General features: G+C 41.2%; 1 protein-coding gene across 1 annotated transcript; it reads left to right on the top strand.

The window, feature by feature from the left end:
• The first annotated feature begins 17238 nt into the window (after positions 1-17238).
• Prps2 (phosphoribosyl pyrophosphate synthetase 2) lies at positions 17239-49834 on the top strand. The gene is made up of 7 exons (XM_004871010.4): positions 17239-17460; positions 24190-24373; positions 31748-31846; positions 32835-32959; positions 44869-45042; positions 45929-46088; positions 47768-49834. The coding sequence occupies exons 1-7, from the start codon at positions 17339-17341 to the stop codon at positions 47858-47860; spliced, it is 957 nt and encodes a 318-aa protein (XP_004871067.1). The 5' UTR covers positions 17239-17338; the 3' UTR covers positions 47861-49834.
• Positions 49835-72089: the final 22255 nt, after the last annotated feature.

Raw genomic sequence — 72089 nt, 5'->3', positions numbered from 1 at the left:
AATACAAAAAAACGAGAAGGAAATCTGATGTACAATAATCTGAATTGCTCTAATTACATGTGATTACTTTGTGAAAGGTTTTTTCTCTTTATGAAAGAAGTCATCCATTACGTCTAGATCTAAAATGTTTCTCAAAAGTTTCACATGTGTGGAAGGCAATTGGATCATGGGAGTCCTATACTCATTGGTGGATTCATCCATTAGTAAGTTCAGGAGCTGACTGTGCTGTTTGGAGGTGAGTCACTGGAGTGGGATCTGGAAGTACATATTCTTGTCCCTGGCTCCTCCCTTCTCTCTCTACCTCTTGGCTTCATGGTTTGAACAGCTTTCCTCTACCAGACTCTTCCACCATGATGTTTCTGCCTTGGAACCAGCTGATCCTGGACTGAAGCCATGAGCCAAGATAAACCTGTCCTGCTTTAAGTTGTGGGTTTTGGGTATTTTATCCCAGTGATGGCAAAGCAATTAATACATCAATACAGGATTTCAGAAGAAGTCTGATTCCTTGTCTATTTTAAATTACTTAATTTAAACGTCCAAACCTGTATCCACCTTTTTCAGCAATCATTTCTGGGTTGAAGCTAAGCGCTACTAAATGTTTGTCCAAGTCATAGCTCTACAGTTTTATACTTGTCCATCCAGCACACAATAAAACGGATGAAACACTTTTCCAAACCCAAATACACCTCCTTCTTTCAGGGCTGCCAGTGTAGGGGCACAGGTTGTGCACTGCATAGCACCAGGGGACGCACACTATGTGGATAGTGATATGAATCGTACCTCCTTGTTAGTGTGATAAGGTGGGCTTGCTTGGATGCTAGGTGTTGTAGAAGAAATAGAAATACCTGCCTTCGCTTGTGTTTGTAAGGATGGTAGTGAATCGTTTCAGTCTGGGAAGACCCCACAGCTATACCTGCTTCAGCCTCCCACCATGCTGAAATTACAAGTGTGCATAATGTTTATCGCTTTAAAGCCAGTGCTATTTCTCCTGTGGTGGCTTCATACTGGGCCCATGTCATTTCTCCAGTCATATAAAGAACATCTTTTATTTTCTTTTTGAAAAGAATTTCTCTGAGAACATTTTTTTAAAAAGATTTGTTCCAGTTCATCCATATTCAAGAGAACTTCATGCCTTCTTGTACTCTAACCCTGAAGAACTCAACTACTAGAAAGAACATAATGTTTACCCCCCAGAACACCCACCATGGCTGTCCATTGACCTTCAAGGTCTTCTTGCTTTTGTTCTTCTAAACAAACCCTGATTCCGTTTGTATTCAATGACACAGCTGACCTCTTCTCAAACATCTGATCATTCTTACATTTCTGGGTGCCTTGGAAATGACACCACCCTGCAGCTAGGGTCCCCCCAAGCTCCTGGAAGGGAAGGGGGCGGGTCTCTGTCCCTTGCTTGAATGACTTGTCCTCCTCTCAAATAGAGAACTGAAAATGAAGGTGTTAGGAGCAGAGGTGCTACTTCATCATGGCCACGGGCCTGTAATATCTTCCCGCAAAAGGTCGGAACAGCAACCACCAAAAGCCATCGTTGGAAGTCTCAAGTCCCTGTTCTTCCCTCTTATACTGCTACCTGCTGTTGTCCCGACTATTTAAGTCCTCTGGGCCTCCCTGGTAGGCCAGGAAGCTCAGAGCTGTTTGGGATTTCAAACGCTATCTTCTAACTCAGTTTTCTAGTGTAATTTTTCCAAATCTACTAGATCACTTTAATCTTGAGTTAGTATGTTTGACTTGATTACTTCTATGCTTTTTACCTTGGAGCTGGCCCAAATAGGAAGAGGAATAGAATTATAAGCAAATCCACATTAGAAATGCACAATTCCAACTCCAAGCCTTGGAGAGCTGAATAGGAGACAGACACTGGAGAAACTAGAGTCTTGGAGACTCCTAAACCTCACTTCCTGCTCACAGCAATGGCAGGGGTAGCTGGAGGCAGAAATATACACCCTCTTTGTTGCAGTACTGGGGATAACTTCTTTTTTATTTTTTATTTTGAGACAGGGTCTTGCTAAGTCACTAAATTGCCCAGATTGGGCTCAAGCTAATGATCTTCCTGCCTTAGCCTTCCAGAGTGCTGGCATTACAGGTGTGTGCCACAATGTCGTCCCCCCCCCCCCCCCCAGCGTATAGCACTCGCACGCTAGCAAGGCACAGCAACAGCTAGGGGGCAGTGCGTGAAGTAACTCTGCAGACAGACTTGGGAGCCCTGAGCCTCGTGACTTCAAATCAGGCTTCTGCTGCCTGCCAGGTGTCTGCCAAGCTACTTTTTCTCTCTGCCCTTCAGTTATTCATCTAAATAGGGCTAGCAACTCACACTGCTTCCGTTTTGGGGAGAATTAATTGAAATAATGAATGCAAACACTGAACATGATGTTTGGAGAATGCGTGCTAAGGGCTCAATAGGTATTATAATCTAATATAAGAAATATAGTTCATTCTCTTTTTCCAGAAGAAAGCAAGGTGATAATATTTAACTGGGTATTTTATTACTCATCATTTTAAATAACAGGCACAATTCAAATTGTTATCCTTTATGAGAAGGTTTGGGACCTATGGAAAGAAAAACTTCTAGAAAAGCCTTATTTCTCTTTTCAAAAGTCTCCTCAGTCATACATAAATGTACCTGCCCTCAAACACTAATTAGGACAGTTGAGTGCTTCGTTTGTGTTAGTAATCTGTCATTCGCAACTACAAAATGCTATTCCCTTGGAGTTTGTTTCCAAAAATGGAAATTCATAATACGTGACCTCAGGATACATACAGTAAAACATCCAAGAGATGATGTGTTCTTAAATCTCCTTCACTTTTATAAAAACAAATTCACTAAAAATTTCTCTATTTCAGAAAGTTGAAATAGTGAGTTTCTGTTTTTTCCTGTCTGAAGGTTTAGTTACCATGAGACCCATATACTTTAATTTTTCCAAATTGTAGAGAAAATATACAATAGAGATGAAAGTTATACTTAAAACAAGGGTGCCACAACAAAAGGGTTCTCTGGAAGAAATGAAAATAGAGACATGTTTCTGCAATAAGTATTCTTTCTGGAGTTAAACTAAACCTGAAAATCTCACACTACATATGATTAGAGTTAAGATGGAAAAGAAAAACCCAAACCAACAGCTTCTGAGGCACAAATCTAAATCTAAGCAATTTCATTGTTATGTGTTCCCTTAGGGCTGCAGTATTCTATTGGTTTCATTTTTTAAAATTTGTGTTAGTGCCTATTTGCAGCACGTACTGATTAGCTTCACCATGAGGAATCCGTACACGTACCTAATATATCTTAATTCTTTTTATTTTCCCTTCCCCTCCACTCCCTCTCCCCTCCCTCCGCCTCTTGATTCCTTTCCCATTTGCAAAAGATAAAATTGGAATTTTATTTGATTGTCTAAAAGCACAAAACAGGCAACAGATCCCTGGCCACGAGGAGGACAACAAGTCCTTTGCCGAAGTAGATCTCTGGTCTGCACCTTCACCCTCGCTGCCTTGCTCTGGGAAGTTCAGAACCCAGAGCTCAGGCATAGCTTCCCTGTTAAGCCAAGGTTTAGCCAGACCTATTTGATCTACTCTGTGGTTTTTCCTTCTGCAGTGAAAGTACACGCCCTCTCCAGGAGGGTAATTAAATCTCTCCCGCCCCCTGTGCGTCCTGAACTGCAGAGCGGGCCCAGGATAATTGGAGACAGGCAGCTATTTGCCCTCTAATTTAAACGGATCCTAAGGTTTAGAGGTCTACAGCCAAAGCCAGACGCCTTTGTGAGGCAAGGGAGCAACAAAGAGGGGTGTCTAGTGGGCGGCTCGAATGCAAACGCCAGCACAGGGCGACACAAGAGTTCAATCCACATTCGGCCCCATGAGGCTAAAACGGAGATTTCTGGGGCAGGTGGCCCAGGGGATGTTGGTACCCCAACTCTGGGACAGATCACTGTGACTACAGGAGAAAGCAGAATCCGAGTTGCCAGATTTTTGGATTTTTCAGAAGAAGTCACAGATCTGGTGTTTATATGAAATCAGCCACATTTCAAAGTCAACAATTCATTCAAATGAAAAGCAACAACACAGCATCACTAAGGCAGACCAAAGGAAACAGAAGTGCAAGACATTGCTTTCCTAATTGCAGCTTAGAGGATGAAGTTTTCTGCAGGGTTGCATTTCTCCCTGAAATATACACAGAGACAAATGTTGTTCTTTTGAAAAACTCTTTTCTAAAAAGAAATAATGCTAAAGACAACAACCTGTATACTCAGTGCAATGTGGTGCCCTGGATCTGCTCCTGGAACAGAGAAAAGCCCACAGTGATAAAAGTAGGTACATCCAAGTAAATCCCACTGGTTCCCCAAGGACAGCTTGCCTTATCCAATATTGAAGAATGAGTAATTATCCTCTGTGTTTCAATATAAAAATGAATCAAGCTCCTAAACAGATAATAGAGAATTCTAATCTTTGCCCCCACCATTTACTTGCCAGGTGACCTTGGATGTGTCAGTCTGTGAGACTCAGATTCCCTGTCCGTACTAGGGTCGTTGTGAGAATTAGATGAGACTCCATGAGGAGTATGGTCTGTAGTAGAAACTTGTGACGTCTTCTCATGGTCCCAGCAATGAGTTGACAAACAATGTTTTTCTGTACTAACCTGGTATGATTTATAGTTACTTATATTTCTCTCGATATTGGGATTTGTTAAAATCCCATTCAAAGCATTTAGAATCGAGGGTCTAAATACATAGTAGGGCAGAGTGTACATGAACTAAAATTACCTGTGACACTGTCACCTTGAAGGTGCACCAAGGGTGTTAATTATTTACTAAGCTTGGCTTTCTCCCCAAAGACACTTGAGCTGAGGGGTTTTCAAGGCTGATTAAGGTCACATTATTTTGCCTTAAAAGATCAAGAAAATCATATCATGCCTTTGAGAACTGATGTGGAGATAGTTAGCATAAGTTGACATTCATAGCAAGGAACTTTTCTGGTTAAAAAAACTGGTTGTAAGTCCAATTCTCATATATGATAAGCCTTCAGAAAGTATATGCTGAACTCTTTCATTTTCCTTAAGTTCTACTTTGGAGGAAATTTTTTTTCAAAAATTATTCATTTTCTCTTTTTGAAAATAAATGCTATTTTTAAATGAATAGTTAAAAATGAAGAAAGCATTGATTTCAATGTTTCCTCACTATGTTAGTTAAATTAATTAGGTAGGATAAATAACTTATCTTCTTAGCTGGCACTGCTGTTCCCTGAGGAACATACAATATTGAGCATGGGAAAATAAGGTCAAACAATATTAGAATCACAGCGCTAAAGAACAGATGAGGGTGGGAAGAGACAATGGTGGTCTAAACATCTAAGCCACGAATAAAACTACAACAAAGAACAAACACATACACTGCTACATTGGTTGCTGTTCTCTGGGTTGCCATCAGTTCCCCGCAGTATTCCAGGCCATGAGAAGAAAAGGATCCAAAGGTCCAAAAACTGGTGGCGGAATTGGAAAAGGTGGTATGTGAGTTTGCATGTGTGTATATTCTGTACTATGCAATGACCAGAAAGACATACTTTCTTGGAATTATTCCTCATTACTCTCAGAATTTTCTTGGGTTCACGGGGTATTAACTCCTACTTTATAAGTAGCATATTAATGAGAATGAATATGTCTATGCGGCATACAGAGAAGTCAGTCTTCAGGAAGATGCCCAAAGCTTTGTGGACTTTTGCTCACTGTCTACATTCATCACATCAACTGCAAAATAATCATATTTTCACTTACCCATGTGCTGTGCCCTCTCTCTAACAAAGTTAAGAAATTTCAGGGCCGGGGATTTAGCTCAGTGCTTCCGCCGCCTGCCTCGCAAGCGCAAGGTCCCGAGTTCGATCAACCGTACCAAAAAAAAAAAAAAAAGAAAAAAGAAATTTCAGTTGGAGAACATCTCTCTTTTTTAAGTTCTTGCCTACATGCCTTCTTTATTGAAAAACAAATAATTTTGTGCAAATCTGCTAAACCATGCATGAGATGAAGGAGTGGCAGACTCCTCCAGGCCTACTGACCACTTCCTGTCTATTTCATTTCTTCACAGCCTTTGAGCTAAGAATGTTGTTTTTTTACATTTTTAAGCAGTTGGAAAAACTCACAGAAGAAGAAGAAAAAATATGAGTAAAGTAATAATGGTAATGATAAGAAGACTATTTTGTGGCACATTGAAATTAATTGAAATTTAAATTTCAGTGTCCATACATAAAATTTTATTGGAACCTAACCACACCCACTCCTTTAATTGTGCTACAGCTGCAGACTTGAAGAATTGCAACACAGATGCTATAGCTTGCAAAGCTGAGCGTATTTATTCTCTGGCCAACCATTGTTCCCGACTCCAAGGCTAAGACTATAACTCAGACTAACCCAAAGCTTGGCTTAGTGTCACTTGCATTCTAGTCACAATGGGAAAGATAAGCAACTAAAGATAACAAAGGGGTGAATTAAGGCAAGTGCTATGAAGGCAACCAACACACACAGCAATGAGATAGAGAAAAATTGAGGTGAGGATGGAGGGGAAAGGAAATTGTCATATATAGGAAGGTTAAAAAAATGGCATTTATAAGCTGAGACTAAAAATTCAGAAGAGCAGAGCCTGCAATGGACGAGCTAATAGAAAGAGCTTCCTAAAGGATAAAGGAGTAGGTGCAAAAGTCCTGTGGCTGGAAGGATTTTATGTGTTTTTAAAAGGGGATGAGAGAAGCTGCAGACCCATGAAGGGAGGTCACATGGAGTTGGAGGGTTAAACATGGCCAATTCCCATGAATTGGGAAGTCGTTGAAAGGCTTTAAGCAAGAGAGTGATTTCCTCTCTGATTTTTGAAAATTATTTTTCTCGTGTGGAAAGGGAGTGAAGGGGAATGTAAATGCTTGAGGAAGACAGGCCTGAGGAAGCCCACTCTGGAGCTGACTGGGCACGAAGATGAGGAGAGGTGGGCAAACATGAGATCCAGACTTGGCAAACAAAGGCCTGGGGATGGGGAAGATGAGAGGAAAGTCAGAGTCAAGGGGGAGTCACACATTTTGGACTTGATCAACTGGACGGTGGTGGCACCATATATTGGGGTCAGAAAGTGTTGCTGGGAGGCAGAGCACCGGGGCTTCCCATTGGAGAAGCTCTGCTTTTCCTCTACAGGGCCAAATGGTGAATACAAGACATGATCAAAAAGTGTAGTGTGTGCTTAGATTTTAGAAGTATTACAGTAAGGGCCGGGGATTTAGCTCAGTGGTTTCACTGCCTGCTGCGCAAGCACAAGGACCCAAGTTCAATCCCCGGTACAAAAAAAAAAAAAAGTATTACAGTAAAAGGCACATTGCCATTAATCCCTTTCAAAATACTTGCTCTCACTTTGAACACACTTATCCCATTGTTCTTACCACTACCTGAACCAGTTCTGGAAATCCTCATTCCTGAGTGTCTTTAGTTGCTCTGTTTGGATGCCTCAATGTCCTGAATTGACTCAAAGCATTGACCTTTCAGGTCATTTTCACTTTAAGAAAGGGCCAGAAGTCTCATAGTGCCTGATCCAGTGTATAAGGTGGATGAGGACACATTGTCATTTTTGGTTTTGTTTTTGTTTTTGTTTTTGTTTTCAATACCAGGGATGGAGCTCAGGACCTTCCACTTGCCAGGCAGGTGAAGCACCACTGAGCTACATCCCTGGCGCTGTCATGTTTTTATGAGGCTGCCTTTCTGTTGGATGCCACTGAGCAGCAGCAGTGACTGGATTTTTTATTATACCTCATAAAGACAATTCTTGAAAGAGTATTTCTAGGACTATTTCAGAAAGTGAAAAGAACAATGGGATAAGTGTATTTGAAGCAAGAGGGAGTATTTTGAGGATTAATGGCAATGTGTCACACTGTAATTTTTTAAATTTAAATACTCATCTTACTTTTTAATTACCCCTTGTGTTTAGGTTTTTGAAGGCCACAGTGTCTCACCCACAGCCCTTTGACTCTATTTGGGTAGCCCAAGAGCAGTCACAGATGAATTAAATAGGTGTATAAATACATATAACTTGATTTACAAAAAGCAGGCCAGGGACAGGATTTAACCATTGGGCCATAGTCTCCCTCAGAGGAGAGGTCTGAACGAAAGATATAGACATGTAAGTCTGCGGGGTTAAGGCCTGGGCTGTTATAACATCAAAGAGGGGATGTAGAAAGAGTAAGGACAAAATCAGAGGCTAGAGTGTGGCTCAGTGATAGAGCACTTGTCTAACATGCTCAAGGACCTAGGCTCCATACTCAGCATAGGGAGGAAGGGAGGAAGGGAGGAAGAGAGAAAGAGAGAAAGAGAAAGAAAGAAAGAAAGAAAGAAAGAGAAAGAGAGAGAAAGAAAGGCCACCCAGGATCATGCTTGGAGACATTTCTTGGCCTGGTAGGATGATCTTTATCAAAATTGCATTACCATTATTACTTAGAGACAAAAAAAGAATATTATAAGGAAGAAGAAGTGCTCTTTATGTACTGTGTTGACCTAAAATTGAAATGTTTCTTCAATTGCTTACACTTACTTGGTAGAATGAATTAGGAGGCAGAAGAAAGCCATAGTAAAAGGATATCTGGCTCTACTCTGTAATTGTGTGATCTCGGGCAAATCACCTGTACTCTGCTCTCAGTGTCTCTTCACCTATAAAATAGGGCTGAGAGTAATAAGACTCACTACATCAGGATATTGTGAAGGTCTGTCATTTGGAAAGATAAATATATATATATATATATATATATATGTTTGTGTGTATTATTAGTATGTGAATATTATTATTCCTTCTCTTGAAAGCTACTATATTCTAGGAAATATTTGAGACTACTTGCTTTTATTAGTCCTGACTTACTTTAGATCAGTGATGGAGAATCTTTTAGAGTTTTCAATGATATAAGCAACCCACTGTGTCATGTGTGCTATGGGTTTGCCACCACACTTTAAACCCTTCATTTCTCTATCAGTTTGGCTGACACTAGTGTTAAGCTCAATGCAGTTTCAATGTCTTCATCTTGTTCCTCTCATCAAAACATTACCCCATCTCCTTCCTCAAAAGTCAAGCATCTATCCCTGTACTAGTGTGGCTTTCATAGCTAAAACAAAATACCCAAGACTGGATAACTTTATAAAGAAAAAAAGGTTTATCTAGCTCAGAGTTTGGGCAACTGAAAATCCAAAGAATGAGGCGCTGGCCCAAAGAGCCTCGGGACTACCCAGCCTTGTTCTGACAACCTTCTCAAGGGAACCAAACTGGGGGTCCCACAAGAACTACCTTAATCTCTTCCCAGGGCACACCCTCAGTGACCTAAGGACTTCCCACTTGGACCCACTTCTCAAATGTTCCACACCATCACTTAACACTGTTGCATCCAAACCGTAGCAACCCCTTTGAAGAGCTTCCTGTCTCCACCATTATACAATGTCCTTGCACTCCTGTCTGTTCCTGGTTGTGAATTCCTACACCTTTTGTCTTGCCTTGACTTCTCCTAGCTTTAATCATGTATGCTGCATCCAACTATCTTAAATTGATTGGAGGCACCCGATTCTTCATATTTGATCTTATCTCCAGAATTGTCTGATACAATTCTTGTGAAAAGGACAGTCTCCTTAGTGGCATCAGATTTCATGGAATTGCCAGATAATCCATTTTCATGGAAAGGATTAGGCTTAGTATACAGTATACATCTTTATTGCGGTCATGTGAGATTTACTTTTTCTCAGGTTTTCATTTTATTGAACATCATTATGGACTCCGATTTTTACATACCTAGTACATTTCAAGAAATTTTTACACTCATTTTTGATGGTCACACTATTCTATATTTGATCAATGGGAACTAATTTAAAATGGCACCATACTCCTCCTCCTCTTTGATATAGTTGAGGCAATATGTCCTGGCTCACATTGTGTCCTTTCCTATCCCAGATCTTCAATCAGCCAAATTGCCAAGGATTCCTGGTTCCTTTCCATGGGAGATAGTATTTAGAAACAAAGGGAAAAAATAATTCCTTATTTTAGGGTAATCAATTATCACCAAAAGATAAAGGGTAATTCTTTTTTAATTAGCATATTTTTGCCATACATAGTAATTACACTCACCTTGGGCAATTGGTACATATACATATGGTATCTTGATCATATTTACTTCCCCTTTCCCCTCTCCTTTCTCCCCCCTTCCTCAGACCCCCTTCCCATCCGAGCAGAGTCTACCTCCCTGTTTCCTACATCTCTCTTTTATTTTGCTCTTTAAATTATTTATATTTTTGGTTTCTCACATTAGAGAAACCACATGATATTTTAACTTGTGTCTGTTACTTCACATAGTATCATGGTCTCAAAATCCATCCATTTTCCATCAAATGACATGAATTCATTCTTTTTTGAAATTAATTTTATTGGTACATTTTAGGTATGCAATATCATGACATTCATCATTGGAAATTTGCACTTTTACATAATCTCTCTTGGTTCTTATTTTTTCTCCCTTCCCCTGCCCTCCCTTCAACCAATCCATCCCTCCCTATTTACAAAGACTTTGTTTCCATTTTTTCATTTTCTCATATTAATTCCATTCCCTTCTGTCCTTTCCCCTCATGAATTAATTCTTTATGACTGAAAAATATACCATTGTGGATATATGTGACATATTCTTTATCCACTCATCCATTGGTGAGCATCTAGGCCATTTCCAGAGCTTAGCTATTATGAATTCCACTGCTATAAACATAAGTATGCAGGTATCACTCTGGTATAATGTCTTTAAACTTTTTGGGAAGATACCCAGGAGAAGTGGATGGAATGGAATTTCTAATTTTAGATTTCTGAGGAATGGCCATACTGATTTCCATAGTAGCTGTACTAGTTTACATCCTCACCAACAATGGAAAAGTGTTGCTTTTTCCCTATGACCTTGATAGCATTTTGGGTTCTTAATCATAACTATTCTCACTGGAGTAAGATACAAAATCAATGTTGCTTTGATTTGCATTTCTCTAATGACCAAAGGTGCTGAACATTTTTTCCTGAACTTATTGACCACTTGTACTTCTTCTCTTGAGAAGTATCTATTCATTTCGATTGCCCTTTTTATTTTATTTTAATTTTATTGGTATGTATTTGCAGTACATACTGTTTACATTTATCTTAGGGGGTAGGTACATGTACTAAACATATCTTAATTCTTTTTATCCCCCTTCCATTCCCTTCACTCTCCCTCCCACCATCTCTAGATCACCTTCCCATTTGGAAAAGATCTATCTCTCTGTTTCTTGTAATTGTCCATTTTTTACTAGGTCTTTTTTTTTTGGAAGGGGGTCTAATTTTTTCTTGAGCTCTTTACATATTCCAGATTATTTTACAAAGTAGATGCACTATTTTATATTCCCATTTTACGTTCCCATTAGTAGTAGGAAAGCTCTATTCCCTACAGTCTTGTCAACACTTGGCACTCTTTTTCTTTGCAGTGCTGGGTATTGGACCCAAGACCTTATGTATGCTAGGAAAGGACTCTAGTACTGAGCTACATCCCCAGTCCTATCTTTTCTTTTGATTATTGTCATCCTAGTGGGTGTGTAGTGATGTATCATTGTGGTTTTGACTTGCATTTTCCTGATGGCTAATGATGTTGACCATCTTTTCACGTGGTTCCTAGCCATTTGTGTATCTGTTTTGAAGAAATATCTGTTTAGATCCTTTGCCCAGTTGTTTCTTTCATTGTATTTTAAATTTTTATTTATTTTAGAGATGTTTTAGATCCACACCAAAATTGAGCTGAAAGTACAGAGTTCCCATATACCCCTAGCCTCTCACGTGCACAGCCACCACCACTATCAATATTCCACACGGGAAGGGGCACATTTGTAACAATGAATGAACTTCCATGGACACATCTTTACCACTCAAAGCTCATAGCTTACATTAAGGTTCACTCTTGGTGGTGAGCATTATGTGGGTTTGGATAGATGGGTACTGACATCTAGCCACCAATATAGCATCACACAGTACAGTTTCACTGCCCTAAAAATTCTTTCCCTCTAGCCCTGGGCAAACAGTGACCTTACTGTCTATAGTTTTGCTTTTACCAGGATGTCGTAGAGTTGGAATCACACAATAAAAATGAGGCCTTCTGAGATTGGCTTCTCTCACTTAGTAATATGTATTATAGTTTCCTCCGTGTCTCAGGGCATGGTAGCTCATCTCTTTTCAATGCTGAACAGTATTCTATTGTCTACATGAGCCACAGGTTACTTATCTAGTCACGTACTGAAAGACATTTTGGCACCTTCCAAGTTTTGACAATTGTAAATAAAGCTGCTATAAACATCCATGTGGAGGCTCCTTTGCCCATTTTTAAATTGAATTATTTGTCTTTTTACCATTGAGTTGTGATCATTTTTTATATACTCTAAATACAAGTTTCTCATGAGATACTTGATTTACAAACCTCTCCTACAATTCTTTTGGATTATCTTTCACTTTCTTGATGATATCCTTTGAATCACATTTTCATATTTTGATGTTTAATGTATGTGTTTTTGTTGTTGCTGCCTCTTGTGTTTTGGATGCCATATTAAAGAAATCATTGCCTAATCCAAGGCCATGAAGATTTGTACCTATGTTTTCTTCTGAGAGTTTTCTAATTGTAGCTCTTACATTTAGACCTTTTTTTCCTCCCAGTACTAGGGATTGAACCTAGGGATTTATGCTTGCTAAGTAAACATTTATACCTTTTATTAATTTTAAATCAATTTTTCTATATGGTGTGATATTTTTATCTTTTGACAGACTAAATTTAGAGCTGAATATATGATATCTGCAATTTACTTTAAAATAAAAATTCATCAGAAAAACAGCTGAAGCAAATATGGCTAAATTTTTTCAGTGCAAAGTATAGATGATAAGTGTACAAGTATTCACTGAACTCTCCTCTCTGTGTTTTTAATTTCTCTTTAAGCAATAGAAAGTAAAAAGTAAAGATAAAATCATTAAAAAATTAAATTATAAAAAAATGTCACTTTATTTTTGAAGTAAATAGTTTAAAAGCTTTACTTTTTTATAAATCGTTCACCACGGCCCAGGCAAAAATACACAAGAGAATGGATGTGTTGAATGTCTTGGCATGGCTCTTAGAAACCAGTATTTCAAAGCTTTTTGCTGTAATAGATCAATTACTAGCCATATGTAGCTGTTGATTGCCTCAAATATGGTGAGTCCAAATTGTGATGTACTCTAGATGTAAAATCTACATCAGATTTTGGAGACTTGGTATCAAAAATGCAAAATATTTCATTCATTTTTTATGACAATTGCATGTTGGAGTGATAATATTTTGGATTAAATAATTTGTATTATTAAAATTACCTGCATTTGTTTCTTTTATACCCTTTTTAAAGTAATGTACATTACATACATGGCTTGCATTCTATGCCTTTTGGACACTACTCTTCTAGAGAGAAAAGAACTAGGCTAGCAGACTTGCATTCTAATTCCTGTGCTGTCTTTCAATAGCCATGTAACTTTGGGCCATTTCTCCCATTTCTCAGCCTTAAGATAGCTAGGGATAAATTCACGCAGCAAATATTTGGAGACTTTACTTGTTGCGAAGAATTTGGCTAAAATAAATGGGAAATACAAAATGTAAATCTATCTACAAATTCAAATTATGGTTTCCCCATTTCATACCTACCCACAAATTAATGAATGTAGAAGTCAGTGATGGACTGGTCATTCAAGAGATGCGGATGAAAACAACACTGCGATTCCACCTCACCCTAGAAAGAGTGGCTGCTATCAAGAAATCAACCAATAACAAATGCTGGCGGGGGTGTGGAGAGAAAGGAACCCTTCTCCATTGCTGGTGGGAGTGCAGACTGGTGCAACCACTGTGGAAATCAGTATGGAAACACCACAGAGAACTAGGACTAGAGGTCCCATTTGACCCCGCTATTCTCCTGCTGGGGATCTTCCCCAAAGAATTAAAAGAATCATACAATAGTGATACATGTGCACCCATGTTTATAGCGGCACAGTTTGTAATAGCTAAAGCTTGGAAACAGCCCAAGTGCCCAACAACTGGAAACTGAACAAAGAAGGTGTGGTTTTTTTATAAAATGGAGTACTACTCAGCCATAAAGGATGAGAAACTAGAGACAATTACAGCTAAATGGATGCATATTGAGGCCATACTCTTAAGTGAAATAAAGAGGACACACAGGTGTAAATACCAAATAGTTTCTCTAGTGTGAGAAACTGAAAGTGTAAATAAGGATTAAATGTTTAAAATGAATAATTGATCATTTGAAATAGGAAGAAAAGGTCCAAAGGGGTAGGGGTGGTTGGAGGGGAAGGGGAAAAGAAACAAGGGAAAGGAAAAATTATGAGAAGAGGAAAAAATGGAAACAAAGTCTTTGTAAATAGGGAGGTGAAGGGCACACAGGCAATGGGGCAAAAATAAGAACCAAGATACATCATGTACAGGTACAAGCACCCAATGATAAATGTAAATGTATTGTATACCTAAAATGTACCAAAAAAAGAATTTAAGGAAAAACAGTCAGTGATGGAAATTATATCATCATTTTTATTTTTCCCACCAACATTTTATCTTAAAATAACGAATATTTTATAGTATGTCCAAGATCTGAGAACACACATACTCAGACTATATATCTTTTCCTCTCTGAGTCTTTAAGCATGTGTTTCCCTTTCCTGAAGCCTCCTCTAATTTGTTAGTTAACTCATGAAGTAAGTGCACTGTGGCAGACCTTTGGTAAACCTAGCGCTCTTGCTTCTCTGTGATTCCATCCCACATTGACTCTGATCTTGGCCATGCAAGTTGGATTGACCAGTGGAATGTTAGCAAGCAAGATTGACTCATCTTTTTGGAAGACTCCTTTTTAGCACCCTGCAGTTTTACTGGCAGGAACCCTGAGCACCACTAGAGATGGTCCATGTGGAGAAGGAAAGAGCCAGGGTTCATTCAGGCAAGTAATTCTCAATCCAGGGTGATTTCATTCTCTGGGGCTTAACTGACAATATCTGGAGACACTTTTGATTGTTGCAACTCGTAAAGGGGCTACTGGCCTCCAGTTGCTAGAGAGGGGCTAAGGATGCTGCTAAACATCCTACAATTCACAGGACAGTCTCACAACAAAATAATCACCCTGCACAAATGTCACCTATGCTGAGGTTGAGAAATTGGCTGTCCATCGAGGTTTCCCCAAGACCTGACTCCCATGGATCAAAGGAAAGGGGGCTTGGAAGAGAAAGTATTCAAATAGAATCTTCCATAGCTGCTGTTTTAAGCCTTCACATTTCCCAGTGATGGTTTGCTGTACAGTCTGTTACTCATGATAATATTTCATGATTTCCATTAGTATTGAAATGGCACATTTCCCCTTGTTTACTCTCAGCACTTTAGCACAGTAACTCATCAAACTGTCAAACAAAGAGTCATTTTCTTACCCCAACCCAAATAGTGCTTCTTCCTAGTGCTATCAAGGTCACAGTGTGTCGACTCAATCCTAGATTCTAAATTCCCATTCATTAACTGGTCCAGAAACCAGGACCTTGAACTTACAATGTTTTATAATGCAGCCTTGTTATCAAAAAACCATGGCCTCCCTATTCTAACAGGAAGCCACGTTGTTCTCTCTATATTTAGAGGAATCGCATTATTAACCAATTTTATCTGTGAAAGAAATTTTAAGGACATAAAAATTGCAGTAATATTGCTGGCAGTAACTTTTATCAGGAGAGTGTAAATATAATTACATTACCAGATTCACTCAATAAAAATTTTAGACATATGGTTGAGTATGAGTATAAATTTCATTGCTATGGTAATTTAGTATGCAAATTTAATTTAATTTTTTATGAAATACAGTCATGTGTCACTAACATCTGGATATGTTCTGAGAAATGTATCATTAGGTGATTTCATCCTTGTGTGAACATCGTAGAGTGTACTAAGCAATATAATCTTACGGGACCCCCTTTGGATATGTCCTTTAGCAGTGACTGAAACATTATTATGTGGCACAGTAGATAACAAACTATTGCAGGTAGTTTTTTTTTTTTAATATCATAGGGCATGTATGCCTTCCTAGAAAGAATGGAAAAATGCAAAAATGCTACTGGAAATGGTGCTTTGACAACTTTTGCTTTTGGCAGTGCTGGAGTTTGGACCCCAGGGCCTTGTACATACTAGACAAGTGCTCTAACACTGAGCTACACCGCAGACCAAGTTTTTCTTTCTTGGGAGGGGGGTTACTGGGGATTGACCAGGGCCCTTACACTTGCTAGTCAAGCTCTGTACCACTGAGCTACGTCCTCATCCCTTAGAAACCTTTTATGGTAAGTAGACAGCTACAGAAATTTAAAAGAAACACTTGACGCACAGGTAATCCAATTTACAAAGTACAAAGACTCAGAAGAAAAATCCTAGTGATATAAATAAACCCACTAATCTCTCAGATCCCAATGGTAAGAAGTCGGGTAGAGTAAGCTACAGTTCAGCCTTCGCTGTGGGTGGCAAACCAATTCTTGCCAAATATTAGAGAGCTTTAGGCTTTGCAAACCAAGAGGCAAAAGGGAAGATACACTATAGGTACTTAGATAATAAGAAAAAAAAGAACAATTTTTCAGTTTTTCTTGCCAACATCCAAACTGTAATAATATTTGCGTCCCTTTTTGGTGATACAGAGCTACTAATGCGAGAAGAGGAATTTGGGGGCGAGGGGAACATTCTCCTAGCTGGGATTCCAAGGTGGTCTGTGCATCACCTAAAGTACAAACGTGCCGAGCTCTCTGCTACAAACTCGGGCGACTCTATGGATCTGGCCTGTGGGCTACAGTTTGCAGATCTTGCTGCAGTGGAAAACCCGTCCTTTACTCTGGGTTTCTGGGTTAGAGGATGGCTCTTCCCTGCGGTGCACACACCTCCTCGGTCCCTTCCCACCTTCTCTCTCTGTGCCCCAATCATCTGGCCCCTGGTCTTTCCACTCGAGGCACGTGACAGATGTCAAGTGTGGGACTCAGGCCCCCAACGGGGCAAGGACCCCGTAGATCTTTCCAACTTGCAACCCTGGTGGTGCTGGCAGCCAGCTTCCCAGCAACCTCCAGCTTCCCCTCCACTCCTGCCCCTCCTCTCTCCTCCCTGCTCCTCTGGCTGCGCCCCAAGCTCCTCCCCTTCGCCCCGCCCCGCCCCTGGGTCCCGCCACCGCGCTTTCCCGCTCCCACAGCAGTAGCCGTCTGCGTCGCTGTCGCTGTTGTCCTCGCCTTCGCAGCGGACCTCTGGAAACTCAAGAGCCACCATGCCCAACATCGTGCTCTTCAGCGGTAGCTCGCACCAGGACCTGTCCCAGCGCGTGGCCGACCGCCTGGGCCTGGAGTTGGGCAAGGTGGTCACCAAGAAGTTTAGCAACCAGGAGACCAGGTGGGGGCCGCGCCGGGGCAGACGCTGGGCTGCGGGGCTGGGCTGGGGACCGACGCGTGCCCTGGCCACCTCCGCGGGCGCCGCAATCTCCCTTCCGGGGCGGGACGGCGGCAACGCGGCCGCGGAGCCAGAGCGGCTGCGCCCGGGGAGAAGCTGAGGAAGGGCACCCATTCGCCGCCCCGCCCGGACGGCCCCGAGCGCGCCCCGAGTTGCCCCTCTGCAAAACCGCGGCGACCCATCGACCCCAAGGTTTGCCCCCCTCCGCTCTCTGTCGCGGCTCCCGGCCTGACGTCCCCTGTCCGGAAGGGCGACATCGACATCGGGGCGGTCACAGACCGTCGGAGATCGAGTGGACACCGCGGGCGGGAATACATCCGTGCCACGCGCGGTGAAGGGGCTTCCCAGGCTCTGCTTGTCCTAGTTTCCGCGTCCCTGCAAGGGTGAAACCAGACCCTTGAGCGGCCCGAAAGATTCCTCTCACGTCCAATACCCTGGCTGGGCACTAGATTTACCTGGGGACTATTCAAACGCTGCTTTTCAGAGGGCTGTCCTCGGAGGTTCTGATCCAACGAGGGGTCGGGGTCAGCCCGGTTGTTCTGCACCGCTTATCCAAAGGGTGAGGTTGTGCTGAGGTTTGAAAGAGTGTGAGAACTCCAGGGTGCACGTGCTGGGCTCTCCAAGGCTCCCTCTCATTTGCTGCCTCCAAGCTGATAGACATTCAGCTTCTTTGTGGTCCTGCGGCTCTGCTGTGTGCAGCAACAAGGCCCTAGTTTGGTGGGAATTCTGCCCAGTTCTCAGGTCCACAAAAAGTGACCGCTTGTGCTCAGTGCAGTCAGGAGGCTGGGCGGCCGGGAAGAGGGGTCCTTTCTCTATGGCTTGAGTCCATGAAGCTCTTTAACTAATTTCAAGGCAGTCTATTTTCTCTCATTGCCCTCAAATATCTAGTGCAGCTAACTGTATGCAGTTACAGATAACTTTTTTATCACTGGCAAAGTTCCAGTCCAACCAACAATTTTAAGAAATGGTGCTGAACAGTTGGACAGCCATACGCACACACAAAAAGAGCCTTTATCCATACTTCTCAGTATTTACAAAAAATAACTTGACATAGATCAGAGATGGAAATGTAAAATTTAAAACTAGTATTTTTAGAAGGAGGCAGAGGGGAAATCTTGATGGCTTTGGGTGAAACAGACATTTCTTAGTGAGTTGCATTAATAATCTGTTAAAGCCCTGGACTGCAGATTAGGTGGGTCATCTTTCTGAGTAGAAGGACAACTGTGTTTGCAACAGGTATGCCACGATGTCCTCTGTCCTACCCTGGACTGCTAGTCACTGATGGCAAAGATGCTTTTTCTTGAGCACTCAGCTTTTAGGGAAAATTCATTCAGTTCACATGACTTCTTCTGGTTGCACAGTGACTCTTATGGTCAAGTAAGAGGAAAAGTTGTGAGTGAGCAGCAGGTGGTATTATTGCCTGCAGCACTTGGCTGAATAATTCCACTTTGCAGCTTAGTCTTTCTCTCTGGAGAAAAACATAGTTAGGTTTAAGGGTTGCAGTACTTTGCTAATCCTTCTTGAGTTTCAGTAGCTCTAAGAACAATAGTTTTTGCTCAGAAGGTGTTGCCACATAAGTAAAGGAGACATTTCTGGATGAAGTGAGTTTCGGAAACAATTTTTGCCCTTCCGGTTCATCTCAGTGCTGCACAATCCTTTGCTAAAGTCATGGTTAATCTAGATCAGTTAATTGCTAAGTCAATGTTGGATGTCTACAAAAAATACTCTGTAGACTGTGGGGCAAAACTCACTCAGATAGCCCAACTATGATTGTTTATACATTTAAATGTAAAGAGATGTATTTTTATTTGGTTTTGAGTATCTTTTATCTACCACTTGATAATAGAAATCGTATGGTCTCCAAAAGCCCTCAGCATGAAGTCTGACAGTTGCTAATATAACTCCATTTTGTGCTTTAACATGTAGACTATAAAGGTTAACGTGGTGACTTTTTCCCATGAACTGTACAGGTGCAGAGGATGACTTTTATAAAGTCCTCTCTGTACCAGGTACTGTGCTAGCAATCTGGTTTTTACCCTGTGGTCCTAGGCATGGGAAACGGAAGGGCCAAAAGGAAAGGAAAATTGATTCAGTTCATGGAAAAGGCCCCTTCCTGAATCCCTCACTGAGCCAGGACCAGAAATCTGGTTTGCTCCTGGTCATCAGTGCTCCCATTGTGTTTGTGAGTATTATTTAATCAGACTTAGAGCCTCCTGATTTTTACCTTCTCATCTCTAAATCACTCCAGATGTGCAGGAAGAAGTCTGCTGCAGCTTCACAGAAATCGCTAGATGACTTCCTAAGATGCATGGTGGTATCTAGAGGTCTCTCTTATAACACTGTACCCTGGTCAGTTCACCAGCTTGTGGGGTCCCAACCTGTGCTGTGGGACCCAAGGTTCTGATGACCTACTGCCATGTACGAAATCACCCCAGAATTTACCAGTTTAAAGTGATAATTGTTTATTTGGCTCACACATCCCCAGTTTGGGGAGGGCTCAGCAAGGAAGGCTTGTCTCATGTGTGGCAGCTGGGGTGGCTGCTGAGGCCGGAGGATCCATTTTGAAGATGGCACTTTTGCACAGCTGGTAGGTGGGCACTAGTTTTTGCCTGGAAGCTCGGGTAGAAACCTGAGTTCCTTTCACTGCAGATCTCATCAGAGTGCTGCTTGGACTCCCCTCTGGCATGGAAGCTGCCTTTCAAGAGGGAGTGCTTTAAAAGGCAGGAAGGGGCAGCTGCCAGCCTACAAAGGCTTGGACTTAGAAGTTGGCACATCACCACTCCTGTCACGTACTGTTGGTTAAGCACAGAGCCCTCCCAGATTCAAGGGCAGGTAACAGAGACTCCGCTTCTTCATGAAGAAAATACTTAAGAATCGGTGACCATCTTTTAATTACCACTCCCATTCACTGTTGAGTTGGTCATATGCATTTGGGGGTCCAAAAAGACCCCGTGGCTAAATAACAAATGATACTGCCTTCTGTCCACCATCTGTTAAAGCCCTGGACTGCAGATTAGGTGGGTCATCTTTCTGAGTAGAAGCACAACTGTGTTTGCAACACATATGCCACGGTGTTCTCTGTCCTACCCTGGACTGCTAGTCATATAAACACTGGTTCTTAAGTGAAATACAGAATCAGATCTTGTGGGATAAATAATCAAGACTTGGAGTTGGGAAACTGTCCATAGAATGCCAGATCATGAATATTTCAGACAGTGCTGGCCACTGGCAGCCTCTGTTGTTCCTGTAGCTTACAGCTGTGTAAGTTAGAAGTCCTCCTGGATCAGGAGGCTCATTCTCTTGGAAGCTCTAGGGGAGAATCCATCCCCTTGACTTTCCAACTTTTAGAGGCAGCCCGAATTTCTTGGCCCTTGGCCCCTCCTCCAACTTCCAAGCCAGCAACTAAGCATCTCCCTGACCCTGCTTCAGTCTTTGCACCTCTTTCTCTTATCCCTTTTGTTTTTTTCTTCCATTTTTAAGGAGCTTTCTGATTGCATTGGCCAATTTAAGTAACCCAATATAATTTCCTTATTTTAAGGGCAGCTGATTAGCATCCTCAACTCCATCTGCAAATATATATCCCCTTCGCTATGTAATCTAACATATTCAAAGGACTTGGGTATAGATGTCTTTGGGGGGGTGTTACTCTGCTCACTGTACCATCTTAGCTTATGAACCATACAAAAAGAGATGTATGCTGTATTTTGTCAACCCTTGAGCTATATAATACTTGATTTCCAAATTAAGTTCACTCTACAGTTGTAAAGTTCACCAAGAAATTATGTTCATTCCTTAGAACTCAAAATAGGGGGAGGTACACATGGAATTCTTTCTGACACTTTCAGCCTGAAGTTGATGGTGTACCATTAATATTCATTTCTGAGACCATGCAGGAACATGATCAAAAGATGGTTGTGGTGGTACATGTTATCCCACTTATTTGGGAGGCTGAGGCAGGAAGGCCAGCCTTGGCAACTTAGCAACTTAATTAAACTCTGTCTCAGAAAGAGAGAGAGAGAAAGAGAGAGAGGGAGAGGGAGAGAGAAAGGGAGGAAGAGAAAAACCAAATATCATTTTCACAACATGTAAACTTAAAATTCATGTTTATCTTCTCATTATTATCCTTGAAGTTGGATATAAGCTTTTGTTGGTTTAGATAGTCTACTACATGGTATCTCAAATGTTGATTTGTTTTGAGTTTTCAATAGTTATAATTTGCTCCTTTAATAAAATAATTTCATTGGGTATAGTTGCCTTCTGATAGCAGAAATAGGGTAACCGTGACCCTCACTTACAGATGCATTGTAGTTCACTTATGGATGAATTTGCTTACAACCAGTTTTGCTATAATGCTATACACAGATTCCTAAAAATTACTGTGCTGTGCAGATTGTACAATTAAAAGTCACAAGGCTTATGAGAAAAATGGAATTGGAGCATGACACTTAAGAACTTCCTCAATGACATCTAAAAAAACACATGGAGATGTAGTATAAACAATAAAACACTTTTACATGTTTTATATATTCTGCAAAGTACAGAAATACTGCCATCAACATGGCTTTTTCTGATGAAAACTTTGCTGATGGAAGTGCGACTCCGAAGGGCTACAGCTTCTGAGTTATTATGAGATAGCAGAAGGGAGGTTATCTGAAATGATGAGGCGAGCTGGGACCCCAGATGTGGCTGAGTGCATCTCACTGTCCTCGTGTGATGTATGCTTGTGTTTTTCTAAGTGGCTCCATTTAGCTGGACACAGCTCAGTTTTCTGCATTCTGTCCCAAGATGCGTTTGTGCATAAGCAAAAGCAAACATTATGCTCAAATTGTTCCAAATCTATCAGCCACTGGAACAAACCTGCCTTTACAGAAGAAACATCTCAGCAGAACTCACCACAGTCCTGATTCTTTTTTTTTTTTTCCCCCGGTACAGGGGATCAAACTCGGGACCTTCTGCTTTCTAGGCAGGCAGCAGAACCACTGAGCTACATCCCCAGCTCACAGTCCTGATTCTTACCCGGTGCTCTGGGCAGGACTTTCCCCGAAGACACAATTCAGTTTTAGTTTTCTTTCCGAGAAGGGTACACACCAGGAATGAATGGGCTCTCTCTCCCTCTCTCCCTCTCTTCCTTCCTCTCTCCCTCTCTTCCTCTTTCTCTGAATACCACTGAATTTGTTACCTGGAATTCCAGAAATTTTCAGATATGCAATTTTAAAAAATTTACCTCTTACTTATTCTTTCTCAGTAAGCCGCAGGAGGATGCTAAGCACCCAACAAGGAAGTGCAGGAGAAAAAGGGGTGCAGGAGATGGGACCGAGGCAAAGGGAATCCCCGGCCAACAGCTGGGCACAGGCAGGAAGCTGGCACCAGGTCAGCCAGCCCTGGAAGGGACATCTGCAGGACAAAGAAATGGCGCTGGCACTTGAAGCCTCTGATACTCAGAGATTGAAATTGTCAGTGAGGTATTCAGGGTGAAATCGGAATTTTGTAGGCAGAAAATTTACCAGAGAAAAAGGTGATTACCTAGAGGGGAAACAAAAATCTGCAGGAAAGAAAAATATGAACCTTGATTTAAGTTTCCTATGTGGCTCAGCTCTGAGCCTCATTTACACAGTTACAGAGTAGCAGTCAAAGCTGGGCGTGATGGCGCACACCTGTAATCCCAGCACTCTCTCGGAGGCTGAGGCAGAAGGGTAGAATTTAGGTTTGAGTTTCGGGAGTGACTGAGGGAGACCTTGTCCCAAAGAAAAAAAATGAAAAAATGAAAAAAACTGGGGATGTAGCTAGTGTAAAGGTCCTGGGTTCAATCCTGAGTCACACACACACACAGTGTAGCAGTCAATTTTCAGTTTGAGTATTGATCTGTGGATAATGGCAAGATGGGGAGGGTGTACCTGTGAGATGGAACAGAGAGGAAGTAGAACCAAATCCCCTTCTTCCACAGTGAGGAGTCAAGCCATCAGATGAAAAGTCAAGATGTAGGAAGGCACATATTAGCTAGACACTTGAAGGTAAACATCTAAAAACCATATCAAGGGTTGCAATTGATTATCTATTATAAGCCTCACAGAATGATTTGAATTTTTAAAGCAACATTCATGTAAAACTTTAATATCAGTAAAGCACTAAAACAAAGTATTTTGCAGAAAAGAGTTAACATAGCGGGCTTGAAACTCAGAAAGGCTTGCTTCCAAAGTTGGCCTTTGGCTGGTGTCTGGGAGCTTCGATTCCCCAAGGTTCCCACCATCCTTTGATAAGAATGGTTCCCGGGTGCCTAAGTTGGTAACAATTGGGGAACGATGTGATTACGGGAAGGCCGGAGAGCCTGGCCTTTTGGCATGCACTAGGCATCTAGGTGATGGCCCTGATTCTTTAAGCAGTTTCCCTGGTAGCAACATTTTGCAAGTCTTATCACAGCTTGCTACTGGAGGCGTTAAGCTCGACCTCTGAATCTCACACCTGCTTTCCCCCAGCTTCACCTTATGCACCCTCCCTTCTCTGATTTTCCCTGTGTCCCTTCCCCATCATAAACCTTAGCCATGCATAAAGTGCAACTTTATGCCAAGTTTTGTGATTTGACCTGATGAATCATCAAACCTGGGGGTGATCTTGAGACCCCTCCAAGATGCAGACATACTTTGACGTCAATCGATGGCATTTTTCTTTTCCCAGTGTGGAGATCGGTGAAAGTGTCAGAGGGGAAGATGTCTACATCATCCAGAGTGGCTGTGGAGAAATCAATGACAACCTGATGGAACTGCTCATCATGATCAATGCGTGCAAGATCGCCTCGTCCTCCAGGGTGACTGCGGTGATCCCGTGCTTCCCGTATGCCCGCCAAGATAAAAAGGACAAGGTGGGAGAGGCGGGCGTGTCCTGCTCTGAGCCGCCATCATTTCTGCACATGCCACTTCCAGTAGAATATCTGGCAGTTGTTGGCTTTCTCTTAATGCTCACATGAGCACGCGTCCTCACCTTGTCTTTTTCAGATTTGTCTTTGAGCCTACCACATTAGTATTTACAGATCTCCAAACAGGTAAACCATATTTTGCAGGTGTCAAATTATCATTATTGGCTTTCTCATGATGGAATTGTGTGTGTGATGGTGGATGGAGCTAAGTATACACACCCCTCTGTGAGTACATAGTCAAACTGGGGAGCATCCTGTTCAGTTCATTCATTGTAGCAATGTCAGGGTCCTGACTGTAAAATTGCTAGAATTTTGCAGGATATTTCTATGACACCGGCTAACATTGTTACTTATGTTGTTAGGAACTGCATTGTTCCTTGCACCTGCATGTGGATCTACAACTCTCCCCAGATACAAATTTAATAAGAAATGCTATTGTCTGTTTTTAGCCTTTTAAGGAGAACAGATTTCATGTTGCTGAATTATTTTTTTTTTTTAGCAACATTAGCACTACAGGAGGCTCTGTAAGTCTATACAGATTGAAGAAAATATAATTGTTCTTAACCTTCAAGGTACATCAGAGAAGTTGAAGTTTGAGGAAACCTTGGAGGCAGATTTAATTAGTTTGCTAGGGTTGGGAAAACAAATTCCCATAAAGTAGGGAGTTTAAGAGAGCAGGAATTTAATCTCACACAGGTCCAGAGGCCAGAAGTCTGAAATCCAGGTGTGGGCAGGGCTATACCATCTGGAAGCTGTAGGAACAGCTGTTTCCTCAACTCTTCGGCTGCTGGTGGCTCCTTGGTTCCTTTACTTGTGGCAGCCTCACTGCAGTCTCTGCCTTCCCATATCATTGTGTGTCCTCTTCTGTCTCTTACAAGAATACTGTCATTGCAGTTTAGTTTTACCCTAATCTTTCATACTTTGTTTTTTTGAGACAGGATCTTACGGTATAGCCCAGGCTGGCCTTGAACTCATTATGTAGCCTTTAACTCAAGGCAGTATTCCTGCCTCAGCCTCCTGAATGCTGGGTTTATAGGCATGCACCAGCACTCCCGGTTTAGAATGGTTTCATCTTGATCTTTCCCTTGGTTGTTTCTGCAAAGAGCCTATTTCCAAAATAAAGCCACATTGTAAGCCATGGGTAGGAGAGAACTTGGGGGCTGCCACTTGACCCATTACAGTGATCAACTCTAAGCTCTGGGGCTCATTTCTAAAACAACACAAATTTCTGAAAACAGCATAAATTTGAATTCGTGAACCAAGGTCTTCCTGAATTTTAACCTCAATCTCTTCAGATATGGCTTCCAGTCCCTTCTTTCAATTTCTTTTAACCATTTAAACATGTTCGAACCACTATTAGCTCACAGGCAGTGCCAGAAGAAGCAGCTGGCTGGATTTGACTGATGAGTCATAGTTGGCCAACTCTTGCATTAGAGTGCGGGTTGGCTTTGTAGTCAGTTTTGTGTTGCTGTCACAAAATCCCCAAGACTGGTGACTTCTAAAATGAAGGAGCTGATATGGCTCACCACGCTGGTGGCTGCAGGACCCAGATAGCATAGCACTGGCACCCTGGCAAGTGTTCCCTTTGGCTGTGGAGGAGAACTGGAAACAGAGCTAGCCATGTGCAGAAATGCCAAGTGAGCTCCTGGGATCAAGTTTCCAACACATGGACCTCGGGGTGTGTGTGTGTGTGACTTTGTGACTGCAAGAGGGCTGTTGCTGTGAAACCATGCCCCCTACTTGTTATTTATCCAGCTTCTTGTATATTTAAACTAGAGTAAAGTTTTTTGCATTACTTTTAGCTGCTGAATGCCAGTGTTTAAATTGTGCCCCATCAGTGTCGTGTGCCTTAGCGCTTCCTCTCATCTGGATCTTTCCATGGGATTGCTTAGCAACTCCATCTTTGTCCTGTCATAAAGAACCTCATTTTCTGCTGCCTTCTCTTCCATATGGCAAGAGGCTTAGTAAATTCCCACACTGTAATGATTTTTTATTGAGTTCTTTAATTTTCAGTAGGTTTTGCATTTTGTGTTTGGCCCTGAGCTATTCAATACACTGTATCTCCTCCAGTAAATCATTCCTTCATCAGGCCCTGCTCCCATCGCTGAGTGATTTCTAACCCCCAGTTCCTCTGTTACAAATAGCGGATACAGATATTGAGGTGTGTGCATTTTTTGTTGGCGCATATCTGATTCACACCAACCTCTTTTTCCAAGGTTGTGTTTTCAAATTTGGTTTCTTATTTTTATTCATAATAAAGTCTTTGTAATGGAGAAACCAGCACAATCTGTCCCCTGCCTCTTACATTTCAGGACCTATGATGGTCCCTGATCTCTGTCCCCAAATTGCCGTGCTAACAAGAAGAACTCTGCAGACTTTTGAAAACCCCGATGGCTTTAACTGCTCTGTGGAGCTGCATTGTCTGACTAGCTGTTCACCAGTTTCCTATTGTTACACATTTAGATCTGTTTTGCATTTTGGGCCATTTTGAACATACATTATGTGACTTCCCTGAACTTAACTGAATGGAAGAGATAAGACCTTCTTCATCCTCAGCTGGGGCATGGTTGTGTACTCCTGTAATCCCAGCACTCTCAGTACAAAGGCCTTGAGTTTAATCCCTGGTACTGCAAAAAAGAATTATTTTAAGGACAGCTCAATCTTTGAAATAGTATTACTATCGTATTGTTTATCACCTAAGCCACTGCGGAGATTGAAAGGGGGCTCTGTTACTAAGTACCTGTGCCAGGAAACATGTGTTCATGCAGACTGTCCCAGGCAAGCCTGATGGGATAGCCCCCTCTGTCTATAGCTCCAGACAACCTTGCAGGTGACCAGGGCATGATTGAGATGATTGAGCAACTTTCTCTGAAAAGAGCCACGTGTGAAATTGGGGATCCTTGGGCCTGGTACCCGTATATTGTCCTGGCATCCTTATTCTGATATGTCTGTGTAGTCAGTGTGACTTGTATTATAGTAAGGAGAGCATTAGTCTTTCTTCAAACTTGTTGAAAGGAGAATTCTTAGTTATCCATCATCTGATGTATGCTTTTGTGTTTTTTTAAGTTTCTCACAATTTCTCTATTTATTTCTCCTCTTCCTTCAGCTTTCAGCTAGAAAACTGTACCAGTGATTGCAACAGGGATTTAGGAAGCACTTGAGAGGAATGGCCTTGCTTGGCTTGATGTGCATACCTGTAATCCCAGCACTCAGAGGCTGAGGCAGAAAGATGGCTGGAAGTTTGAGGCCAGCCTGGGCTACATAATGAGTTCAAGGCCAGCCTGAGCTACACAGCGAGACCCAGTCTCAAAAAAGCAAAAAGAAGAGGGAGAGAGAAATGGCTTGAGCCTGCTGGCACATTTCATTTCTTAACCAAGTGCCACCGTGCGCCAGTGTGGGGAAACGGTGAGGAGACCAGGCAAGATTTGGGACGGAGAGTTCACTTCCGCCTTCTGCTTCCTGTAGGCAGGCAGAGGGCCATGTGGTGGTTGAGTGTCACAGCAAGCCATGAGCTACACTTGTTTTGGCCACAGAAGGAGCTCTGGGCAGCTCTCCCAGGTTTTCTGTTGTCCTTTTTCCATCCCATGGGACTGTCCTGACTATGACATCTCATGAAATTCTGTGTAATCACTCTACTCAGAAGTACCTGCAGAGAAACACAGGAAAATCTAGAGCCTTTTTGCCCTCTTTAAAGCCTGTTCCCGTTTTTTACCTGTGGTTGATGTTTTTTCAGCAAGCCCTGTACAAATGTTATTTCGGGTTTTGTTTGTATGCACAAGAACCCAGGGATAGTTTCTAACAGTGAAGGAATGGTTTCGTACATGATAACACATCAATACAATGTAATAGCAACATGGACTAGTGATGAGGAGGTAATATTAATTGTAAAAGACATGGTACAAAGTGCTTTGAGCTTGGGGGTGGCAACATTGGAGTGAAATTGGCTCAGGTTTGAATTTCAACACTATATTTACTCAGTTTTCCCTTTGTAAAAAAGTTACTTAAACTCTGCAAATTCAGTTTCCTCATCTGCAAATGAAGGACAGCATGAGCTGCTATTTATAACTACTAGTACCTAGCCTATAATCCACAGTTGACCAACGTTCTCTGAAAAGAGCCATGTGTGAAACTGGAGGTCACTGAGTCTGTTACAGCAGCCCAACTTCTGCCATCTTAGTGTGAAGGCAGCCATGGCCAATATTATAAATGAACGGGTGTGACTGTGTGCCAATAAAACTTTATTTGTGCATCCTGAAATGTGAATTTTATATAATCTTCAACTGTCTGAAAACACTGTTCTTCTTTTGATTGCTTTTCAGGCACTTATAAATGTAAGAACCACCCTGAGACCTTAGGCTGGGCAAAAACAGGCCACAGGCAGGTTTGGCCTTGGGCTGTAGTTTGCTGGCTTCTGCCATAGCACAAGTCAATAATTGCTTGTTCTCTTATCTGGTGAAAACAGTAGGTTGTGGGCAAGACAGGGAATAGTTACTTCTGGGGGTGAGAGGGTGACAAAGGACTTTCAGCTTGTTTTTTGTTTGTTTTCTGTTTTCCAAAATCATTTTGAAGGTCGTGTTCTTGTTCAAATGATAAAATATTGTTTCCTTTTAGTTTTTAACTGATGTGAATCTCTGTAATCGTGTAGTTTTGCAAAAGCTTGTCAAAGTTACTTTTCTGGCACTGTGTTGTTTGATACATTGAATGTGATCTGGAATATCCTGAGAAAGTCTTTGTCATTATTGGGCTGACTTGCAAAACTTTGACCTTCATGTATTTTTCATTAGAGAAGTCGAAAGTTTTATTTCAGCTACTAAGACTTGACTCTACCTTTGTTTAAATGCTGTACTACTTTGTCTCTGTCTAGACTATAAGTTGTCTTGTAAGTCACTCTTCCTATAGGGTTCAGTTGGGTGCCCAGCCAAGCTGTGAGACTTAGTACCAAAACCAAATTTGTAAACAAAGTCTGAAGAAGGAAATCAAAACATCTGTATTCAGAAATTACCTCTGTCATTTAGAGCCCAGCACTAAGAAATGCTTCGTGCCACTGTGGAAAGAGGGGAGTCTTTTTGCTGGTGTGTTAGTCTGTTTGTGCTGCTATTGCAGATTATCTGAGACTGGGTAATTTGTGAAGAACAGAAATTTTTTTTCTCATGGTTCTGGAATCTGGAGGTCCAAGGCCGAGGCACCGGTGTGTGGTATCTAGAGAGGAACACTGTGTCCTTCCGTGGGAGAAGGTGGAAGGAGGACATGCACAATGGAGTTCACAGCCTCTCTGCCAAGGGCCTCCCTTCCATTAACTAGGGAAGAGCTCTCCCAGCCTCGTCACCTCTGCAAGACCACACTGCTTAATTCAATCACATTACCAACTTCTGAATTTGGGAGGAGGTACATTCAAACCTAACAACCACTTATCAAATTCTAGGAAGAGCACATAGTTGATTAACATTGTGAATCAGATTTTATTACAAAGAAGTCAGTGACCAGTTTGTTCTTTCAATTGACCTGGAACTTTCTTAGATGAAAGAATGCTTACTATCAGTGAGGCTAATGACTAAGCCTTGGAAATTTGATACTACAGAGATTCTACTATGAAATATTTACTGGAAATTATTATGTGCAGGGCATGAGCTATGTGAAGCAAAAGATGAGATGTTCAAAAACAATTGTTTGCCCTCAGGAACAATGATGTTCCTTTCTTCAGCAGGCATCACAAAGAGGGCCCAAATGGTAGGAGCCAAATGCTTAAGTGATGCTATGTCACTTCTGAAAGGAGGGATGATGTCTGGAGTCCTTGGTGTGCCTTACAATTGGGAGACTGGAGCCAGTCTGGGAGGACTAAACACATTGGGCCAGCAGAGATGGGTAGGATAGGGAGCAGGTGCCATGTGGGTATACAGGCAAGGCCATTCTGCTCTCTAGAGGAGTCAGCCAGACCCGGTCCACACTGTGGGGAGGGGCGCAGCGCAGATGCCGGGCAGGGACAGTTCTCAGTAGACTGCAGCCACATTGGCCAGAGAGCTTTAGTTTGAAAGCTGAGAAAATCAGGTTTATTCCGTGTGAATATGTGGTATGGGGGAATTAAACAGTCAAAACATAAGTTAAAGATATATACTTCATAAAGATGATTGAAGAAGTTTTTTTTAAAAAGGAAAACAAAAAGAAAGATACTGATCCATAGTCTCATTTTCTAGAAACAATTGCTGTTAACATTTTGGGGTGTTTTCTCTCATTTTTTTCTATATATATATATATATATATATATATATATGCAGATTTTTATTATAAGATATTTTTTAAGAAATGCAATGATGTGTCGGAAAATATGACAATAATCTGATAACATTTTGATATAATTCTTTGCTAAGTGTACGTGAATATATTGCATATGATACACTGTGTGTGAGTGTGTTAAATGGGATCATTTATTTGTCATTATTTTGAATGCCATCTTTCTTTAAGCTTATATTTTCTTGAGTACTTGTGTAGCAATAATGTTGTTCATAGACAGTTGCTGAATTCTTCCTAGATCCTGTCCATATAGTCTAATCATGTCAGTATAGTTTCCTGGATTTTTTGATGTTGAGTTTTATTGTCCATAATTTGTAACGTGGGAACTAAAGCTATAAAGAAGTTAGGAAACATTGAAAAGAACATAATATCAGTAAATGACAGTGCATCTCTTTCTCTAACTACTAAATTATCTGTCACCATAAAATGTTCTTTCTTCTCCCTGGTTTTGGTTTAATTTGTAACAAGGGTGGCTTCCAGCTGTCTGTACAGGAAAGCATCTCTAACAGCTGAACTGCATGCCATTGCTAGCTGCACAAGGGTCTCCTGGCTTTGGTCATGTCCCATGTACTGCTGTCCTAAAATGTTTTTCTCCAGCCTTTGCTGGCTTGCCTTGAAAGTGATCTCAACGAGGCTTCTAACAACCATCCTGCTTAAACTCTGTGTCCTTCCTGCTGTTATCTCTCTTTTCTATACCTTTTATTTTACCTCTAGGCATTTATCCCAGCCTGAATTATGCAAATTGTGACATTCTATGTGTAGCAGTATCTACATTTAACTGTGAGCTTCTCTGACATTTGTTCTCTATACCCAGTATGGAGCACATTGCTTCACAACAGTATATGGAAACAGTCAGTATTTGCTGAACAAAATAGAATGAATATATCTTTTGTTGTCACAACATGTGTCATTTTCCTTATTACACTTTGTTGATACCATCTGTGCTGTAGCTTTCTCAGCTATTGCTTAGCAGGAGGAATCTAACAGCATCTATCTTTTCCTGCTGTCAAGTCCATGTCTTTGTTTTTTTAGAGCCGTGCTCCGATTTCTGCCAAACTTGTGGCCAACATGCTCTCGGTGGCAGGGGCCGATCACATCATCACCATGGACCTGCATGCCTCTCAGATACAGGTACCAGCATTTTCTCCCTGCCAGTGGTTAGGTCCTGACTCTGTTAAATTACAGTAGTGCCTCACTTCATGAACTTGATTCATTCCATGATTCTGGGGAAGAAGGCTGCAGTCATGTTCATGCAGAGAAGACAACCGAGGCCATGTCCATCACCTGATGTGGAGTTCACCAACAGAAGCAAAATTTTGCTAAATGCTTCAGCTTACAAACTGAATTGTTCACAAACAGAAGGGTTTGTGAACCTGAGAACCAAGGTATTATTGTAAATAGTTTCAGAAGGAGGTAGCATTCCTTGTGTTTGAGTTTGTGTATGGCTCCTCACTTGGAGGTTTTTTTTGTAATAATAACTCAATGTTGATACATCTTATCTCTGTCACTGCTTGCCTCTTACCAGTTTTGGAGGGGTGAAACAGGTTTTTGGAAGTATACATGGTGTAATTCCATCTCAACTTCTGGAAAGCCACTGGAATGACAGAGTTGTAACATACATTTGTTAACCTCTTCATAACTTAGTTCCTTCACCTCTAAAACAGGCCAAATTATACAGCACCTGCTTTATGATATATAATGAACGTAAAGTATTTGGTTTGGGAGCTAAAAACAACAGCCCTGCATTGTGTAGTGGCCCATGTCTGTAATCTTAGCTGAGAGAAGCTGAGGCAGGAGGATCTCTGTGAGTTTGAAGCCAGCCTGGGCTACCTAGTGAGTTCAAGGCCAGCCTGAATTACATAGTGAGACTCTGTCTCAAAAAAACTAAAAATAAATAAATGAATGGCCCTTTGCCTCCTTGCAAAAGGCCATCCCAAGCAATTGAATACATTTGGAAGGTGCCTGGCTTGAAATATCTGCCTTTTGATTTTGTTAAAATTAACAAAGGAGAGTCTGTTGGAAGATTTCTTTTGAATACAAAATTAAAATGTTATTTAATGAAAGCAATCATCTTTTCAAAGAAACAAACTCTGCAGTGTAACACTCACTTGTTTTGTAGGGATTCTTTGATATTCCGGTGGATAACTTGTATGCAGAGCCCGCCGTTCTGCAGTGGATTCGAGAGAACATCAGCGAATGGAAGAACTGTATCATTGTTTCACCTGACGCAGGAGGAGCCAAAAGGTACCATGCAGGCTGCTTGTGGAAATTTCTCTCATTATCAATTGTTTTTTCCTGTCTGCATTTCTCCATGCATTAGATAAGAAAGTAGGTTTTATTATTATTATTATTATTATTATTATTATTATTATTAGCAGTGCTAGTGATGGAACCCAGAGCTTCACACGTGCTAGGCAAGCACTCCTCCCCTGAGCTGTACCTCCAGCCCTGGGAAGCATGTTTCAAATTACTTAACATTTTATTTTGCAAATGAGCAAGTAAGTAGACCACAGGCCTCACTGCCAAAGCAGAAACCCCCCATCTTTGTTGCCATTTCGTAATTCATGAAAGTAAACACACACACACACACACACACACACACAATCTATATATTTGTTTTCAGCAAAAAATAGATTTTTAAAAGTTATTTTCTGATTATAAAAGTAATGAAATTTTTTGTTGTTTGTTTGGGTTTTTGTTTTACTTTTTTTTTTTTTTTGAGACAGGGTTTTTCAAGCTCACCTTGAACTTACATGTGGTCCAGACTGGCCTCGAACTCACAGAGATCTTCCTGCCTCAGCTTCCTGAGTGCTGGGATTTACAGGCCTGTGCTGCTATGCCTGGCTAAATGTAATAATACTTGGAAAATAAGGCTTTTAATTCACAACACAGTTGAGCTAGTTCTTCCTATTCCAAACACTCGGAAATGATCACCAAAAAGGAATGAAATTTTACACAAGAAATTTCTATGTATAGAACTCTAAGAAACAGAAATATCTGAAGCCAAGACATAAAGAAAGGGCTGAAAGCTGTGTTCTGGTGGCCTGGGGCGTGAGGTATGGGATCTAAGAAGAGACTGGTGGTTTTGAACACCTACACAAGAGCATCCGTAAAGAAGGGAGCTGAAAGCCAGACCTCCAGCTAGCAGTCGAGGTCTTTGGACAGGGGAGAAAATAGTGACCCATGAGAAGTCAGATCCTGAGCCTGGGCCATGGGCAGATGTACAGTGGAATGTATGGGGATAGGAATCCCTAGCGTGAGAATTGGTGACCCCCTCAGCCGCAGAGCCGCTTGCAGAGAGAGACTTCCACAACCTAGTTGCTTAGTGAGCTCTCCCTGCTTATGTGACCCAGTGTGTGATGGTCCCAAGTCAGCAATCCAAGAGGATACAGTCTGCCGGGCCCCAGGGTGTGCTGACAGCAGGACCCCTTGGGGCGCTAGAACAATGACTAGACTGTCGAAAGAGCAAGTTTCAAAGAAGACTAAAGAGAGAGAAGAGATGGAAGCCAGCCAGGCGTGGTGGTCCACGCCTATAATCCCAGCACTCTGGGAGACTGAGGCAGAAGATTCCAAGTTTGAGTTCTGCCTGGGCAATTTAATGAGTTGTTTGAAAGTAAAACATTTTTAAAGGGGATTGGGAATGCAGCTCAGTGTGAAGGCCCTGGGTTCAATCTCCAGTATCACAAAAAAGAGAGAAAGAGAAAGGGCGGTGGGGGCACGTGCTACGGAGAGGCCCGCAGTGATGAGCTGTGCAGTGGCGTGCGAAAGTGGTCCCGAGAAGCAAGTCTAATCAGCTTTGCAGAGGACTCGGAGTTAGTGAGCCAGTCAGGCACAGGGTGTTCAGAATCAAGACAGAAGAATGAAAGAAAGCTGATCTGATACATAGTGTTCACTGCAAGCTCAGGCTGCTGACTCAGGAACCTTGGCAGCTGCAGTCTGGGAAGAAAAAACATGTAGAATCTGCAAAGAAAAAAGTGACCGGGAGTTGTACTGTCCAGGTAGGGGCCACAGTGGGGAAGGGAGTAGTAGGCGAGACTTCTGCCCACCAGCCCAGTGTGAAAGCAGAGGCTGGTTAGTGTGTGCTAATAATGCTGAGAAGTCACGGGGACCCTGAAGCTTCAGGCGACTGTTAAATGCAGGGCCTGGGGGTGCAGCTCAGTGGAAAAGCGCTTGCTCACCTAGCATGCAGGGAGCCCTGAGTTCCATCCCCAGCACTGCAAAACGAAACAATCAAAACCAAGCCTGCCCCTGGTTTGGAACCCTCATCCATCTGCAACCCAGTAAGGGCCATGCAGTCACACTTAAAAGCTTAGGAGTGGCCCAGAAAGCAGGCAGTCATAACGCTCTGCAGTGCAGTGTAGGCCCAGATTCTCAGAAGAGCCCGTTCCTTCTGATCTCAGCTGCCCTCCAATGGCTGCTTAGGTTTCCAGCACAGAAGAGGAGGAAAAAGTGGGCCATGCAGCTGGTGACGGGCCTCTGCCAGCTGCAGGAAGTGGCCATGGACAGGAAGGAGACACAAGTGTATGAAAGACAGTAACAGTTAGCTTGCAAAGAGCCCCCATTCGAGCAGCAATCGGATGGAAAGCAGCACCACTTGAGAGGACCCTTTCCGGTGTGGGATGGGCACAGGAATGCCCTTGGCCAGCACATCAAGGTTAATTCATGCCATGTTGTCGGCTGCTTAAGAACGTGTCAGTTTCGCAGACTGGTTTCTGCTGGAAATGCTTGTGGTTGACATGGAAACTTACTTCTGTCATGTGGTAGAATCTGCATTCAAACAGAACAAATCTCCTGGCTTGAGGTGAAGAAATAGACTAGGGGCTCTAGGAGTGTATGATGTCCTTGGTTTGTAATAACAGCTTTATTGGATTGCAGTTCAAATACCTCCACTTCACCCACTTAAAGTGTACAGTTCGGTGGTCACAGACTTGTGAACCGTCACCACTAACCCAGAGCATTGTTATTGCACCAAGAGGAGACCCTGTTCCCATTAGCAGTTGCCCCCCATGCCCCCTACCCCCAATCCCCTCTCCCCACTCATCTCCCTTCTGTCGCGATGGAACTGTGTTTTCGGAACTTTTCACATTAGTTGATCATACAATGAGAGGCCTTCGTGTCTGTTATTTCTTTTTTTTAACCAGCAGATGCAACTTCGGTAGCTAATAAGCCCAAATAGATTCCGCAGACCCATACAGCCTTTTCCTTTCCTTTCCCAACCCTGTTTTTATACATATGACAAAAAATATCTTGCATGTTCTTAGCAAAAATTGAAATAGTGCAAACAGTGACTCAGCTCTTTGCTTTTTTAAGCACTGCTATTCTTTCCAGTGTCAGAATGATGTTAGTCAAACACATATCCCCCTATTTCTTACACCTAAGTGGTAATGTGCTATGCACATTGCTTTCTTGCACTTTTTAAAAACCCTGTTTGCTATATTTTAGTGATAATTCCATGGATGTGTAGCAGGTGTGCCTGAATGCTTTTTACGCTGAGTAACACTCCCGTGTATGCAGAGATTGTAATTCCTACGATTAGTCCCCTGTTGTGCACTTGTAAGTACTACAGTTCATACAATCCCATGGTGATATACTGCCTTGCCATTTTGCACAAATGTACAAGTGGGACACGTGCCTAGAAGTGGAATTGCCAAATCAGAGGCACAAGCTGGTTTAGTTTTGATAGACAGTGCCAAAAGCTAGTCCCTCAAAAAGAATAGACAAGGTGACAGTCCATCAAGTATGGATGCTCACACTGTGGATTAGCAGACTGTTTTGCTTGTCAGGCTAGGTAAGTGACCTGATGCATCGTCCTGTGAACTTAGGTTGCCGTGGGGAAGGGAAAATGCTCCTTCTGGTATTGTGAATTTCCACGAGTGGCCTAGTCCCACTTTTTGCCTATTACTCTTATTAGCTGGAGGCCTTTCCTAAGATTGTCAAGAATTCTGCATCAAAGGGCAATCACAGCTCCTGTGTGTTGCAAATATTCTCCCCCAGTTTCTCATTTCTTCCTGCTTTTTATAGTTTTATTCTCTGTAGGACTTTTCAAACCTTTTTATATAGTCATATTTTTCTTCAGATATGGCTTCAGTGTTTATGAAGCACTCATCTTAAAATTTTTCTTAAATGAGTTGTGTATACTTGAGTTTCCCTTTTTTTCTTTTAATGCTCCAATTTTTCTTCCATCTGCAATTTATTTTTGCATGAAGAGTGAAATTAGAATTCAACTCTTCCTTCCCCCAACCCTACTAGTTATGTGCTTGTTCCAAAACTGTTTATTAAATAACCCACTTTTTCCCTATGGTTTTGAAACAGAGTCTTTTTTTTTTTTTTTTTTGGTACCGGGGATCGAACTCGGGTCCTTGTGCCTGTGCAGTGGTGGCGAAACCACTGAGCCAAATCCCTGGCCCCCTGAAACAAAGTCTTCTTATACCCTAAGTTCTCCTGCCTGTTTGCTAACCCCCACTTTCAAAACATGCGGAGTAGCCTGGCCAGGTAAAGGGCCATGTTTGAAGTGCTGTTTGGTTCAGAGCCAGTCAAAGCAAACTCACTTAGCCACCCTGCCATGCTGGGAAGGGCCACGTTTGGAGCATACATTTCAGAACCCTTGCCAAGTCCTTCCCTTTTTGGCCTGCCTCATTTTCTGGAATGGGCTCTTCTCCAAATGACTTGTCACCTCCCAACAGCCTTAAAAGTAATGTGGGACCCATCACTTGGCATTATCTGTGTCTTCTTAGCTTAATGCAAAAAAGTCCTATTTCGCCAGAGAAAAGATATGTATCTATCTGACAAATCAGAGCTTGTTTTTTTATATTTTCAGTTATTTTTACATGTACATGTTTGCAGTGCATGTTTATATTAACCTTACGGAGTAGGTATATGTATTTAACATATCTTGATTCTTTTTATTCCCCTTCTCCTCCCCATCTATCTCCCTCCCTCCATGTCTAGATCCCCCTTCCCCGTTTTCATTATTATTGTTATAAGTTTTTTAAGTTCATGTTTGTGACATATAATGAGTACGTTCATTGTGGGTACTTAGTATATGTACCGTACCGTGACACTTCTTAAATCTTTTTATATCCCTTTCCCCTCCCTCCTTCCCCTATCCTTGGTCCCCTTCCTATTTGCAGAAGATCTATCTTTCTACTTCATTCTATCAATCTTTTATCTTGCTCTTTATTTGTACTCTGGATCACTGAAATGAAAGAAACCATCCTGTATTTGAGCTTATGTGTCTCATTTATCTCACTTATCATTATGTTTTCAGGGTGTGTCCATTTTACTACAAAGGTCTCAAATTTAACCTTCTTTACAGCCAAGTAATGCTCCATTGTGTATAGATACCACATTTTCTTTATCCGTTCTTCTATTGATGGACATATAGGCCACTTGCAAAATGTAGCTATTGTGAGTCGTGCTGCTATAAACGTGGGTATGCATGAATCGCTGTAACATGATGTCTTTAGCTCTTTGGGGAAGGTACCTAGAAGGGGGCTAGCTGGGTCAAATGGAATTTGTACTTTTAGTTTTTTGAGAAATCTCCATAGTGATTTCCATAATGGTTGTACTAATTTCCATGTTTTAGAAAGACCTTTGAGGTTTGACTCTTTGCAGGTAAAACTTAAGATTGCCACAGGAGGGCACTCTTGGGTAATCTATGAAGCTTGACTGAGTTGTCAGCCATGAAAAAGTAACCCAAGAAAGAAGCACCCACCTCTGTTGAGATAGTGAATAGCTACCCACAAGTGGCCTGGCAAGTGGGCAAAAGTAAACAATTCAGATTTCACCTTTTTTTTTTCTGGTTATATAATCTTTGGGCATGCTCTATAAAAGATTTGAAAAGTTAGAAGAAAATTTTATCTACCTTGTATCTCTACCAGTAATACCACTAGGAGTAATTTGGTGTACCCGTAGCTGTCTCTCCATGGAGTCCTCCCACACATCCACGTACACACAGAGGAAAGAACGTAAATATGTGAAATAGGCATCCAGAAAAAAATCAAAATCAGAGAGACAGTGAGAGAGAGAGGTATTATTTTTTAGATCTCTCTGCCTGAGATTTCAGTGTGATATATTGTCTTGACATTACTTTTTAGGAATATGCATTTTGTCTCTATTATATACATGAAAAGGAGGAATTACCTGTAGACTTCTCAGGAAGTGATATATTCTAGCAACCCAGGGGGCTTTCTGCAGAGATCTCCCCCTTCATCCTCTGCCTCCAACATCGCCCTTGGGTACCTGATGTGGCTACAGCCCTTCATCTAGGTCAGATGTCCCAGGTCCCCCACTCCCAAGAACCACACAGCTCATCTTCTTTCCCACTCAACCTCAATGCCTTCCCAGCCGTGTGTCACAGGAGAGTGGAGACAAGAGGATCCTGGCAGAGAGGAGAAAGCAGGTTGAGCATGGAATTTGTGGGCTTGGCGCATCAGCCACAAACGGCTGTGGTACCTACCCAGTACCACACTCCCTACCAAATAAACAGATAGACAAAACGTAACACATATGTCCATTTTGTGTAAGGTGTCCTTGGGAAAACCTGTCTCAGTTCTGAGAAGTGAGCTTCCCTTAATTAGAGTTTCAGTGGCTTGTCTCTCCTTAAATGGGCATATGAATAGTAGTATATATTTGAAGAGGATTATGGGGCAAAATCTGTGTCTGGCTCCAAATCACATTTTTTTCTCTCAGTTTTAAAATCTTTAAGTAAGGAAACTACTGGTAAATAGAATTTATTTTTTTTTATTCCTTTACCTTCAAATTTCCCTTTAATTCCTTTTTTTATTACTTTTATTGGTGCATTTTAGGTATATAGTGGTAGATAGACAACTTGAGAAATAAAGGATGTCTGCTCGGGCCACTGTCATTTTGGTTCTTGCCTGGAGGATGATTTTTTAAAGGGAGAAGTAATAACACAATATTCTGCTTCCAAAGACATTTGAAAATCTAAAATTGGTGTCATGACTAATTCTTTTTATTTCACTGGAAAGTTTGTTCTCTTTGCTGTTGCACAGTTACTGACATTTGAATTTAAATATCTTATTGCCTTAAAGCTGTTACCTAGTGTAGTATTTGTTTCTTTTCCACAGATTAGGTATTATTGTGGTTTTATATAATCAACATTTATTCAGAGTTTTCCACATATTGATCAATATTTTTGCTTGCCTTTCTTCCCCACATCTCAATGTAGCTACCATTTTGCTTTTGCTGAAATTGCAGTCTTAAATTGTATGTTAGAAATGGATTTTTCACTTGTATAGTTTGACGGAAAATATCTTTATGTTGAAAAAAGGCAGTTTCCTACCCTGACTTCCATGGTGGGAGTTAAGAATGTGGCTCTCAGTGTGATAGCTATTCCTTTCCAGGTGACCTGGCTGTATCCTTTGCCTTTTTTAGGATTACCTGATCCTCTGAAGTTTTATTACAATTCCTTAGAGAGTTCATTGGATCAAAGGATTGATGTCTTCCATTACTTCCGGAAAGTTCTTAGTCATTATCTCTTTGAGTATTGTCTCTTCTTTTTTCTTTTCTCCCCTGTCTAGAGCTCCAGCTACTCCTGGTACCTTGTCACTCTGCTGTTCATGTCGCTTAGCTTCTTTTTCAGGTTTTCCGTTTCTCTTTTGTCTCTTGGGCTGCATTCTGAGCAATTTCATGTCCATCTTCACTCATTCCCTCTAGGGATATTTTCAATCTATTGCCTGTTCTGTTTTTTAATTTCAATAAAATTTAAATATATTCTCCATTTTTCAAAAATACTTTAGAGTTCTTTCTCAAGGCTTGATTGGGCATTCTTTATCATCCTTTTGTTCTTATCCAAGCTTCAGTTTTGTTTCTTTGAAACATAAGACAATCACTTTACATTCCACTTCATCTTAATTGCAGTCCCCTTTGCGCTTATGATTTGGTTACTGTCGCTTCTGGTGGCTCTCAGTCTTGGTGCCTTGTTTCCTTGGATGTTCTATGACTCTTCTGTGAATCCCTCATTTTTCTCAGAATTTTGTCATTATAATCCTTTGGAGAAGACTTGCACTTATTGGCACTGGCTTCCTTGGAGAAATACCCCAGGTAGTCACTCTCATGTCAACTATCTACTTGATAGTTTCTGTCATGCACATAATGGATACATGGACAAGCAGCCCTCAGGAGAGTGAGATATGGTTGTGAGCTCTCTGGAAAGAACTCACCCTCTCCACTCAGTGTCGGGTTCCTGACCCACCTAGGCAGCACATTCACTATTCATTCCTTGTCACTCTGAAGGAAGAAGCCCAGTGTCCCTGTGTTACACAAGGCTTTCCTTACAGATCCTGAGTCTCCCCTGGGCCCTTGTGCTCACATCTCCTGTGCCCCTGCTGGCAAAACAGGGGCTCAGGATTGCAAGGGCTCCTCCCCACCCCTCAGAGCAAGCCTCGGGTACTTGCCAGCTTCTCAGAATAATCTGTTTCTGCATCATCTGCAACTGCTCCTTTCTACTCCTTTTCCAGATCTGTGTGTTTTAAAGCTCGTCCCCTTGTTGCAGGGTCATCTAGCATTGCGGTTGTTCCCATTGGGAAGGATAACCAGGCTGCCTAGTCTGCCTGAGTACCAAAATGTACCGCCCAGATGCCATCTGGAAATGGAGAGGTGTCTATAGGGAATAAAGGTGGTGCCCTTCAGCCTCATTTTCACATCTTTCTCTTGAGATAGCAAACATCCTTACTATCTCTAAGGTAAAGAGCATTAAGGCTTGAAAGAGGTTGCTGCCTTTTTTGAGCAAATTGAAAAGAGAGTAGTTTGAAGCTGCTAAAATACTAGCTGAATATGTTCTCTGTAGAGCTGTGGGTGTTCCAACAATTCCACTCCCGGGTGTGTGCCCAAAAGACTCATAGAAAAGGATGCAGGTGCCTGTGTACCAATGTTCTAGCCACACAATTCACCAGAGCCAAATGGCAGAAACCACCTCAGTGTTCATCAGCAGATGGATGGATAAACAAAATGTGTACATCCATGCGATGGGATGTTACTGAACTTGTGATATGTGCTATGGCATAGATGAACCTTGTAAACATTCTACCAAGAAAGAGGCAGGCAGTCAAAGAACTAGGACTGGAAATCCCATTTGACCCCGCTATTCCACTGCTGGGGATCTTCCCCAAAGAATTAAAAGAATCCTACCACAGTGATATATGTGCACCCATGTTCATAGCAGCACAGTTTGTAATAGCTAAAACTTGGAAACAGCCCAAATGCCCATCAACGGGAGACTGGATAAAGAAAATGTGGTTTTTTAATAAAATGGAGTACTACTCAGCCATAAAACATGAGAAATTAGAGACATTTATAGCTAAGTGGATGCACATTGAGGCGATACTCTTAAGTGAAATAAATAGGACACACATGTGTAAATACCGAATAATTTCTCTGGTGTGAGAAACTGAAAGTGTAAATAAGGACTAAAATGTATAATAGGTAATGTGAAATAGGAAGAAAGGGGCAAAGTGGAAGGAAGTGGGAGGGCTAGGGGAAAGGATAGAAGGGAATGGGATTAATATGAGAAAATGGAAAAATAGGAACAAAATTTTTGTAAATAGGGAGGGCTGGAGGGGTTGAAGGGAGGGCTGGGCAAGGGTGAAAAACAAGAACCAAGAGAAACTATGTAAAGATGCAAATTTCCAATGATGAATGTCATTATATTGTATACCTAAAATGTACCAATGATTAGAATGAATAATGGATAATGTAAAATAGGAAGAAAAGGTCCAAAGGGGCAGGGGTAGTGGGAGGCACAGGGGAAAGGAAAGAAGGGAAAGGAAAAAATGCTGAGAAATGGAAAAAATGGAAATAAAGTCTTTGTAAATAGGGAAGGGTGGAGGGCCTTGAAGGGAGGGCTAGGAATGGGGAAAAAATAAGAACCAAGGTGCATTATGTAGGGGTACAATTCCCACTGAGAAATGTAATTGTGTTGTATACCTACAATGTACCAATAAAAGAATTTAATACAAAAAAAATAAAAAAGAAAGAGGCAGGCAGAAAAAAGCCACATATAGTCCAGTTCCACTTACAGGAAAAGTCCAGACTAGGGAAATCCGTAGCAACAGAAAGATGAGCACTTGTCATGACCCGGGAAGAGAGGACATGGGGAGTGACTGCTCCATGGCTGTGGGGTTTCCTTTTGGTGTAATGAAATGCTCTGGAAGTAGGGAGAGGAGAAGTTGTGTATCATTGTGAATATACTCAATCTCATTGAGTTGTATCCTTTAAAACGGTTAAAAAGATAAATTCCATATTATAAATATTTTTCCCCAATTGTAAAAGCTATTGGCTATGTTGAGAGTCCTCAGAAATAGGGAAGGGTAGCCTGAAGTATTTAGTCCCCTTCATGCTTCCCTCTCAGCCCCAGAAATTGAGTCCTCTCAGAATTGCACACTCTGACTTGGTGTGGTGGCTCACACCTGTAATCCCAGCAGTCTGGGAGGCTGAGTCAGGAGGACTGCAAGTTCAAGCCCCGGTCTGAACAACTTAGCAACTTAGTGAAACTCTATCTCCAAATAAAGAATTTAATAAAGGGCTGGGAGTGTAGCTCAGTGCACAGGCCCTGAGTTCAATCCCCAGTGCCACCCACACACAAAAATATATAAATAGAAAGAAAGGAGAGAAAAAAGAATTGCCTGCTCTGTCCTGGATCTGAGCCCACAGGGCACTCTTTCTTTGGTTGCCCTCTAAGGACAACACAAGGAAGAGGACTGCTGCTTTGAAAACGGTGTCCGGAGCTTACATCCCCCATGCACTGTCTCCTAAATTGGGGTGTGTGCATATTGATCCTGCAAATATTTTTCACCTGAATTACAAAATGACTATTATTTTGAAAACTGGGATAGGAAAATCTCAATGTCACATTATGTCTCTGACATTGTTTTTGAAATAAATTTCATCATTTAAATCTACTCTTCCCTGTAAAATCCAAAATGCCCTGGCCTCACCAACCCCGTGGTCTGCCCACCTTCTTCTCTGAGCCAGTGACCTTCTAGCAGTTGCCTCAGATGGACAGGGAGCTGGCCTTCCAGTTCAGTCTCCTTAGGCCTCCAGTGCAACAAAACCCACTGTCACAAGCCTACGCAGTCATGGATGAGCCAACCAGGACGTTTGTTCCCACTGTTGGCTCTACAAACCGAGCAAACGGTACTTCCTGTATAACTTGTTTTAAGCTGTGCCTGTGATTTAAAAGATATGTCCCCAAATACTAACAAATGGAATATCAATTTCATCCAGGAGTCCAGGTGCCCTGCTGTTCGTTACCGGGTGCCACAAAAGCAGTCTGTCACTGTCGCATATCTCTTCCTGGATTGCTTCACCGTTCTCCAGATCATGCCTGGCTTAAAAAGTGACACTGATTTTTTTTCATTAAATGTGATCATTGGCTGTGTTCCTCAAAAAAGGTTTAAAAACAGATTCTATTTTTTACTTCAATTTTTTTATTTCTACCTTTATTATTTTTTAATTAATTTTATTGGTACATTTTAGGTGTACAATATAATGACATTCATCATTGGAGATGTGCACCTTTACACACTCTCTTGGTTCTTATTTTTCCCCCTTCCCCCGCCCTCCCTTCAACCCCTCCATCCCTCCCTATTTACAAAGACTTTGTTTCCATTTTTTATTTTCTCATATTAATTCCATTCCCCTCTTTCCTTTCCCCTACCCTTCCCACTTCCCCTTCCCCTTTGCCCCTTTTCTTCCTATTTCACATTATCTACTATACCTTTTGATCCTTATTTCCACTTACAGTTTCTCACAGCAGAGGAACTATTAGATATTTACACGTGTGTGTCCTGTTTATTTTTATGAGTACATGTTTGCAGTGCTGAGTGATTCCCTTCCTCCTGGGGAGCTGGTGCATGTAAATAACACAGCTTAACTCTTTTTTTCATCCCCTCTCTTCTCCCTCTATCTCTTCGTCCCCTTCCTCTTTGCAAAAGATCTATCTCTCTGTTTCCTAATATCCAGCTTTTATTTTTTTCATTAATTGTTTGTGCTGTGGGTTTCTCAAATAAGAGAAATCATACACGTTATGGTCTCAAGGTGCATCCATTTTCCTACAAATTACTCAAATTTATCTTTTAAAAAAAAGACTCTTAAATGGACTGTATTAAGGTGTCCACTGTATCTTCATGCAGGGTCACATCCATTGCAGACAGGCTGAATGTGGAGTTTGCTTTGATTCACAAAGAGAGGAAGAAGGCAAATGAAGTGGACCGGATGGTGCTGGTGGGCGACGTGAAGGGTCGCGTGGCCATCCTTGTGGATGACATGGCCGACACATGTGGCACCATCTGCTTCGCTGCCGATAAGTACGTGGGACAGTTCAGGAAAGCATGAAGACATCTCAAGAAAGAAAGAAAGATCAGTGCTTTAAAAATTGGGCCTAGTTTTCCTAATTATTAGTGATTGTTTGATACTGTGCTATTAGACCAAAGGAAATTTGAGGAACCTTTGTTTTTATTGTTCTTTTCCTGGTAGAAATAAAAACATGGGCCTTTTTATTTTCCATGTGGAAATTTCGGTATCTTTTAAAAGGGGAAAGAGAAGGTGCTTTCCTGGAAACTACACACAGAAGGAAAGAGTTTTTCAGGCTGTGGCACACTCGGAATGTGGCCAGTCCAAGTTGAGATGCACTGAACTATGTCACCAATAATGTTTTGTATTAATTACACGTCAAAATGGTGATATTTTGGCTAGCTTACTTTCAAGCAGTGGTTCTCAGCTCAGGCAGTTTTTCTTCCTGGGTGACTTGTGGCAATGTGTAGAGACATCTTTGGTTGTTACATCTAAGGGGAGGGGGGCCGGGGATTTAGCTCAGTGGTTCTGCCGCCTGCCTCGAAAGTGCAAGGTCCCGAGTTCGATCCCTGGTACCAAAACAACAACAACAAAAAAAAATCTAAGGGGAGGGGAATGTTGCTAGTGGGTGGAGGCCAAGATGCTGCTAAATTTTCTTGTAATACACTGGATAGCCTTCATGACCAAAAATTACTCAGGCCCAAATGCTAATGCTGATAATCCCTGATTTAATGGCATACTGTGTTTTGCTAACATACCTAGTCTTGGCTAATAAATATGTGGGAAATTTGTCCCATCTTTTCGTTTGTGGAACTCACTATTTGCTATTAACATTGACATTAGGAGAAAGTATTTCAAGGACATTAGCATACACTGACTTTTGTGTCTTCTGTTTTATAGGCTACTCTCAGTTGGAGCCACCAAAGTTTATGCTATCCTTACCCATGGTATCTTCTCTGGGCCAGCAATTTCCAGAATAAATAATGCTGCCTTTGAGGCTGTTGTTGTGACAAACACAATTCCGCAAGAGGACAAAATGAAGCACTGCACCAAGATTCAGGTAAGATGCATTCCACAGGCAGAAGCAAGCAGCCAGCCACCTGCTTCAGATCCCTCAAAATAGCAGCCAGCCTTCCGCAGGCGAAAGGCACTGCAGCTTCTGCTCCCCAGCAGGATCTCAGTGGCACCAGATCCTGAAAAAGGCCAAGTTAGCAGAGATCAAAGTACGCTATTTAGAAATAGCAAATGAATAAAACCACAAAAGAAAAATGATACAAAACAGGCTGTGCTCAAGTTAAACAAAATTAGCATATAAACCAAGAGTTCCACCACTAGGTCTGTACCCTCAAAATTTGGAAATATGTTCAAACTAAAATTTGCACATGAATGATCATAGCAGCACTGTTCACAGTAGCCGAAAGGCAGAAACATCCAATGTCCATCAGATGAATAGACAACCAAAGAGGGGCCCGTCACTGCAGTGGAATATTATTCAGAAAAATGTGTAGAGACAGAAAGTAAAATAGTGATTACGAGGAGCTGGAGGAGGGAAGAATGAGGAGTTAGCATTTAATGGGTACAATTTATTGGGGATGATGACAACAATTCGGAAATAGATAATGGTGATGTTTATGCAACATTGGAAATGTAATTAGTGCCACTGAATTATATACTTAAAAATGGTTAAAATGGCCAATTTTATGTGATACACACACACACACACACATATGTGTGTGTGTGTTTATATTTTTAACACAGTTTTAGAAACAAGGGGGGTGATACAAAGGAGTGGGCTATGTGAAGATCTTCAGAGCTCCACTCCTTCATAGCTCTCCTGACTGGATGCCACAGGCCACCACAGAGCTGTTGGCAGTCATTTGACACCAGCTGGCCTAAAGCCACTCAAAAAGGTTTGCATCTCCATTTGGCCTCTGTTTCAGTGAACCTTGGCAGTCATTTCAGCCTTCAAAGCCTTGGTTCCCATCAGCGGAGCATGAAGGTGGGTCACAGTGATCCACTTCTTGCTTTCTAATTCTTCAGAGAGAAAGAGATCATTGGGCAGAAAGAGATAAGTTTGGAAACGATCAAAATGGTGGTCTCTTATATTTTCATGCATGATTAGCAGTAGTTTTGGAGTTTAGTAAACACTGGCCCAGGCCAAATGCAGCCCACCATCTATCTGTTTTTGTAAATAAAGTTTTATTGGCACCCAGCCACACCCAGATATTTGTGTGTTGCCTGTATGGTTGCTTTCATGCTACAGCAATGGAATTGAGTGTGTGTAGCAGAAACTCTCACGACTACAAAGTCAAAAGTAGTCCTAGACCTTTACAGAAAAGTAGTTTGCTGACCTCAGGGTTAGACCATCACAGTTGTCCTCGGAAATGACCCAGTCACTGCCTTTTCTGAAACCCAGATAGAAGAACCTTCCACTAATGATTAAGATTAATTTAAAAGCAACAAATGTCCTAAGAAAAGGATGTCTCAGGTTAACAGCAGCCCTGAAAAGCTTTGAGTAGCCACTCTGCGAATCTTGCTTCTGGGAGCCCATATGGGTTTGGTTCAGCAGGCTGTGATTTGAAAATAGACCCCTTAAGCTATCTATCTTCCCAAAAGAAGCGGATGTGGGAGTTTAACAGTCACACATAGCGTGTGCTGGCTGTCATTTCTAGGCTTTCTGGCTTTTCAGTTTTTAAAGAAATATAACTCCTCCCTTTCTGTTTTCTTGTTTGCATTCAGGTGATTGACATCTCAATGATCCTGGCCGAGGCCATCCGGAGAACCCACAATGGGGAATCCGTGTCTTACCTGTTCAGCCATGTCCCACTGTAAACGCGAATGGGAAGTGACAAGTGATGTCCCACTTGTTTGAATCTCTGCTTTTTTAGTGGTAGGACTCAGCAATGATAAGATAATCGCTGGCAAAAGCATCAGATATTTGTTCACTCTGAGATTCAGTGTTTCCCCTTCTGAACCTCAAGCATGTAAGGGGCCGGGGATTTAGCTCAGTGGTTCTGGTGCCTGCCTCACAAGCACAAGGACCCGAGTTCAATCCCTGGCACCAAAAAAAAAAAAAAAAAAGAATGTTTCCAGCTTATTGGGGGATGGTGGTGGTTATTTGGTTTTTAGTGGACTGTCTTAAATGAGAAATGTTTTTATTGTCTTGACTTTTTTTGATTGGTGATCTTGCCTTTGTTCTTTTAGTACATCTCTGAGGCAACAGCACTCTAATATAAAATTCCATTCTGGAAACTCATATTTTGTATATTTTGAGGTTGCCAAAGGTAACTTCAGATTAAGCCTTCTGTGTAAATATATAACCATAATGCCTATGGATATTTGGGTAAAAACCCCATATAACCCTTTACTTTGGAGTGAATCTTAGAAAAATTATGACACGATGAATTTTGAATTTTTCTTTTTTCTTCTTTTACTTAATGCTAACTGGGTTTCAGTTAAACTAATGTAGTTATTGTGCTTCATCTGAACCAAATTTCACTTAGCTTAAAATGGCCATTGACATGTTCATTTTGGGGAAAACATAACTATCGCTTACTTGAAGCGCCATTTTCCAAAACTCCAAAATTATGTTCAGCAATTCTCTGACTTAGAAACCACATTGAGATGTAGTCTCTAAACTCAGTGTCATGTTGGTGCTTTCCTCTGGCCATCCCAGAAACACCTCAGGCCCTGCCACCTTGTTCTTTCCATCATATTTTTAGCTAAAGCTTTTACTTGCGATTGTTTCCAATGACTTCACCTTGTGGACTTCCAACAAAATAAGGACTCCTCCAAATCCCCTCAAATTTACTAGCTAATCATTATTTTGCTTTTGATAGAAAAGGTGAATTTTTATGAGTGCCACCAAATACATATTTAAGCATTATTTCATGAACTTTGATTCAGTGTTCTTTTAGTTTTCATAATGGAAAGCTGTAGGTTTCTAGCAACTGTTTATCTTAACTAAAGCTATTACAAACAAAATGTGAGTAGGAGAGTCCTATGAAAAAGTAAACAAAAAGTTGATTCATTAATGGCTCAAAGTGATCCTGAAGGGGAAATTCACCTAGGATTGTATTCATCATAAGATGGCCTCTTAGAATTTGGTCCTCCTAAGTGAAGTGCCTCACTGCCTCTAGTAAACATGTAACAATTTTATTTCTCGGAATTTCTATGCTTGGATGAAATGAAGACATAGTTGTATTAGATGCATTATGACTAAAGCCAGTTAATTTAAAAGTAATCATTTTCTCAAGATACCTGATTTTTAAAAAAACTGCTTTACTGTTCTCTGAATTAACTGATGGTTTCTATTATTATTTAGCTCCACTTTTGTATTTTAAAGTATAGCTGAATACATTTATGAACTAATTACTGTCCTCAGCTTTACACAGTAGAAATGCAGACTATAACTGCCTTGATTCTTTCAATTCAACAAAGATGATGAAGACTGCCAAGCAAATCTTAAGCTTTCTTGTTCCTTGCTGTTCATGGTGTGGAAACTTAAGTGAGACCACCAGAGAGTCCTGTCCAGCTACACTGAATGGGGTGTATACTTGGTATATATCTAGTGGAAGGGGGGAGCCGGAGAAACACAAATATACCAGAGTTGCTTAGCCTCCAACTTAAATTATATTAGTCAACCTGTAGATGTTTCTATGATGATAACTTTCCTTTGTTAGATATGATGCCAACTAGATTCAACAATACTGTTTATCATTTGCAATGCTTGTATTGGTTTAGAATATAGGATTTTAAGATCCTCCGATGCTGTACTAAAACATCTCAATTAAACCGTACAAACTACTTTCTTTTATAGTTTGCATTATCATTTTGGAGTAATGTATTTTGATGGAGTCATGTGTTGCAGTACCTGAATATGTGTTCTACTTTACGATTATAGCCCAATTTATAACATTAAAGAAAAGCTAGTTCATTGAACTCAGCTTGTCTCCATTTTGAAGGTTTTCCTTCATGAAGGACTTCTAGCAATCTTCCTTCCCCAAGGCACAACAGCTATACCACATAAGGCAACCAGGGTGATAATTCTAGGTGTTTCCTTTAAAATTAAAAGATTACATGTTGAAGGAGTAATGTTCAGTATCCTTTTACTTAAGTGTAGACCAGAAGGTTGTTCACGTGGTTCCATTTCAGAAGCACAGAGAAGGATTCCTGACCCCACAGAAGATTTACCCGTTCAGAGATGCTTTTAATTACTCTAGTGGGGACCAAATGTTCTCCCTGTGACACTAAGTTTTAAAGTACGGATAATGCCAAGAGTGGCAATATAATGTCCTAAAGTCACTATGAAGTAAAAAGAATGACAGCCAGGCCTGTCTGAGGAAAAAAGAAAATATCATATAATGCACTAGAAAGGAAGAGGAAGGTGAAGGAGAGGTGGAAGCCAGTCTCATCTCGGAGGTGTTTCACTTCCTGTGGCATCCACTGACCCTCAAGGATAAGGCCAAGTAGAAAAGAGAAAGATGAAGTAATGAGTGTTTCAGATCATTCAGTCACACTGGGAAGATCAGAAAGGACTTCGAGAAAGCACCACTGTTCCAGATGTAGAATTTTCTAGAACCTGATGGCAGTGTTCCAGCATGGACCAAAGTAGAGCAACACAGGGTGTTTGGTACATGCTGTGTTTGAGAAAGAATAGAACAATTCAGATGGGAAGTGGGGCTGACACGTGCTGCCAGGCTCTTCCTCAGAACTGCACACAGAAAGAAGTCAACGGAATCTGTCCGCTTCACTACCCACTACTGATGCATGTCCCTGTACCCCAGAAACACATTCCTCCACCCTTCTGCTGCCCTTGCTTTCCAACCCTTGCTTCAGGATGATTTGCCTCGTGTAGTGTTGAGCTCTACTTTCTCTTCTGAAAAAACAGAAAGGTCATGAACACAGATGCCACTGTCACAGGACACCTAGGTTCAGCCACTCAGGTTCCTTTGCTTGCTGCTGGTCATATCAAAGGAGGCCACTTACTTTGGGAAAAAACAAAAAAAGATTTAGTCAAAGCTTATTCCAGGGAGACAGAGGGGCTCATTTGCCTTAAATCACCACCTCACCATGGACAAAGCTATTACATAATATGGTAGGGTCTTTTATAGCAAGGAACAGTAGTAGTTGAGAATACAGTGAGACAATACATATGTTCAGACTTGTTTCGTCCCCTCCTGGACCCAAAACCCTCCCTCCCTTGCCTAAGGAAATAAAATTGGACTAGACCTTCTGGTACCAGCATCTGCATATTCTGTCCTTTCCTCTGGTCTCTGGAGGGGTGGAGGGGGGCTTATGCCCTGGGCCTGAGGAAGTTTGGAGAATCTACTTGTCTCTAAAGAGGAAAAATCTAACTTTTAAAATTCTATTTCATTGGGCCGGGGATTTAGCTCAGTGGTTCTGGAGCCTGCCTCGCAAGCGCAAGGTCCCAAGTTCGATTCCCGGTACCAAAAAAAAAAAATTCTATTTCGTGCAGTGCAGGTTACAACTCCCCCCTGAGGTAACACATCATCTGGCTGTCTGTCTTGAATTAGCTAGAGCACAAGCAAAGGGATGCTGAATGCTTGAGGCTAAAAAGGTATCACTAAAAATTGTAAGGTCAAATACAAAAGAAAGCCAGTCAGGAGACACCTAATAGTTACACCTGCTGTAAGGGCTTTTTGCTTTAGTCAATCAGTCCATGTCATCAAACACTTCTTGCCAAATTTGAGCAATATCAGAAAACTGGCTCTGGCTCTTCAGCTCGGTTTATTTAAAGTCCATTGTCAAGTCTAATCTCATTTTGTAGTCAGTATCCTAAAATATTATGACTTTGACAAATACTAGTCACAAAACTCATAAGCAAATGGAAAACAAGCTAGTAAGAGCAAAGAGAATCCAGTCTGTACAGTAGACTTGAACTAAGAAATGTAATGACCAAGTTAAAACCAGTACAGTATTTCTGTGAGACAAGGTTAGTTTTGTCAGAAAGTATATCAAGCAAATACTTAAAGTCTCTTTTTCTTGTAAACCAATGTGAATTACCAATTGGAAGAAAACACATAAGTTATTAATGTCAAGACCAAGAATTACAGCTTGGTAACACCTTTAAGATTTCTTAGGTATGCACATACAGAACTGCAAAAACTTTGAATACAATGTGCAAGAGCTAATGTCTATTTAACCAACTAACACTGTCAGACCCCTGCCCAGGCAGGAGAGAAAAAACTTCCCAGGCAATGCAGTTACACATCCTGCAGGGTGCAAAAGATCACAGGAACCCAAGGCCAGGGTTCCAGATAAACAGCCCTCCCCATGAAGCAACACCTGTGGGTCCAGACACCCCTGGAGACCACCAGACTTCCTCCGCCCCAGAACAAAAGACTTTCTCCACTCCAGGGCAAAAACTTCCACTCCTCCTGGCACTACCCCTCCCCTACCCAAACTCCCCTATAAAGTTTCCCCTCGCCCAAACCCGCAGGGTCAACAGCTTTGTCACCCTTGACTAGCCTGCACCCAGGCTGGAAATAATACCTTGCTTGTTGCTTCATTTTTGTCTGGTCTTGTCTTGGTCGTGCTTCGGTTTACCCTAACACATTTTCCAGTAAGACTGTCTCTTATCAAATAATAGGAATGTGGCTTTTGTCAGTGATATGACTATAAGCAATACATGTATGTTAACAGTTCTGAAGACAATCTTATTTTATTTTTTGAATATTTGTTTCACTCGTGTAGACTAAAATGCATTTTGATTTCTGCTTTCCTGATTACCGGGTGCTCTCATTTTTAAATTAATCTGGTACCATCTCAATGATATAGAAACATAAGCACACAGATAAACAAATAATACACACATGGATGCCAACACACACAAAGCAAAGACATAGCTTTATCATTTACCAGCTTTTGACAAGCTTACACTTTAGGCACCATTCTCCTTTTTATAGTCCTAAGCAACACTTGATCCTAAATTTGCAAGTCTGAAGGCAGGAATCCTGGTTGTAGCAAGATGAAAAATATAAACCTCATAGGAGATCACTTGGTTGATTAATCTGAGTTTGAATTTCTTGGAGCTTTTTTTCTCCTCCTGCCTTTTGGCATTAGTTCATTTTAAAAGCTTTTGCCCCAGGTTTTAAGACATTTCCCATTGGACTAAAATTTAGATATAGCTGGTCAGAGGTTTACACATCTGATCCTGGCTCTCTGCTCTGGGCCTTTAGTATAGAAAAAAGAAACCAGTTTAGGAAGACTACTACCCACTGAGAAAAACACAAAAGCAAGTCATCTTTAGTCAAATTTATTCATCTTACTAGTTGGGTAGGTAAAATGACAGTGTTAGCAGGGTACTGGGATACTATTCTCTTCCCAGAGGTCCCTTCTAGACTCTTATTGTCCTGAACAAGGAATTGGACAGGAAATAAAGTATTGAAATTTTACATTTATTAAAGGTATCAATGGTAAGAAAAGAAGAGAGAACTTCTTTGAAAAGAAGTACTATGTAGAGTATGGGCAATTAAAGTAGGAAAGGAAATACACTCTGTGTGCAGAGAAGGACACTGAGAAAGAGAAAAAGAAGGTAGTGACCATAAGGCCACTGGTCATTGTCATTTGTTCCCCCATTCTGACATGAGATCCAGGCCATCCTATCAAAAATCTGCTTGATCTTGTGCCAGAACAACTGAAGATAGCATTCTCTCTCTGATTGGTACCAGATGCAGGGCTCAGAAGCTGTTCTGCACAGGTTCTGAACAGGTTACACCCACTTGTCCAGCCACTTTGCCATGCCCTAATCTTCTGCCTCAGCAGGAGACAAAAAATTGCCAACAAACAGAACTTTTGACAAATATTTTGAAACACAACCAGTTTACAATGAATCAAGGACTATTAGCCAAAAGGAGAGGAACCACAGTAAGAAACTCAACATTAGACAAGTAGCTGCATGGTCAGTGGCACAGAAGGCTCTTGCATGTACTTGTCACTAACCCAAAAAAGGGCACAGAAAGCAGCTGTGGATGTTATTCTGGCCAAAGTTAATCCAAAAAAATTTCTTAAGGGCATTTACATGAAATCAGAATGCATCTTCATTTATATAGTTTATGTTGTAATACAATAAATCACCTTTTTTAAAGTCACGGGTGACTATAACTTCTGTAGGGAGCTATAAAGTAGCACAAACACTTTTATTCCTGAGCAAATCACAGCAGATCTCGAAACACACACCAGTGTCTGTAGCCACTTAAAGTCTCTTAATCCAAACTTTCCTGTCAAACAAACAATTCAAGAACCTTGAACTCTAGATTGTCTCCCAAGCCTCAGTATGCCTTAATGCTCCAAGTGGCTTACATAAAGGAAAGACAAGGCATAGTGTCTCTGTAAGATGGAATTAAACCTCTAAACTGAATACTGCCTTAGACAGTATTGGCCTGTCTCACAATGGGAAGCTCCCTGGCCAAACTGAATACTCCATCAAGTCTTAGAAGGGGGAATCTTTCCTGTCTTACATTCATAGTGGAAAAGACATAGCTGGGGGCAGTCCTCTGATTATAGAATACTGGATGCAAACTGTACTGTTAGTATGTAGCTCCTAGATGGTACTGAAATACTGTTGCCCATCCTAGAATAAAGGTCTTTATAAGAACAGAAAGATAATCCAAAGCAAACCAAAACACATGAGTACTCTAAACCAACCAAACAAATCCCTGGAAATTTTTTCTACCTCTGATCTCTTCTCATACCAGTTAGAGCCCCAAAATGATCAGCAGTAGGTCCAAATGGCCACAAACAATTAAGGCACTTACCTCACCCAAATGGTACTGCCAAACAACCTAAGAGAAAGTTGACCATATGGTGGAAACAGTAGATGCACTTTCCAGTGGGAAACCAGGGAGAGCCCATCACCTCTTAAAACAATCTTTTTTCTTTTACCAACAAACGAATTTATAGGGAGCTGATATGAACAAGAAAGGAGGGGCAATTAATTCTCCAGTGCAACATTGTCCTCTGCAGCTGCTGGAATGTCTCTGGAGTCCTGATCATGGGCTCAGTTACCCCAAGCTGACTCTTACTACCACTTACTAGAACTAAACAACCACCAACGTGGCTGGTTACTTAATTCCTGTGTGCTTCTGTTTTCCTATACTGTATCGTATATTCCATGGAGACAATAACAGTCCCTCTCTCATAGATGCGTAAGGTCAATTAAATGAGAAGTGCTTTGGACTGATCAGTTTGTACATCAACCTCAATTTGTAGAGCAAGTATCTTAAACCTTCCTCTTGAAAAAAATGTAAGGGATAAGAAAGAAGATTTTCATGTATTTTTCAGGTGGGAAGCCTAGAAGGGAACACAGTACACTGGGCTGCCATTTTTGAAGGGATACTGTAAGGAACATGGTGGCAATCATGTCAAGTATGCAATGACATAATAGTGTGCTATAAGGGACAGGAGGTGAGCCAATCCCAGAGCCCAGGAGGAGGCTCCTCGCCACCATTCCACCACTCCTAGGGCAGAGGAGGTGAGCCACGTGGATGCCAGTAGCACCCCCCCCCACCACCGTGGAAATGAGAAGACATGTAAACAAGCCTCAAAAACAGACTTCCAGATCACATAAAGCAATCCCAAAGGGAAACGAGATGGAACAATCTGATGATCGATCAATGGACTCCCTGAACTGGCAACAAAGGAGGATCTGGAAAAAATGAAATCTGAAATAACTTCTCAGATAACAGCAAAGATTGTGCCCATAGTGCAAGACATAATTAATAAATCTAGAGAGGACATAGAAAAAAAATAGAGGATCTGAGGAACATGATGGAATTCCAACATAGGAAACAAATGGAATCCATGAAACAGATGCAAACAGATTTCCAGGAGATTAAAAACGCCATTGAAAGTCTACACAGCAGAATGAACCAATGTGAGGACAGAATTTCAGATACAGAAGATAAGATTGCAATTAGTGACCAGGAAAAGAAAAATTGCTTTAAAATTATAAGGGACCATGAGAAATCAATCCAGCAGCTGCTAGATGATGCAAAGAATAACATAAGACTGATTGGAGTCAATGAAGAAACAGGAGAGAGTGCAGATGACATAAAAAAACTGTTCACAGAAGTGATGACAGAAAACTTCCCAAGCAGGGGAAAAGAACTTCACATACAGATAAGTGAGGCATATAGGACTCCAACTAGCCTTGGTTAAAAAAACCCTACACATAGGCATATAATAGTTAGGATTCCAGAAACCCAACAGAAGAACAAAATTCTACAAGCAGTGAGAGAAAAGAAACAAATCACATACAAAGGAAAGCCCATCAGAATCACAGCAGACTTCTCAGTGCAAACCTTCAAGGCAAGAAAAGCTTGGAGTGATGTATTTCATGCCCTAGAGGAAGACAGCCTCCAACCCAGATTGATGTACCCTGCAAAACTATCTTTCAAAACTCATGGAGAAATAAGATACTTTCATGATAAAGAGCACCTTAGGAACTTCACGAATACCAAACCAACACTCCAAATAATTTTAGACAATATCCTAGGAAAAGATAATGAGTGTCAAAACCCCAGGAAACCCAGCAGAATGAATCCATCAGGCACAACAAGAAATTAAATGCAAAGGGGGAGAATCCAACAAAAAGAAAAAGTCATGACAAGGCTTTTAAAACATTTAACTTCATCTCCCTATTGAGTGTATAATTCAATCTTGTTATTATACTGATTAGTATTTTTCTGATTCTAGTGTTGCACACCTTTCCTTGTGCTGTACTAGCTATTTATCATCTTGTGTCTACTTTTTAATTGGATCGTCTATTAATGAGCTGTAAGAGTTCTTTATATATTCTGGTCATAGGTTATATGCATTGTAAATGTGGTCTGTTTAAGGACTACTTTTCATTTTCTTAAAAATGTCATTTAAAGTTCTAAATTTTGATGGAATCTCATTTATCAATTTTTTTCTTTTATACATCATGTTTTTTGTATCCTAGGAAGTTCTTGCCTACCCTAAATTCATAAACATTTTCCCTTATAATTTCTTCTTAAAGTTTTATAGTTTTAGTATTTCATATGTATGTTCATAGATCCTTTCAAGTTATTTTTATGTATGGAAATAAAGGGTTGAGGTTAATTTTTTATATATGGATACCAGGTGTTCTAGTGCCATTTGTTGAAAACACTATCTTTTCCTCGGCTCTTGAATTGAGTTTATATTCTATAAAATGTTTCTTTTTGTATATCCTTTTATTGGTACATTTTAGGTGTACAATATAATGACATTCATCATTGGAGATATTCTCCTTTACATAATGTCTCTTGATTCTTATTTTTCCCCCTTCTCCTGCCCTCCCTTCAACCCCTCCATCCCTCCCTATTTACAAAGACTGTTTCCATTTTTTCCTTTTCTCATATTAATTCCATTCCCTTCTTTCCTTTCCCCTACCCCTCCCACTTCCCTCTCCACTTTGCCCCTTTTCTTCCTATTTCACATTATCTATTATACCTTTTAGTCCTTATTTACACTTTCAGTTTCTCACACTAGAGAAACTATTCAGTATTTACACAGGTGTGTCCTGTTTATTTCACTTAAGAGTATCACCTCAATGTGCATCCATTTAGCAATAAATGTCTCTAATTTCTCATTTTTTATGGCTGAGTAGTACTCCATTTGCTCCACTGCTGGTGGGAGTCTAGACTGGTGCAGCCACTATGGAAATCAGTGTGGAGATACCTCAAAGAACTAGTACTGGAAGCCCCATTTGAGCCAGCTATTCCCCTGCTGGGTATCTTCCCCAAAGAATTAAAAGAATCATACCACAGTGATATATGTGCACCCATGTTCAAAGCAGCACAGTTTGTAATAGCTAAAACTTGGAAACATCCCAAATGCCCATCAACTGGAGACTGGATCAAGAAAATGTGGGTTTTTTCTATAAAATATTAATGTTAAATAATCTTTCAAAACTCAGTGGAACATATATCTGTGGTTCTATTTCTAGATTCTCTGTTTCTTCCATTGATCTGTATGTCTTTCCTTATACCAACACTGCCTTGATTACTGTAACTTTAGAGGAAGTCTTAAAATTAGGTACTAAACGTCTTCCAACACTGTTTTTTTTCTTTTTCTTTTTACTTTTCTAGGTCCTTTGTACTCCTACATAACTTTTAAATTTCAATATCAAATTCATTTATAGCAAGTATACATAGACCTGAATTTTTATATATACCTTTTGTTTTCTAATCCTGCTAAATTCAAATACAAGTTCTAGGGGCTCCTAGAGATTTCTTAGTATTTTCTCTGTAGATGATCATTTCATCTACATATAAAGATTTCACTTCTACCTTGCCAATCCTATCCTAATTGTGTCATTTTATTGCCAGACTATTTTGGTTTAGGCCTATGTTTCAAAGTTTAATGGACAGATGAAGAGTAGGCATATCTGTCCTTTTTCCCCACCTTAGGGAGAAAGCATTGTATCTTCTCCATTCATATAAGGCATTTTTGCTGGAAGTATGGAGTACATGTCTTTAATCTGTTGAGAAGATTCTGTTCTACTTCTAGTCTCCTGATAGCTTTTACCATGAACAGCTGTAGAATTTAGTCCAATACTTCTTCTGCAACTACTGACAGGATCATATGGCTTTTTCCTTTCCTCTGTTCAAATGTTACATATAGGGGTGGATCTTCCACTCCTGAACCAACACTGCCATCCCTATAATAAAACCACTTTCTACATACTGCCAGATCTGACTTCTAATAGTTTGTTTTGTCAGACAAATTTCTATCTATGTTCATACTTTTTTCTTCTATTATCTTTATCCAGTTTTACGATTAGCACAATGTTGATTTCCTAAAATGAGGGGAGAAGTGGTTTTTTTTCTGATTTAAATGCTTGATATAATTCATCAGTTAAAATGTATATGAGCCTGCTGTTGTCATATAGGTAGGTTTTTAAGCTAGGAATATACTTTCTTTAATATGTGCTATTGAATTTTTATATTTCCTCCAGAGTTAGTTTCATTAATTTGTCTTCCTAGGTACTTCTAAGAAGTTGTCAAACTTATTTCAAAAAAGATTTTTGTAATATGCTTTCTATATCCTTTTAAATTCTGTAAAATCTGTGGTCATGTCTCCTAGATCTTGATATTATAATTTTAAAAATATATAATTGATATTGTATAGTAGGAAGTAAAGGTCTGAAGGAGCAGGGGAAGTGGGAGGGGTAGGGGAAAGGAAAGAAGGGAAAAGAAAAAATATGAGAAAAGGAAAAAAATGGAACCAAAGTCTTTGCAATAAGAAAGGGTAGAGGGGGTGAAGGGAGGGCAGGGGAAGCGGGAAAAATAAGAACCAATATACTTATGTAATAGTACAAGATCCCAATGATGAATGTAACTGTATTTTATACCTAAAATGTCCCAATACACTTAATGGGGGAAAAATAGTGTGGTATCAGCAGGGGTGAGGAATTCTATGAATTCTAAGAAAGCAATGTTCGACTAAGCTTATTGGTTAAACTCAGGATGGTCCAACTACCATAACTGGAACAGCAGAGAAAATGGGTGGATGCTACCACAAAAAGCACATAAAAGGAGCCACAACAAATCAGCAAATTAGATGCAATTATCTCCAATGAATGACTGAGCTTCATTCACAAGCCGTGTTATTTACCCTCAAGGGACATAGATTCCACAGGACTTCCATTGGAATGGACATGCTTTCTCAGTCTGCCTCGAATTGGACCTGAACTTCTGTTCAGTGAGTGACTTGGGCTTAATTTGGTCTCATATTTGTATGAATGACCGGGATTGCGACCTTATGCCCCTTTGTGTGTGGTCTTATAGTGTAAGGATTTTGAGGTATGAATTGATGTGTGAATAAACCATACATTTGAAAGACAATATCAGTCTGTTGCCTATCTGTTCATGCCCCTTACTGTGCTGCAGGGCGCTTGTGGCAGATATAGTCTTTGGTGACTGCCTCAATCAAGGGAAGCATTTAGGAGATGACAAACCATTGCATGTTGAAAATCTTTGCAATAGGCTATAGAAATGACAAGTAGGAATGCATGGCATGCCCGACCACCATGGAGATGGTGATCCATTAAGGCCTTTCATCATAACTGATTCTATTCTGGCTCTCCTCCACCAGCCCAGCAGAAATGCAACTACAAATAGTGCCTGTGTAAGTGGACAGAGCAGGGTTTGCTCTTCCAACTGCTGAGTTCTGTGACCAAAAGACAAGCAAGCTGAATTCATTTTACATCTTAAATGATAAAAAGAAAACAAGAAAGAAACAAAAAACAAAAACAAACCAGCAAAAACAAAGAATGCAGTGAGAAGCGCCCTGAATTGAGGATGTGGCTATCAAGAGTCTGTTTCCTGATATGCTACACTGTGTGACCTTGGATAAATACCTGCACCTCTCTTGAGTCTGTCTCTGAAAAAATGGAAGAGAGGATGAAAGTCACCAGAAGTTTTAATGGACAGTGGCATCTACTGTAGATTTAGTTGAAATAGTCCTACTAACTGAAGGCTGTGTTTCCAATGAGACAAGGATGCTTACTTCACCATCGAGGGACCAGCTCATTCTGGTTTGCCTGAGACTTTTCTCGATTTTAAAAATTAAATTCCGACATCTGGAAACTCTTCAATCCTGGGCCAACTAGGATATTTGATCACCTTAGTTCCCTTTCTTTTAAAACAGAAAGTTTTGGCTTTCCAGAGCCATTTTGGCTAAAGAATCTCATGGAGGTAGCTTTGATCTTGTAATGATTGACAAGGGGAAAAAAAGCAGGTTATATGGCAAGCTCAGCAATGTGCCAGGGACTTGTGGCATTACAGATTTTCTACATTAGTTTTCACTAAACTTGAAGCTGAAGAGCTGTAGTCACAAAAGAGAAGAACAAAGGGAAATGCTTTTAGAAAAATACATTCAAAGCCTGGTTTGATTGCTGGTTCTTCAATACAGCTACCTTTAATGCTACCAGTCACCTTCGGAGGCTCCAGGGACAGCAGAATGTGATAGGTGATACACTTATGTACACTGAAGAACTCTTCAAATTGGGAGGATGTGGCTGTCTGCCCGATGTCGTATGATTCTCTAATTTTCCCTAGACACGGGTGTTACACCTAGTATTTTCTTGCACTGAAGCTAAGAATGACCATGGATGGTGGAACATTTTTGAGTACTATACTGTAACTAAATTAATGTTCCTCTTTAAAAAGCATCAGAATGATGAGAAGGGAAGGAAGCTGGATGAACCAGTCATTTCATGGAGTCAAACACCTCCCTCCAGAGCAGAGTCCCTCTTCTTTGTCCCTCTGGCTATTTTCTTTTGCTCCTGACCCCAAGATAATTTATTTCAGGATTTCTCAATCTCAGCACTCTGGACATTATGGCCTAGACCATTCTTTGCTGTGGGGCTTCCTGGGCACTCTAGGATGCACAATGGCATCCCAAGACTCTACTCACTAGATGGCAGTAGTAGCCCCCACCCTCCACCCTACATTTGTGACAACCAAAAGCTGCCCCAGACATGACCAGTATCCCCTGGGGGCAAAAATGTCCCCAATTGACAACATGATTTATTTAACCGAGACCCCCTGAGGCAGTTAGAGGCTAACTTGGGGACAAAGGGTAAGTACACTCCTGGGCCTTTAATATCTTTCTCATTAAAAGCATGATTTGTGTTTTCTTCTGAGGCAGTCAAGGACTTAAAAGCTTTTTTTTGCTAAAGAAACACCCCCCTCCAAACCTTAACTTTTCCCTTAGAGCCTACAGATGCCCAGTTAGTAACTAAAAGCAGAACAAAGCTTGACCTTCATTTTATATTTGTCTCTTTTATTACTTTAAAACTTTGTGTCAGATTCCTGCACAGCTCTGCGTAAAGGCATGGTAATCATTTAGGGAGCATCTATCTAAAAGCTGGCAATGCAAGGTTGACGAGCCCTAAATTTACATAACCTACCTCATCCCCTTCAAGACTGAGGACATTAAGATAAGAAACTTAGGGGGACACTGCACTACCAAAGAGTGCCTAGGAGTTCTAGTCATTGTCCTAGAACTCTGCTCACCTTGGATTCCAGCAGAGCCTCCACAAGACTGAGACTGCCCCAAGCAGAAACAATCACTTTTTGGAGACTGAACTGCTCCCTTGAGTGCTGAGGATTCTTTAGAGCAAAACTAGAATGAGATAATGATCAACCAGTCCCTAGCCCACACCCTAACCCCACAGAAGCCGGGCCCTTCGCTTTGTTAACGGGCCACTCTGATCTTATTCATCAGAACTGTGACCCCTTCAGTTCCTAAAGCTGAAGCTCCTTCTCCATTTTCTCTTACTTCCTAACTCTGCCTAATAAATCAGCCTATGCCTCTCACTGATGGGTCATGAAACGATTTTTATTTCAACAATTTGTCGACAACCTGCCTGGTTCAAGTTAAGGTTCCCATTTCCTCTTTAGGGGTATCTCCCTACACCATGTCTGGTGACATTTCTTCCTTAGTTCTCTTTCCTGATGATTCAGGTTCGAAAAACAGAGTAGATTCAAGCTGGCCCTTGTCCCAACTGCAGGTAGAATAGCATTTTAGAATAAAGTGGGATAAGACAATGGCAATAATCTGTCACTTTAAAAAAATTCATTGCCAGTGTTTTGTTACTACATGAAGTTTATATGAAAGTATTCACATTACCCTTTTCATACAAGGTCACGAGTACCCATTTCTAGGAGCAGATTTTGAATAAGTCACTAAACTATTTGCTCAATTTCTTCTGAGAATGGCTCTAGCCATCGTTTTGTTTGATTTGTTTTTTGTTTGTGTTTTAATGAGGAAATAATATACTAACAGGAGCCTTAAAAAGGAGACTTGAAGTTCAGTGTGACTGTAACAGTGATCTTGAGAGAGCAGATTTTCCAGTGTACCATGAGATTGCAAGCTCTCTGGCCCTTCATTTATTTTGGTTTGGATTCATGGGAAGAAAAAGACAATGCTGATGTTCTCAGGATACAACATAGAAAGTGATGTTCCTACATTATTAATATTCCATTAGTGAGAATATAATTATTATCAAAATATTAAAATGTACAGTACTTAAAGCACTCATAATAAGGGGTTTAATAGACTCCTTAATATCTAAACAACTCCAATAATTGTAGTAAGATGAAAATCACTTTTAAGATGTATCATTTTTAGGAAGGAAGGTGAAATGGAATGAAAAAATGATTAACACTTTTTAATACCATTTTTTTAAAAAAGATGGTCAATTAACAAGAACATAGATTAATCAGGGAGTTATTGAAAAATAAAAACGCCTATGTGCAACTTAATCATTTTGTTTCAACTTGAAGTACATTAATGGACTTATTTTAAGAAGACAATTCTCCATTTCTCCACATGTCTCTGGCATTTCTGCACATCCTACAGAGGCACTGATTGCCTTTGTTCTGGACTTGCTTTTCAAGGATGTTGGTAGTGAACGGAAAATTGGATAGTGTTGGAAGACAGAATTTGTCATCCTCGGGAATAGGTGGCAAGTTTGTCTTCTGTCCGGTATAATAGAGAATGTCTTTCTCTGGGCAAAGCTCAGGGAGATTTGCTTGCAGTCCACTATAAATGGTTCAGGTTCTCTAAGCCCCAGTTCTCCAGGTGTGATGCCAACACACTGTGTGCACAGCATCCACCTGGTACACCAGGTGGGGTTGGGTCAAGGAGGAACAAAGGACCTGATATATGTTGTGTCTTAGGTATAAAGTCTTGTCTCTGACCCAAAAGACTCTTATAATAGCTTCCAAAACTATCGAAAATTCACTTCTTAGCCTGTCAGTAGGATAAAATCTCAAATGTTCTAGGGTTTTGGACAGTTATATTGACCATTGTTTTAACATAGGGCTAATGTCCCTTGAACATGGGTTCCCTGATTATCTGTATTCCATAAACCAAACCTGCATCTTTTTTAAAAGAAAGGTGAAAACTTAAAAACATATTAGACAACAATCTGACTTACAGAATCCTTCTAGATATTTCCCCCTTTTCCTCACACACATGTGATTTGCTGGCTGCATCAGTCAATGGTCTTCAGAGAAACAGAGGCAATAGGATATGATACAGATAGAGGTATAGTTTTGTTTTGAGGTGTAGATTTGTTTTAAAGCATGATGGCAGCAGGTAAGTCTGAACTCTGTAGGGCAGGGGGCAAGCTGGAAACTGGGGCAAGAGTTGATGTTGCAGCCTTGACCATGAACTATACAGGCTGGGCTAGGAGGCACGGCTTCTCTGTTGCAATCTGTAGAACTCCTTGAAAACCCTCAGGTTTTTGGTTCTTAAGGCCTTTGATTGATGGGGTGAGGCTGTCTCATGTTATCAAGGGTAACCTCCTCTACTTGAAGCCAGCTGATTGTAAATGTTAATCATGTCTACAAAATACCTTCACAGAAATTTCTAGACTAGTGTTTATCCACACGACCAACTATGGCTTAGCCAAGCTGATAATTAAATAGTAACTGTTGGGCCAGGGATTTAGCTCAATGGTTCCACCGCCTGCCTCAAAAGCACAAGATCCCGAGTTCAATCCCTGGTAGCAAAAAAAAAGTAACTGTCACAAGAGTTTTTTTCTTTTTGAAGCAACTTACTTTAGCTATCTCTTTTGTCAATACTCAAGATTGAACTACAAGCATTTAAACACTGAGGTACATTCCCAATCCTTTCCTTTTATTTTTTATTTTGAGTCAGAGTCTCACAAGATGCACCTCCTGCCTCAACCTCCCAAGTAGCTGGAATTACAAGCCTGGCTCTTTGGCTATCCTTCCAAAATATCTACTGTAATCTACTGTATATCTTCTTATACTCATATTTAATTTCATTATTGTGTCAAATTAAAAATATACAACTGACATAAAAATCTTTTGAAACAGATACAAATGACTTTAGGAAAATAGCACAGCCAGCAGGAGGACTGCAATAGGACATACATGCCAATACCCAACCAGCTTGAGAGGTTAAAGAGGTCCTCAAAATCACCCAAGACTTTGTTATAGAAGGAAAGGAAGATCCAGGTTAACTAGTTAAAATTTAAGCCAGATCAAGAGAGTTTTGATTATGCCTGTTTGTCTCAAACTTGGCTGTCTATTGGAACCACATGAGCAGTGTTGAAAATGTCAAAAGCCTGAGAAGGGGAAGGAGTGACGGGAACAGGGTTTTCCTGAGAAGATGAACAATCTGAGGACTGGGTATGACTCTTGGGAGAGTGTCAAAGGGGAAAAGGGGAGGAGCTTGAGTGGTCTACTCACCTTGCCCTTAAGCTGTGGTAATGACGCTTTCTTTCCTCTGTCACTAGGCTTCTTGGGCTTGCTCTTTCAATATCTCTAAGCATTCCTGGTAGATGTCCCTCCTTACCTGAAGTCCCTCCTTGCTAACCTGGCCTCATCTAAGAATATGTGGAGATTTCCACATCCTTCCCTCCTACAAATGCCCAAATATTAGAAATTTTTATGGAAATTCATAATTAATGAGTCATGTCAGGGGTCTCAAGAGAATAACTTCATCAGATTGAATGAACATTAAATATACGGCAATTTTATTTGATTCAAAAGTTCTTTCAGAAAGTAATATCTACCTGAACTTCCATCCTCAAATTTCAATCAAGAGGAGGATCCCACCTTCTTCCCTTCTCACACCCCCGGCTCCTGTTCCCTTTCTTCCTTCCTTCCCTTCTTCCATCCTCAAATTTCAGTCAGTAAAAGGAAGATCCCACTTTTCTCCCTTCTCACACCTCCTCCTGCTGTTTCCTTTCTTCCTTCTTCCTTTCTTCCTTTCTCCCATGTCACATCCCCTATCATGTTCCATTCCTTTCTTCCTCCCTCAAACTCCAATCAGTAGGAGGAAGATTCCACCTTCCTCTTCACACCGCCTCCTGCGGTTCCCTTCTTTCCTTCCCTCTTTCTACCCTGAAATTTCAGTCAGTTGGAGAAGATCCCACATTCATTCCTTCTCACAACCCCCTGCTGTTAATTTCCTCGCTTCCTCCTTCCCTCCCTCCCTCCCTTTCTCCCTTCCCTTCTTCTACCCTAAATTTCAGTCAGTTGGAGGAGATCCCACCTTCCTCCCTTCTCACTCCCCACCCGTTCCCTCCCTCCCTGCCTCCCTTGTCCCCTCCCCGCCCCCAGAGAGCACACAGACACATTCTCAGGTCCCCAAGAGTTAGTTTATTGCCCCATCACGGGGAAGCGTGGGTGGACACTTTCAGGACTACCTCAGTGGAGGCAGAGGCAGGCAGACCGCTGGCCACCTCTCAGATAAGCTCGAGGTTTCCCACCTCTCTTGGCATGGGACACTGGCATCACTTTGCGCCGGACTGCGTCTCTCTGGCTCATCTTGGTGGTTCTCTTGCGGCCTCTTTTTGGCACGGCGTTTCTGGATCGACACGCATCGGGCTGGACCTCTACTGGCTCCCTTGGACTTGCTGTGACGCATCTTGCAGGAGTTTCTTGTCAGGATGGTGACAATGGCCCAACCCTGCAGCCCCTTTCCCTCTTTGGTTGGGAATGCTGAGGGACAGGTTTTCTTCCAAACCACTGAAGGAAGGAGTCTCTGAGCCCTCCTGGTCACCTGGAAGGACACAGGCAGATCACAGAACAGCACTGGTTTGGAAGAAGAATGGGGAGGACTGATGGGAAGAGGGGCTTCATGAGAAGGGGTACAATCTGGGGACTGGGCACATGTCTTGAGGGGAGGTTGCCAAGGGGGACGAGGGGAGGAGCTTGGCTGGTCTACTCACCTTGCCTTTAAGTTTCAGCAGTGAGATTGCTCTTCTCAGCAGGGCTCTTGGGGCTGCTCTTTCAGTAGCTCTACACCATCCTGGCAGATATCTGACCTTTATCAGGTGAACTCCTTCCAGTGGTCTGCCCCAGATGGCCCTGACCTCCCTTTATATACCTGTCCCTAAGGTGGCCACTCTCTTGGGCTTTGTTTGGTCAACAAGTCTCCAGCCAAGGGTAGCCCTGGGGGGGGGGGCTGAGACCCCACACAATTATCATCTGGACAAGAGGAAGGAAAGGGGATATGATGAATCTAACATGTGTGGTGGAGGAGGGAGGGATCTGCTTAGCAACCCCACAAAGTTCTCCCATACTTATCTTCCACCCCTCCTATCTCCTTGTCCTCAAAACTGTTGGATCAGAAAGCAGGAAGAGGGTGATTCCTCCACACTCTTGCCAAGGACATCCCTTTCAGTGGTGCATTCTCTTCCTTCCATGCCTCTACCATTACCGCTTGTGTGTCTTACCTGAATTCTCTCCATGTTAACTTGGCCACATCTAAGACTATGTGGAGATTTCTTCATCCTTCCCTCCTACAAAGTTCTCTTATGCATTTTGAAAGTACTTACTTTTAGATTACCACCAGGAAGATCTTCCATTCCACTATCTTTTTCCACTGTCTATTGAGGTTCCCTCTGCTTTCAGGTTCTCACCATTCAGTGACAAGAGTGCCTCCACTAGGTATCCTAGTCTTATTTACAATCAGAGTGGCCAGCTTAGGGATGCAATACCTAACACCCATAATATTTAAAAGAGGGAGGTTTATTTTGTCTCACATTTTTAGTGTATTGTGAGCTGGCTCCAAGGCAGGAAGGCATGGCAGAGGGCACAGCAGAGGAAAAGCTGCTCATGTCATGATAGTCAGTAAACAGAGAGAGAAGAATCAGGAAAGGAGATACACTCCTCCAAGTCACATATCCTGTGATCTGCCTTTTTTGATCAGGCCCCATCTCCTAATGCCACCTTTAGCGATAGCTTTAACTATAGCTCCTCTATGGTCCAATCTGCTTCTTTGAGAGCATAAGGTTTTGGGGGAACAGCTAGATACAAGCCATAACATTCTGCCCCTGGGCCCAAAATGTTCACGCACATCTCTTTATGTAAAATGCATTTTGTTGATCTTTAAGAATCACTGAGTCCTAACAGCTCCAGCAATGCTGAAAAGTCCAAGTCCAAAGTCTCTTCTGAGACTTAAGACAAACTCTTATCTGAGCCTCTAAAAATCAAAAAGAAACTTAGACACTTCCAAGATTGGTGGTACAGGGTAAACATTTCCATTCCAAATGGGAGGAATAGGGGGATAGAAGCCAGTGGCACCAAAGAAATACCAAAACTGAACAGAGAAAACATAAAATCCTGTAGTTCTGTGTCCAGTGGCCAGGACAAAGATTTTTATGTTGGAGCTAGGCAGCTCTGTCACTACAGCATTGCAAGTTCCAGTTATCATGCTGTCTCTCTTGGAGTGGCTTTTCTCACTGCCTATTGCTTTCCCTAGCTGATGTTACATGTTTCTGACATTTCCAGGTTCCTGGAATCTTCACTATATTTTTGGCTCCATTCTCACAGCTTCATGCACTGCCTTCTCAAGGACACATTTTATGGCCTTCCAGACATTCTCCTAAAATCTAGGTGGAAGCCTCCCTTACACCACAAGTCTTACATTCTACAAGCCTATAAAGCCAGCACCACCTGGACATTTCCAAGGTCTGCCACCAGCTCCAGCAGCAGCCAGGCTGCTTTGGATCATGGCTGTAGAGGCCTCTGAGTGCCTGGATGGCTGACCACTATGAAGTGAATCACAGTACATCAATACTCATGGTAACCCTTCTGGAGAAGGGTTCCCTGGAACTCTCTTCATAAATTACTGCTTTGTAGTTTTGCACCCTTGAGCTGGGAAGGGAAGGATCTTTCTGATTCCTGACATGCACTCAAGCCATTGTTTCTATTGTACTATTATAAAGTACCAGCTTCTTTTTAATGCTAATATTTTCTGCAGCCATGCTGTCCTCTGCTTCAACTTTACAGGCCTTTTCTTGAAAAAAGTGAAAACTTTTTAAATGGGCTTTTTTGCTCCTTTTTCCATGTAAATCTCCCTACAAAGCAGTGAGCAGTATGCTTGCCAATGGGCTGCCTTAAAATTTCCTTCACTAGATTAATTGGTCCACTGTCCTTAACCTCAGTCCTCTGCAAAGTCTGAGAAGATGAGCAAAATGATAGAAATTTTCTGCCAGAGCATAACACATATGACCTAGAATCCAACTGCCAACTTTCTCCAATGAAATCTCCTATGGCTGATCTTTACAGTCTACTTTTTATTAACCTTCTGGTTTTCTGAGCTTTGACCAGAATCTCCCATCAATGTTACCTTACAGCATTCTGGGGCTTCTCTAGCCAACATCACCAAACCTTTCCAAACTTCAGTTCCACAGGCTTCTAAACAATACGGTCCAGTATTAGTCATAGCAATGATCCCACTTATCTGGTACCAAAATCTGTTCTAGTTAGGGTTCAGCAGAGGAACAAAATCAACATAAAACAAATGTATAGTTACACAGGGTAGGCTTAAAGAATCAGAAAGGGGGTAGCAATGTCACCAGTTGGGTGGAAAGTGCTGAATCAGCCCGCACCCCAGCAATAATCCACTGGACACCTCCCCCCCCTCCCCCGCTCCTCTGTACAGCCTCCCGGTTCCACACTACAAAGACGCAGACCACACCGGACCACCAGACCACTGTACTGGGTAAGTTGGAGTCATCTTCACCTCCCATCAGGACTGGGACTATCTTCAGGGGAAGGGCAGCTGGAACCTGCAATACAACTCTGCAGAGTTCAACCATACAGGAGGACAGGGAGCTCAACTTGGAACTTGCAGCCAGAAATCTGCCTGAATCTCATGGGTCTGTGACTAGCTTACTGAGACTCATTGACATATCTGCACACTGCAACCCACATTTTCTATTGTGACAGTAGAGACATACCCTGAAAGAGGCCCTTCATCTTCATGGTTATTTTTTATTCCCAAAATTAGTTTTATTATTTTGGTTTTTTTCTCTTTTCTTTTCTTTTGCTCCTCTTATCTTTAATTTTTTCCTTACTCTTTGCAAATATTTGTTTTTCTCTCCTTTTTTCTCTTTGCTTTTCTTATTTCTTTTCTCTCTCCTTTCTCTCTCTCTCTTACACTCACTCTCTTGCTTTCCCACATTGTTCATCTTCCCTTTTTGTCCCTGTTTTGGTCCTCAGTCAAAGTTCTTCTTTATTTTCCTATTATTCTCTTTTTCCTTCTCACCTGTGTCCTCTGACCACACTGCTAACCTTCCCCTATCCTTCTGCCCATCTATTCTTTCCTCCCCAACCCCTTCTAACTCCCCATCCCAAAGGGTAAAGTTGTTATATTGAAGAGTTTATTCACTATATGTTGGGTTGGTCCTCGATCTTGCTTTAAGTCACACAGCTAAAGGTGATAGATTAATAACTACCACAAATTGTCATTCTTTAAGAGGTATTTGATGCTATGGTGTTGCTGATTGTATGACTTGGGCCAAGGTGTCATGATTGATCTAAACAGTTTTCCTTCCTGGTATAATGAAAATGAGATAGCCTCAGGGTCATTATAGACTCAAACCCTAAAGAACAGCTATATCCGGTAGACACCTGTGAGAAGCAATCATTCCATAAGGGTTTTAAATAGATCAACAAAGATACTTACAATAAACAACTTCATAATATCAACCCAGGAACTAAACCAGGGACAGTACCAAAAACAAAAATGAGAAGGCATTTAAGCAAGTCACAAACCCAGTCCTCCACCCCACAAAAGGCAATTTCTGGGGGAAATGAGATGCAAAAGTCTGATAATCAAACACCTGGACACCCTGAACTGATAGCACAGGGAGTAACAAAACAGATGAATGAGGCTCTAGAAAAATTCAAAGTAGAAATAATCTTCCAGATATCCACAGAGACAGTGAGCAGAGTGAAAGCCATGATTAGAGGATCTAGAACAGAAACAGAAAAAAAGTAGATGAGCTCAGAAACATGCTGGAAGCCATGAATGCCCAGCATAAGAAAGAAATGGAAACCATGATCACACAACATAAGAAAGAAATGGAATCCATGAAACAGATTCAAACAGATATTCAGGAGATCAAAAACTCCACTGAAAGTATCCACAGCAGATTAAGGGAATCTGAAGTTAGAATATCAGACATAGAAGACAGGAGCATGGTTAGAGACCATAAAAATAGAGGTTTCTTAAAAATAGCAAGAGACCACGAGAAATCAATCCAACAACTGCTAGATGATGCTAAGAAGAATAGTATAAGACTGATAGGAGTCCATGAAAAAACAGGAGAAAGCACAATTGACATAAAAAAACCGTTCACAGAAGTAATAGTGGAAAACTTCCCAGACAGAGGAACAGAATTGGACATACAGATAAGTGAGGCATATAGAACTCCAACTAGCCATGATCAAAAAAATATCTACATCTAGATATATAATAGTCAAGATCCCAGAAAACCAACTGAAAAACAAAATCCTACAAGCAGTTAGAGAAAAGAAACAAATCACCTACAAAGGAAAGCCCAACAGAATCAGAGCAGACTTCTCAACACAAACCCTCAAATCAAGGAGAGCCTGGAGTGAAGTATTTCAAGACCTAAAAGAAAATAACTTCCAATCTAGACTGTTGTATCCTGCAAAATTATCTTTCAAAATCGATGGGGAAATTAGATATGTCCATGACAAAGAACACCTGAGAAATTTCATGAACACCAAATCAGCACTACAAGCAATTCTAAACAATATCCTAGAAAAAAGCAATGAAGGTCACAACTCCATGAGGCCCAAGAGAGGGAAGCCACCAGGCAAGGTAAGACACTAAAGGGAAAGAGGGAAAAATAATAAATAAAAGAGCCAACAAAAGTAAAACATCATGACAAGGATAAATCAATATCTATCAATTATAACCATCAATGTTAATGGCCTCAATTCACCAATCAAAAGAAATAGACTGGCAGAATGGATTAAAAAGGAAAATGCAACAATATGCTGTGTACAAGACACACACCTAACTCAAAAAGAAACTCATAGACTGAAAGTAAAAGGATGAAAAAAAGTTCTCCACACCACAGGAATCCAGAAGAAAGCAGGGGTAGCAATCTTGTTAGCAGACAAAGTAGATTTCAAACCAAAATTAATTAAGAGAGACAAAGATGGTCACTACATCCTTGTAAAGGGAACAATCCAAGAGGAAGAGATGACAATCCTAAATATAT

The sequence above is a fragment of the Heterocephalus glaber genome, unplaced genomic scaffold, assembly GCF_053883595.1.
Source record: "Heterocephalus glaber isolate CG9 unplaced genomic scaffold, H.glaber_assembly_v1.0 deba00001594, whole genome shotgun sequence".
Lineage (NCBI taxonomy): Eukaryota > Metazoa > Chordata > Mammalia > Rodentia > Bathyergidae > Heterocephalus > Heterocephalus glaber.
The sequence above is the reverse complement of the archived record's forward strand: the minus strand, read 5'-3'. Positions and strand labels throughout refer to the sequence as shown.

Coding starts and splice junctions, on each gene's coding strand:
- Prps2 (XM_004871010.4), top strand. CDS start 17,339: ATGCCCAACATCGTGCTCTTCAGCGGTAGCTCGCACCAGGACCTGTCC. Junction 31,847..32,834: donor TGCATGCCTCTCAGATACAG/GTACCAGCATTT, acceptor CTTGTTTTGTAG/GGATTCTTTGATATTCCGGT. Junction 46,089..47,767: donor AGCACTGCACCAAGATTCAG/GTAAGATGCATT, acceptor GTTTGCATTCAG/GTGATTGACATCTCAATGAT.